At 45.5% G+C, this 69,810-nt stretch overlaps 7 protein-coding genes and 1 long non-coding RNA gene across 9 annotated transcripts; 3 read left to right on the top strand and 5 right to left on the bottom strand.

The window, feature by feature from the left end:
* Positions 1-14,851: 14,851 nt before the first annotated feature.
* On the bottom strand, positions 14,852-17,247 carry LOC104584555. Its single transcript, XM_024455175.1, has 3 exons — positions 17,046-17,247; positions 16,717-16,935; positions 14,852-16,557 (listed from the first exon to the last, which is right to left on the bottom strand). Exons 1-3 carry the CDS (start codon positions 17,164-17,166, stop codon positions 16,403-16,405), a joined length of 495 nt encoding a protein of 164 aa, XP_024310943.1. The 5' UTR covers positions 17,167-17,247; the 3' UTR covers positions 14,852-16,402.
* A 13,165-nt stretch (positions 17,248-30,412) lies between these two features.
* Positions 30,413-32,389, top strand: LOC100826905 (SKP1-like protein 1). Its single transcript, XM_003577539.4, has 2 exons — positions 30,413-30,887; positions 31,976-32,389. The coding sequence occupies exons 1-2, from the start codon at positions 30,516-30,518 to the stop codon at positions 32,147-32,149; spliced, it is 546 nt and encodes a 181-aa protein (XP_003577587.1). The 5' UTR covers positions 30,413-30,515; the 3' UTR covers positions 32,150-32,389.
* A 2,884-nt stretch (positions 32,390-35,273) lies between these two features.
* LOC100826589 (UV-B-induced protein At3g17800, chloroplastic) lies at positions 35,274-39,423 on the top strand. 2 transcript variants are annotated; one of them, XM_003577538.4, is made up of 3 exons: positions 35,274-35,514; positions 37,235-37,509; positions 38,204-39,423. In XM_003577538.4, exons 1-3 carry the CDS (start codon positions 35,410-35,412, stop codon positions 38,985-38,987), a joined length of 1,164 nt encoding a protein of 387 aa, XP_003577586.1. In that variant the 5' UTR covers positions 35,274-35,409; the 3' UTR covers positions 38,988-39,423. The 2 variants fall into 2 exon arrangements, with proteins under 2 accessions (XP_003577586.1, XP_024319411.1); XM_024463643.1 differs by lacking the exon at positions 35,274-35,514 and adding an exon at positions 35,594-37,115.
* LOC112272534 lies at positions 39,225-40,494 on the bottom strand. Its single transcript, XR_002966551.1, has 2 exons — positions 40,266-40,494; positions 39,225-40,179 (listed from the first exon to the last, which is right to left on the bottom strand). It is a non-coding gene; the product is annotated as an uncharacterized LOC112272534 (long non-coding RNA).
* A 3,584-nt stretch (positions 40,495-44,078) lies between these two features.
* On the top strand, positions 44,079-44,916 carry LOC100826276 (rapid alkalinization factor 23). The gene has a single exon (XM_003577537.4). It carries the CDS (start codon positions 44,266-44,268, stop codon positions 44,581-44,583), a length of 318 nt encoding a protein of 105 aa, XP_003577585.1. The 5' UTR covers positions 44,079-44,265; the 3' UTR covers positions 44,584-44,916.
* Positions 44,917-46,470: 1,554 nt separating this feature from the next.
* LOC100825964 (serine hydroxymethyltransferase 4) lies at positions 46,471-50,684 on the bottom strand. Its single transcript, XM_003577536.4, has 4 exons — positions 49,875-50,684; positions 48,156-48,546; positions 47,977-48,078; positions 46,471-47,066 (listed from the first exon to the last, which is right to left on the bottom strand). Exons 1-4 carry the CDS (start codon positions 50,550-50,552, stop codon positions 46,822-46,824), a joined length of 1,416 nt encoding a protein of 471 aa, XP_003577584.3. The 5' UTR covers positions 50,553-50,684; the 3' UTR covers positions 46,471-46,821.
* An 8,683-nt stretch (positions 50,685-59,367) lies between these two features.
* Positions 59,368-62,042, bottom strand: LOC100825651 (adenosylhomocysteinase). Its single transcript, XM_003577535.4, has 3 exons — positions 61,256-62,042; positions 59,965-60,501; positions 59,368-59,875 (listed from the first exon to the last, which is right to left on the bottom strand). The coding sequence occupies exons 1-3, from the start codon at positions 61,964-61,966 to the stop codon at positions 59,666-59,668; spliced, it is 1,458 nt and encodes a 485-aa protein (XP_003577583.2). The 5' UTR covers positions 61,967-62,042; the 3' UTR covers positions 59,368-59,665.
* Positions 62,043-65,573: 3,531 nt separating this feature from the next.
* On the bottom strand, positions 65,574-67,871 carry LOC100826164. Its single transcript, XM_024455305.1, has one exon. The coding sequence runs from the start codon at positions 67,574-67,576 to the stop codon at positions 65,792-65,794; it is 1,785 nt and encodes a 594-aa protein (XP_024311073.1). The 5' UTR covers positions 67,577-67,871; the 3' UTR covers positions 65,574-65,791.
* Between the last annotated feature and the right edge of the window lie 1,939 nt (positions 67,872-69,810).

The raw sequence follows: 69,810 nt of genomic DNA, 5'->3' as shown, positions 1-69,810 counted from the left end.
TATATCCAAATGAGTGGACTCAACTACGATATTCTTACCTACGAGGGAACCAATGACTCCTTGGAGTCGAACGGCTCTCGTTTTCTCCTTCTCGGCCTCCTTGGCGAGAAGGGCGCCCGAAGCTTCTTGGGCGAGGCGCTTTTCAGCCTCCAGTTTCTGTGTCGACTCCCTAGCCAGATCAGCAAGCTTTTTCTTCAAGCTCTTGGACTGAAGCTCGGTAGCGTCCTTGAGGGAGTTAGCCTGAGAAAGGAGATCTAGATGACAAAATAGTAAGACACAACAGTTTTTTGCCTCAAAGAAAGACTAAGCTGGAAGCATTACCTTGAGCAGACCTCAGCTCTTGTTGACTTCGCTCCAAATCTTGGCGAAGCTGATCTCGCTCAGCCGTCACCGCATCATAGCGATCAACAAACTCCGTTATGGAGCGGATGATCGGCTGCGACAGAGATTACGTCAGCATCTGACTCATACTCCCACCGGGAGAGTAAAATTCTTTAACAAAAGAAGTTTACTTGACAAAAAGGACTCAAGACTTACGTAACTAGCCGAAGTCGAGGGAGCCGCTTCGGCTCCATGCTTCTCCAAGTGAGTCGACGAGCGGGACAACCTTTGGGATTGACGCTCCCCACTCACTGACCAGCCGTTGATACCTGAGACTCAAACGTCTCGATGACGATTGAGGGACCCGAAGCCTTCGGGCCCGACCAGTGGGCTCAATAGCCTGGGTCGTTGGTTGGTCACCCGAGGCCACAGAGCCGGGAAAGGAAAACAGCTAGTTCAGTATTCAGGTTACACTATTTGGAGAGCTGATGTATGAAGAATCACCTACCTGGCCTGGGTGACTCGGCCAAGAAGGCCAAATCGGCGAACAGGCGTCGGGCCGCCTGTCTTGGTCTTTTTGGCTGCAGGAGGAGGAGACGAGGTCGCAGCGGGTGGACCCTCAACACCTGTCGACTGATTATCAGACTTGGGGTTTGACTCCTTACTGCGCTTCCTCCTCGTCTCCAGGACAACCTCTTCAGTCTCAGAGTCGCTAGCCTGCTCTGGCAACTCCGAGGACTCGTCGGCCAGCTCCTCCCCTGCAGGAGGAGGTTGACTCAAGGGATCTTCGAGTCCCTATAACCAGCAAGCGGATCAGTAGCTTACAAATACAAGCTCAAAACGGCAGAAATATAAGTTACCTCTTCCCTCGGCCTGTCAAGGCCATAAGGGACTACTGGCGAGTCGATCTTGCCTGCAGTCGCGTCGATCAGGGTCGTTAACCTTCGCACTCGCGACTTCAGTTCGCTCAGAGATAGTTCTTCCGCATTCACCCGAGTGGGATCCCCGGGTCCTTTGAAGGACCACATCGGGTGAACGCGAGCCTACAATGGCTGGATCCTCATCCTGAGGAACAGAGCTATCACGTGAACACATGTCAACCCCTGTCCCATGAGGGAGTGCATCCTAGCCATCAGACTCCTCTGCAGGCGTCAGTTCGTGGCTCCATGCTGCCGTCTTCTTTGCCTTCTCGATTGAGAAGGCAAGAAGACTCGGATTGGCACCCGGGGCGTCAGAGCGGATGTAGAACCACTTTGACCTCCAGCCTTGCATAGATTCGCGCTACTGGAGGGAGAAGTATTTGGCGTCGGGCCGTACCTGGAAGTTGACGCTCCCAACGGCGTCCGCCTTCTGGCCCTTGATCATAAAGATCCGCTTCCAGAGCTCCCAATGAGGGCTCACCCCCAAGAAGCATTTGCACAGCGTGATGAAGCACGCAACGTGCAAATAAGAATTGGGGGGCAGATCGTGAAGCTGCAGCCCGTAGGCTAGCAGCATAGCACGAAAAAAGGTATGAAGAGGAAAAGAGAGCCCGCGCAGAACATAATCGAGGAAGACAACCCGCTCACCTAGCAACAGTCGCGGGTATTCCTCCTTTGCCGGGAAACGAACCCCGTCAGGGCCCCCCGGCAACAATCGCTCGTCCTGGAGCTCCAGGATCTTGACGCGGTTGTCGGCCATCGCGGGCCAGGGAACAACTCCCTTGCCGGCATCTCCTTTGCCGGCATCTATCTTAGAACCCGCGGTCTTGGTCCTGCCCATCTCTGGATGGTGGGGGATTCTTGGTCGCTGAAGGAACTCGCAAGAGTTTTTGGGCTACGGAAGCAGTGAGTTCTAGCGTCTGAACTGATTTCACGAGGAAGAAGAAGGGTAAAAGGCATTCTCTTTTCACCGTCCTCCTTTTATAGGCTGAATCCGGCCGAAGAAACCGGGCCACAAGATCTTTATCTTGGCCACGTGTCCCACATCAATCGGGAAGTGAAGCAGTGAAAACGGAAGCGGCCACCCATCTTTCGGGCGCAAGAATCGACGAAATCATTATGCCTTATTTACTGCGTGAAGTGTGACCGTTTTCCCACTGACGCACGCCAACAGTACGCCTAGCTGTCAGGCTAGACTGTGCACCCGGTCACATCTATTGACCAACGGCTCTTCACCTTCAACAGGTACATCATCAGTGACAGTGTCGGACTCATATATCATGACTCAAAGGCTATCTCTCATATAGGGAGGTGGAGTTGTATCATAAGAATGTTGGGACTCGTCTCGAGTCTCAATTACGAATACTAAAGACTCTCATTCGAGTCGCGATTTAATCAGTTGTCACTTTATATTAAAGACTTCATACAGTCATTTATTGTTTATTCTTTATTCATAATAGTAAAAACAGGGTAATGACCCTGGCACAAGACAGTCGATTTCATATAATCGACTCAATTGAGTCGCACCAGCTGTGACACCTCAGTTGTTTATGCTCATTCGCATAACGGTAACCTCTTGGGTTTCGTCCAAAGAGACTGGAGCCGCACCAGCTGCGCTGCTCTAGTAAACCCTATGCTCATTGCATGAAGATAAGCCTCATGGATCATTCCATCGAGCCTGAAATCGTACCAGCTGCGTATTTCAGTAAATCCATGCTCATTGCATGAAGATTAGACCCGAAAGTTCTCTTACAGGCCTAGAATCGTACCAGCTACGTTATTTCCAGTCATATCCATACTCATTGTATGAAGGTAAGTCCTAAAAATTAGGCCTGGATATGCATCGGCTGCATCCCTCCAGTAATAATTTTCACTTAAGGGTCGCTCCCTGCAACCATGTTCATTACATGAAGATAAGACCCGTAGGCTTCCTATGGGGCCTGGAAACGTACCAGCTGCGTATTTCCAGTTTGAGCAAATTTTGACAAACGAGTCGAGTACTTAAAAACTGGAATTTGACTCTATAAGACCCCAGCAGGCTAAGTCAAAATTCACCAGTCACCAGGTTCGAGCCCGGGGACTCGAATGCTGATAAAAGCTAGTGTTGTTTTCGCCCTACGATTAACTGGACTCGACTTCTCGAGTATCTAGGCGCATGAAGCATCTATCCCTATGACTCCTACTCATCGCGTTGATCCACTATCAGGTCCTATTGTGAAACTTTTATTTAACAGTTAAACACTAAAGCATCAGCTCGGACATCCTCTGAGTCAAAATACTTCTCATTCGGTAAAATGCCGAAGTCTACAGCACTATGCAACCGGCTCAACAGAAAAATAAGCTCATTCTTTACGGGAAAAGTCCCTAGTCGAGTCTTCGACTCAACCAGTCACTTGGGGGCTACTGACGTAGTTATGACTAACCACGTACTCGACTCGAGTATACCCGGTACAGACCAGCTGGAGGCCCACAAGGAAGCCTACTTCGACTCCAGGAGTCTACATGCCAAATCTTGCGACTCAAGATAAGGAAGGTTAATTAGAGTATATCTCCTCATTGTAACCAACTTGGACTCTACCTGAGACCTGAATTCCTGCATATATAAAGGACCAAGAGGGGGAGCCAAGGGGACACCTTCAACTTAGATACAAGTCGCCTAGACGCACTCGACGACTCGGTGCATCTAGACTCTGCGGCACCCCATTGTAATCGACTCATCAATACAGATCCGATAAGCAGGACGTAGGGGTATTACCTCATCGAGGGCCCTGAACCTGGGTAAATTGTGTCCCCTGTGTCCTTGTTAGCCGACGAGTTCGCCAACACACACTCAAAATCTTTCCTTGATACAAGTCCATCAATATGGACATTGTCGAAGTTACATCTTCGTCAATGTGTTCACCAGAGGGGGAGTACCAACCCACGACTTGTTCGGGCAAGTCCACTCGAACCAAAGCCAACGAAAACGCAAAGCATGACTGAATCTCTCCAAGTTAGGGACGCCCAAGCCTCCGAGGTTTCTTAGCCTACACACTTTTGACCAATTGACCAGGCAATGACCACCATTCGCCTCCTCTTTTCCCTAGCAAAGAAACGACCGAGTGATTTTATTCATCTTCTTGATAGCCCACTTGGCAATGGGGAACACCGTAATGTGGAAGATCGGAATGGCCGAAAGGACCGCCTTGGCCAAGGTAAGCCTGCCAGCTGACACAAGCATGCCCCCCTTCCACCTCGGCAAGCGAGCCGCAAGTCTATCGATGAGGGGCTGGACATGGATCCGCTTCAACTTGTGAACATGAAGCTGCAGACCCAGATAACGGCATGGGAAACCCATGCTGCTGCCTGGGGAAGGGAGGAGCAGCTGGTCAAGGTCCAGGTGATCGCAACAGATGGGGTGCACAAAGGACTTTGAGAAGTTCGTAACGAGACCTGAAATCTGACCAAAGGACTCAAGGATGCATTGGGTGGCGTACAAGTCCTGAGCGCTGGGGTTGATGAAGATCGCCGCATCATCCGCATAGAGAGAGACTCGAAGCCTTGCCGAGCGCAACAACAAAGGAGAAAGAACCTGCTGCTGCGAGGCGAGGTGGAAGAGCCGGTGTAGAGAATCGATCGCTAGGATGAACAGCATGGGGGACAGCGGGTCGCCTTGCCGAACGCCACGACGGTGCGAAAAATTCTCACCCGGCAAGCCATTGAGGAGAGGGCGAGACGTGGCCGTGGCGAAGAGAAGAGAAATCTATTCGCGCCAACGACCGCCAAATCCGAGAGTCGAAAGAGCCTCCGAAAGGTAACCCCAATTGACAGTGTCAAAAGCCTTAGAAATATCAAGCTTGAGAAAAAGAGCTGGTGACTTGGACTTTTGAAAGGACTGGACCATGTTTTGGATGTAGAGGAAATTGTCTTGAATGCAACGCCGTTTGATAAAGGCACTCTAGGTAGCGGAGACAAGATTTTCAAGTCTCGGGGCGAGCCGATTCGCGAGGAGCTTGGAAAAAATCTTTGCAACGGCATGAACGAGGCTAATCGGCCTGTAGTGGGAAATCGCAGCGGCATCACAAGATTTTGGGAGCAAAGCAATATTGGCCGTATTTAGGAGATCGAAGCCATCGTACTGACGAGAGTGCAAGCGAGAGAACGCCAATGTCATATCTTCTTTTATCACATCCCAGCAAGAGCGAAAGAATAGGCCCGTGAAGCCATCCGGGCCCGGCGCTTTGTCAATAGGCATGGAAAAAATAGTGTCTTTAATCTCCTCCATTGAGAAAGGGGCCTCCAACTCTGAGAGGTCGAGGGGCTGGTAACCTAGGGCCTCCAATTTAGAGCCGATCCACGTGGGGAGGTCGTACCCAAAGAAGCACAGAAGTGGTCATGAATGATCTTTTCTTTGTCTTCGTGCAAGAAGGCCGTACCTTGTTCGGTCACCAGAGATTGAATGTAGTTCTTCCTTTGTCTCTCTGCTGCCCGAAGGTGGAAGAATTTAGTGTTGGCATCCCCATGCCGAAGCCACCTCAGACGAGATCTCTGGCGGGCCTTAGCCCTCTCAACCACCGAGAGGCCAAGACAACGAGATTTAAGCAATTTTCGGAGCTCGTATTCCTCGTCGGAAAGGTCTCGCACCTCACTAGCAGTGTCAAGACGAAGAATGATCTCACGGGCAAAGGCCAATTGAAGCTTTGTCTTGCCAATTTTCAAGCGGTTCCAAGCTTTGAGAGCCTTCGTCGTACGAGAGAGCTTGATGTGAAGGCGGCGAATAGGATTTGTGGAGGCCACGGCTTGGCCCAAGCTGTGGAAACCACCTCGGGAAACTCCTGCAAACTCGCCCAAAAGTTCTCGGATCGGAAACCGCGAAATCTCAGAGTGAAAAGGTCGGCATGGAGGAGCAGCGAGCAATGGTCAGAGATGTCTGTGGAGAGCGGTCGGAGGAAGCAGTGTGGGAATGTCATCTCCCAGTTGACCATGCAAAACACTCTATCGATGTGAGAAAGGGTGGGGTTCCTTTGTTCGTTCGACCAAGTAAATCGACAGCCGTTGAGGTTGATCTCCTTGAGCTGAGAAGCATTGAGAGCATTCCGAAACGAGGCCATTAGCCGATGGTTGACATTGTCGTTGTTTTTATCCTCGCGCTTGTAAATGAGATTAAAATCTCCTAAAACCAGCCACCTAGGGGGCATAGAGCTGGCAAGCAGACAAAGCTCCTGCAGGAAGGCTCTTTTCTCGGCGTTGCCTTGAGGGACGTAGACGCCCGTGATCGACCAAGACATGCCGTCCTCCCGAGAAGAGATGGTGGCAGAAATGGTGTGCGCAGTAAGGGTGACATCAGAAAGTGAAGTGATCGTCCGAGCAAGCAAGGAGGATGTCGCCGCGGGTTCCTACAGCCGGAAGGTAAGCGAAGTTGTCAACGAACGAAGGACCAAGCGTGCGTGTAGCAGTCGTAGAGTCAATGGCATCGAGTTTGGTTTCTTGGAGACAGACAATGGTGGCAGCAACATCGCGGACCAGAGCACAGACAACATCTTGACGAGCTCCTGAATTGAACCCACGGGGGTTCCAGGAAAAGATATTGCAATTTTTAGCGGCCATTGAGAAACCAAGCAGACATCAGGATGCATGCGTACAACACATAAAAAGAGCTTTGACAGTTGATCACTAACAAAATAAGAGCAGCTGTGCCATCCCACGACTGCAAATTGTAGCAACAACAATGTCTACAAGTGAAGAAGAACACACAAGGCTCATCAGCGGCCATGCCATCCCACGGCGACGAGCAACATGCAGAACATAAGCAACACGCTGGACTGAATAAAAAACATAACATGATGAAACGGCGGTCGTCAGGAGCGGCGAAGCGCGGGCGAGTTACTGGACAGGGGCAGCCGCGGCACCGGCGCCGTCCAGCGCGACGACGGATGGCAGTGGAGTCTGGGCGTCAAGGCCGCAGAGGGCACCAATAGCCTGAATCACTGCCAGCGAGAGGGGGCCTGAGAAGAGGTCCATGTAACGCTCCATGGCGATCTGCGCCGAGTCCCCCACGTCCGTGATGCCGAGCCGCTTGAGGAGCACCGCCCGCGCTGTAGCCACCGGGATGCCGCCGTTGCTCGTGCGCCGGGCGAGCCGCGCGCTGCGCCTCAGAGGAAGGCCCCGCGCCGTGGCCTCGGCCGCACGGTGACGCGCCATGGCAGGAGCTGGCAGTAGAGGAGCCGAGACCGCCTGCGTGAGACGCCGAAGGAAGGCGTTCGTCGTGTGACACGGCGGAGGAGGAGGGGAGGGAGTCCTCGGCAGGGCCTGCGAACCTTCAATGGCAGGGGTGGGAGGCAACGGGGAAGGCGAGACCAACCGGCGGGCGCGGAGACCGAACCCAGGGGGCGAGCCAGTGGAGTTGTCAATGATGTCCGCGCGGCGTGGAGCGATGTCGCAGGACACAACCAGAGGTGAGCCAGGAACCGGGGTGGTGGTGGCGAGCGTGACGGCCGAAGAGGACACGTCCGACAGCACGTCCAGGAGCACCGGCAGGGGAGAAGCAGTCAGAGAGCGGCAGGCCCGCGTGCAGCTGCGGCCGCGGGTGTCGAGGGTGGCGAGGCAGCGGCCGAGCAGAACCGGGCGGCGAGAACGGGGTGAGCGATCCCCGCGGCAATGATGCCGGTCATCGCGGTCACGCCGGCCGTCCCGCTCCCGTTGCTGGTCGCGGTCGTCACCACGGCCGCGGCGGTCGTCGTCGCGCGTCGCTCAAGAACAGCTGCGGAAGAAGGCGCACCAGCCAGTGTTCCGGTCATCCTTGCGCCCAAAGTGCTGGTCGTCGTCGTCGTCGTCGCATTGTCGGGCAGGGCGCCCAGAACGTGAAGGAGAGCGCGGGCGGGGGCGTCGCGAGCCCTGGCCGTTGATCTCGCCACTAGTCCAGTCAAACTCGTTCGTCTCCACCTTCGTCTTCGTATGGTCTTCGTGGATCCCAAGGTGCACGAGGATGCGGTGTTGCAGCCCGGGGCGCTCGGTTGCCGGCGTGGTGGAGGAATTTGGCCCGTCGGTCAGAGTCAGCCAGTGGACCAGAGAGATCTTCGACGGTTTGTCATCCACGCCCAGCAACCGAGGATGATGGCGTCTTCATGCCGCATGGAGAGTGAGTCGAAGTAGTGCAGCTCGCAGGCGTCGCCGATGATGGAGCGCACAGCGACGTCGTTCCACGCCTCGAGGGGCACGCCCTCAAGCGACAGGTGGACGTGGTGGCGCAGCGCGACGTGGTCGGCGTGGGCACTGGCGCGCCATGGCCGCAGGTTGATGACCCCGATGCTGGCGGAAAAGCTGTGCGCGGCAGCCCCAGTCTCCCTATGGTGGCGATGCTCGAAGGTGAGGAAGAAGCCGTCGCGGTGGTTCGCCACGCGCATGTCGGAGCAGCGGATGCCGAACTGCGAAGCGATGGCGTCGGCGACGGCCTCCTTGTTCGTGTCGTGGCGCGTGTCATCAATCCAGGCGATGATGCCGTGTCCCTCGAGGTGGGCGTGCTGGACCAACATGTCCGGCGTACAGTGAACCACCGAGTGCTAATTCTTGAATATCCGAAGTTGCGCAGCAAATCCCGTATTTTTTGAAAAATAACGGAGAGTAACTGGACGTTCTGCCCGGAACTTCCGGCCATTCTAGGTGCCGGAAGTTGGGCCGGAACTTCCGGCCAATGGAATTTGGATCACATCCAACAAACTTCACATTGACACAAATTTCTCCTTATCCTTGTAGCATAAACAGCAACAATTCCTGAAACAAGAAAAACACTTTCGGTGCCAATAGCCACTAGGGGCTAAACAGTTATACCAACTAAGCTTAAGCATAACTCAAACTTAGCAATAGGAACAGATTTTGTCATCATATCAGCAGGATTATCATGAGTGCTGATCTTTCATACCTTCAATTTACCTTCTGTAACGTCGCGAACAAAATGTTACTTGACATCAATGTGCTTGGTTTTCTCATGTAGCATCTGATCCTTAGTAAGATAAATGGCACTTTGACTGTCACAAAACAGGTTAATGCAAAAAACATCTTGACAAAGCTCAGCATATAAACTATTCAACTGAACAGACTCTTTGCAAGTTTCAACAATAGCCATATATTCTGCTTCGGTTGTAAATTGAGCAACAACTGGTTGCAGTGTTGCCTTCCAACTCACAGCACATCTACCTACCGTGAACACATAATCTGTGAGGGATCTCCTCTTATCCAAATCAGCAGCAAAATCTGAATCCACATAGCCAGCGAGTCCCTCGTCAGTCTTGCCAAACTTCAAGCAAGCACTGGATGTGCCACGGAGGTATCTGAAAATCCACTGAACAGCTTTCCAATGTTCTTTACTGGAATTAGCCATGTAACAACTGACCAAACTCATAGCATATGACAAATCAGGATGTGAACAAACCATGGCATACATCAAGTAACCAACAGCACTAGAATAGTGAACTCGTGACATACTCAATATCTTCATCAGAAGTAGGACATTGCAACGCTGACAACTTGAAATGAGAAACAATAGGAGTACTAACAAACTTTGCATCATGCATATTAAAACGGTGAAGTACTTTCTCAATGTAACTTTGCTGACTAAGAAATAGCAATCTAGATTTTATGTCCATTTTAATTTCCATACCTAGGATTTTCTTAGCAGCACCAAGATGCTTCATCTCAAATTCACTACTTAGTTGTGCATTCAAAGTAATGATTACTTTCATGCTCTTGGCAGAAATTAACATATCATCAACACATAACAGCAAGTATATAGGTGATCAATCAACAAATTTAATGTAAACACAACTGTCATACTGAGATCTACTAAAACCACGTGAGATCATAAATGAATCAAACCTTTTATACCACTATCTAGGAGATTGCTTCAAACCATAAAGGAACTTCTTCAACTTACACACAAACACCTCTTTACCAAGAACTATGAACCCTTTAGTTTGGTCCATGTATATTTCCATCTCAAGCTCTCCATGCAAAAATGCAGTCTTCACATCTAACTGCTCAAGCTCAAGATCATGCATAACAACAATACCAAAGAAAGTACGGATGGAACTATGCTTTACCACTGGAGATAACACATCATTATAATCAATACCTGATATTTGACAGAAACCTTTTGCCACTAACCTTGCCTTAAACCTCATAGGCTCATTAGGAGATAAAGCCTCCTTTCTCTTGAAGATCCACTTGCAGCGAACGGCCTTCTTTTGTTTAGGCAAGAGCACAACATCCCATGTGCCATTCTTCTCAAGAGATTGCATCTCCTCTTGCATGGCAGACAACCACTTCACACAGTTGTTGGAAACAACTGCTTCATTATATGTGGCCGGTTCACTTTCATGCTCCACCTGTTCTGCACAACTCAAAGCATAATAAACAAGATCACACTCTTCAATTAAACGTGGGCGAGGACTTTATTTCTCTTTGGACGATTAGCTGCAATAGACTGTGTGAGTTGCTGCAAAACAGGTGGTGATGGTAAAACAATATCATCATTATTGTCATCATTGTTCCCATCATCATTACCATGATCAACCTGAGCATCATCGTTGTCAACAATTTCATCAACGTGCTCCACCTGCACTCTAAGTCTTTCCTCTTCAATGCGAGAGACTTCAGTGGACAAAGTATCATGATACATAACTTTTTCATTAAAGACAACATTCCTGCTCAGCAAAATCTTTTTAGCTTCAGAATTCCACAACCTGAAAGCTTTAACTCCAGAATCGAAGCCAAAAAAAATGCACTTAACAGCTCTAGGCTCTAGCTTTCCATTATTAGCGTGAGCATAAGCGGTGCAACCGAAAACTTTCAACTGTGAATAATCAGCAGACTTACCAGACGATACCTCAATGGGAGTTTTCTTGTCAAGTGGAATTGAAGATGACCTGTTTATGAGGTAGCATGCGGTGGAAGCTGCCTCAGCCCAAAAACGCCTGCCCAAATCTGCATTGGACAGCATGCAATGGGCCCTCAAGATGATGGTTCTATTCATGCGTTCAGCCACGCCATTTTGTTGTGGAGTACGGGCAACCGTGTAGTGCCTAACCACACCATCATTGCTGCAAAACTCCTCAAACTCGTCAGAAACGAATTCACCACCATTATCAGTACGCAAAATTTTTACCTTCTTTTTAGTTTGCTTTTCTACCATAACTTTCCACTTCTTGAATGCAACAAAAACATCAGATTTATGTTTCAGAAAATAAGGCTAAACTTTTCTTGAGTAATCATCAATAATGGTAAGCATGTAATTAGCACCACCAATAGAAGTCTTACAAGAGGGTTCCCAAACATCAGCATGCACATAATCTAATATGCCTTTGGTGGTATGAACGGAAGAAATGAACTTAACCCTTTTGTGCTTACCATAAACGCAGTGCTCACAAAATTCAAGTTTACTCAAGTTGCAGCCATCGATCGGCTCTCTCTTGACCAACTCCGCCATCCCATGTTCACTCATATGCCTAAGACGCATATGCCACAGATTCGTTTTAGCACAATCATCAGAATCATTAGGTGTAACGGCAGCAGCAAAACCAGGCAAAGTGCTACCTCTAAGAACTATAATTTGGCAGAATTCATATCACCTATCATGTGAATGAGAGAACCTCTAGATACTTTCAAAAGTCTACGCCCTCCCGCATACTTGTACCCGTCACAATCCATGGTACTATGTTAGATCAAATTTCTAGCCATGCTTGGTATGTGCTTCACCTCTTTCAACGTGCATGTCATGCCATCATGGGTCTTGATCTAAACAGACCCAATGCCAACAATATGATAGGGATTATCATTGCCCACACGCACAAAATCTCCAGTCTGCACAGACTCATAAGAACTGAACCAATCCTTGTTACAACAAGTATGAAAGGAATATGTTGTATCAAGAATTCATTCATCATCACGGGAAGTACAAGCAGCAAGAATAGCGAGGCATTCACCCTCAGAGCTGTCGGTAGAAACGACAGCGGCCTTACCATTACCATCGAACTTGTCTTTCGGTTTGTACGTACCGTTCCTTTCTCCTTGTTCTGCAGTTTATAACAAACCTCAATAACATGATTATTTTTCTTACAATACTTGCAGAACTTATCTTTTCCTCGGGACTTTGAACGAGCTTTTCCGTCCCGGCTCTTATCTCGATTGCCGTAGTTGTTATTCCTCTGCTCGGTCCTGCCACGAACCTGCAAAGCTTCTGCCTTTGAGGACGACCCATCGGCCTGCACCGGAGACTTCATCTTCTCTTTTTGTCTAAGTGCCTCTAAAACCTCGTTAAGGGTTACAGAGTCATGGTTATAAAGAATTGAATCGCGGAAATTTGTATAGGAACTAGGCAACGAGCATATGAGTAAGATGGCTAAATCCTCATCATCATACTTAACCTCCAAAGCTTGCAAGTCAGAAACTATCTCTCGAAAAATAGTTATATGAGATATTACCGATCCACCTTCTTGCAGCTTATGGGTAAACAACTTCATCTTTACATGCATCTTACTGGTTAGATCTTTAGACATGCAGATCGATTCCAGTTTTAGCCACAGGCCTACTGCGGATTTCTCCTCCAACACTTCCTGCAAAATATTATTCGATAGATGAAGTTGAATCAATGATAAGGCCTTACGATCTTTGCGTTTCTCTTCGGCAGTCCACTCCTTTGCATCCTTCTTGCCGAAGGAATCAAACGCTTCATCCAGATCTGAAGTTTGGGCGAGAATCGTCCAAATCTTCTCTTGCCACAACGAGAATCGTGTGGTGTAGTCCAGCTGCGGCAGATCGAACTTCAAGGTAGACATGTCGCAAACCCTAGGCGGAACCTGAGACTCTAATACCGCTTGTTATGAACGCGACACGCAAGAACGAAGAACGAAGACGATCACAGCACAAGGACACACGGATTTAACGTGAAAAACCCTCTCAAACAACTAGAGGGAAAAATCACGGGCGCCAATCAGCGAAATCTCACTATATGGGGAGTGTTTACAACGCCAGGGAGGTTCTACAGATGCAACTCGTGCGAACTCTGCCCAAAACGGCGGCTTACAAGGGATATATATAGCAGGAACATTAGGACAAGTCAGATCCATAACGGGCACATCGAAAGTTCCGGTTGGCGGCCGGAAGTTCCGCTAATTCTTGAATATCCGAAAGTTCCGCAACAAGTTCCATATTTTCCCGAAAAATAACAGAGAGCAACCGGAGGTTCGGCCGGAAGTTGGGCCGGAACTTCCGGCACCTGGAATGGTCGGAAGTTGGGCCGGAAATTCCGGCAACTGGAAGGCCGGCCTGGTGCACGCATCCCCCATCCCCGAGACGAAGCATGGTCGGCGCCGGGACAGAGGATGGAGCATCAACCTCAAGCATGTTTTCCTCAGCTGCTTCATGTACTCTATCAATCTCCCATCAAATAACTCAGCTGTACGCATCACTTGGCCTCGCGGTTAGAAATTCTCATCGTCCTCGCGGTCTGTCTGTACACCTGATAGAACACATGGCATTTTTTAGACCATGCAAAATTTGGCCATGTGAACTATTGAATCAACTGCAAGCATGTTTTTATTGTTGTCACCCAAAATGATTGAGAAACCTTATTTTGTAACACAACATATAACTCTTTTCAGAAGAAAAAAAAGATGTAAGTTTGCAATTCAGTGAAAAGGGGTCAAAAAAACTGAAAAAAATGACAGACAGCAGTCTGATTTTAAGGTGAGTACCTCTTCCTCGTTTCCGAGAAGTAGCACACACTGGTTCACTTGCATACAGGGAGTCAGACAGCTTATACTCTGCAAGAATACCACTTTAAAATGGGCAGAAAACTTCCTGGCAGCATAATGGTTCAGCACAAGTTATTAGCACTCACCTTTCTTTACATGTAAATGGGTGCATGTTACATAATCCAGTAAAGAGTTAATAGATTTCTTCTCCTTGCTCTTAGGAGACAGACCTACCAGGCCTGAACATTTGAGATCATGCTGGGCCAAAATCAACTTGTTGTCGTAGAACGCATTGGTCCTCTCAACACTCCAATTTGGTTCAGGCAGAGATTTGAAATCCATCGTCACATGCAGGGCAATATCAGGTGCTAAAACTGCAACTGCAATGAAAGAGTTTACACAGAGGTTTCCTACTTGAGCACAATAGCAATCGGAACTACCAAGGTAAAAGAAACATGCAACTACTTGAACTCTTGCAGCAATATCAGAGAAAGAAAGAATTCTGTAAACTTCTTGCATCAGCTGACATAGGGATTTAGGAACAGACAAATATCCTTGCCAGTGAAGTAATACTCAAAGTCTCAAACTGAACAAATATTTAACTTTCACAAAAGAGTGAAATATAGTTTTGTTGAAATAACGGCCAGTCATAAAGCAGGGGAAGTGAATGGAATAGAGTAAATTTCAAGATATCACAATTCATGCATGTTAATATATAAGCATCATAGCAGGTGTCATGAAGAGTATAACCATAAAAATTTGAACTGTGCCGAAGAAGCCATTGCATCTGTTAACAAGCCGGGCATTATTATCCCTTTCTTAAAAACGGAGGATTTTTTTAGAGTAACAGGAGGCCAACAGGCCACCCGGTCCCATTACTGATAATTTTTTCGAAACGGAAGCAAAATCTTTGCCTCATCTCATTAATTAAGAAGAAGTTTTGAGTCCCGGTTAATTAACGAAAACCGGGCAAAAACCGTTACAACGCTCCCAAGATCCGTTACAGATGACAATCCTTAGGACACCACTAAGCCGACCTGGCTACCAAACGCACTCCACATGAGCTGTCGAGAAGAAAAACCGTCATCGAGATTGTTCGCAAGTGTCATCGTCATCACACATCACTCTCCGAGCTGGCGACTCCGACTTCACCACACATGACCATCGACGAAGCCCTCGCCACGGCAGTCGCTCGAAGCCCGCGTCAATCTATGCCAAACAATCGGCCCACACACCGACGCCCAAGCAAATAGCCGCACATTGACCCCACCAAACGCGAAGCACCGTCACCACCATGCCACAAGAAACACGCAGCGCGTCCACCACGGTGGCATCGTCATCGACACAGCCCTCGTACCGGTGACACCGACTTCACCACAAATGGACACAGAAGAAGCTCCACTGACACTTCGGCTCTGACCACATCGTTACATGACAGAAGCACGCTGCTGCAACTCTGCACACATCGACGTCCACCCCCCGCAGAACCACGCAACACACCGCTGCCCTCTCAGACCCAGATCAAGCCCGAGCAGCAGCGGCATCTTCACATTGCACCCAGATGCGGCCTGCACCGAGGCCAGATCCAGCCCGCCGCCACAAGCCCCTCGCTGCCTCGCTCCGTCGGGGCAGCAGCCACCTCGCGCCCCAGCCGGAGCCACCAACACTCGCCCCCAAACTGGCACCTCCGGCCAACAGCAACCGCTGCACCGAAGCCAGCCACCAAGGAGCCCGCACGCGCCCCAGATCTGGCCCGGTTCAGGCCCAGATGCGGCCCGAACCGCCGGGCCACGCTCCCCCGCGCCCTCGCGGCCTTTGCGCCTCCCTCGTGGCCTCTGTGCTGCCTCCTCGACGTCGCGGCCTCGCCCCGGCGTCGTGACGTTGTGCGATAGTTGAGGAGCACCGCTGGAGGGCTCGCAGAGCTGCGCCGAAGGCCGCCGCCGCTGCGCTGCCCGGAAACAGCACGCCGCAGCCGCGCAGGCCTGGATCTGCACCGCCAACCGACGCCGCTCACCCAGGCGCCACCTGGCAGCCCGCTCCTCGCGCCGCCGCACGCCTAGGCGCCTCCCGCTCCGCATCCTCGCCCACGCGCCTTGATCTGCTGCCGCAACCAGCCAACCACGGGAAAGCCCCGCCGCCGCCGTCCGCCGGACGGGCTTTGTCCACCGGCTTCCTCCGGCGACGGCGAGGGGAGAGGAGGGCTGGGGAGGTCGGGGGCGGCGGCGGCTAGGGTTTCGCCCGAGCCGCCCCCAGGAACGACGCGGGCGCTGTCCACCCGATGGTTTTTGGTCCGATAATGCAACCTAGTACATTGTGCAACAAAATAAAACTGGTTCGACAAGCAATACTGCTACAGGAAGCAGGAGTATGAAAACATAAACAGACAGCATAAAAAAAACCCGGAGGATTGGTTGGCCTTGAGTAAAAACATGAACTTCACTTACCATTGTTCTGACCCAACTCTTGAAATTGCGGGATCAACTCTGCAAGAGAGCCCGTTAACTCTATAAGCTCCTCGACAGCTGATATTGTTTGTGAACATGACAAACTATGATAACCTGCAGGATCCGTTGAATATGCCCACTGGACATCTGTTAAGGAACAGCACCAAAAGCCACGGAACATATCGAAGCAAATGAGGAACCAGAAAGACCATCATAGTACATCATCCTCAATAACTTCATATGGTCTTGTAACATTCAGTTTACTTAACAAACCATTAACTGAATACAAAGATTGCACTAGATTAACTTCCGATTTCCCCTTCGCTCCATGGTATGCAATAACACATCTGATATGTCTCTTAATTTCTCTGTAGTACACAACTTCAGTGTCAGATAGTGGATCATAAAGGCGCCGACGTGCCATGCAGAGCAGGAGAGCCAAGATTTTCCTTAGGAGACATTCTCTACCAACAAGAGGCGACCCATCCGAGCTGATGTTCACTTCTATAGCCTTATCTTCACTCCCTAGTTTAGACGTATACAAATAAACGTTAGACACAAGTGGATAGCATGTTTCAGAAATCCAGCACAAGTGCAGTGCAATATTGATGAGAAAATACATATTTAGCTCATACCAACAGTCTGAGAAGATAGAATTGCATCGACCAGGTGGTTAAATACATTATGGAACAACCTTCCTTCAACACTTGATACCAAACTGTTAGGGGACAACTTCATTCGATGTGCTATTGACATGATGTATGCATACGACTGTCCTTGCTGTATTTGCTCCGAATGCCTCTCCTCACTGGCGTCTGCTGGATATGCACCATTTTGCACCCTGAAAATACAGTGCTCCCTGAAAATATTTGCTCCGAAAATAACGATATGCACCCTGAAAATATTTGCTCCGAATAATGGCCGCAATAACGATATGCACCCTGAAAATATTTGCTCCGAATGCGTCTCTCTCTCTCTCTCTCTCTCTCTCTCTCTCTCTCTCTCTCTCTCTCTCCGGGGCTGCTTCAAGCAGAGGCCGTCAATGCTGCAAGGGCGAGGTGGGGCTGCTGCGACCCACAACCGGTTGTGCTGCAAGGGAGAGGCGACGCTGCGGTGCGGCGGTCGTCGGTGCTGCTAGGGGAGGCGACGTGACGCTGCGGCGACCAGCGGCCCGCAGCCAGCGGTGTTAGGAATTAATCTTGTCCAAGTCCGAATAGTAGTAGGTTTGGGTTTTGGCAAGTGCTGCCATGTGTGAGTTTAGGTGAGTTTGAATTGGACACTGGTCCGTGTAGGTTTGGTCATGGTCTTCGACTAGGATTAGTACTTGTGTGCGTATAAATACGCAGGTAGTCAGCATAGGTTGAGATCAAGTTTGTAACGTGAGTTCTAAGTTCAAGGAATAAAGAGAAAAAAAAGAGGGCCCGATACGCGCCCTTGGCCAAATAATCTTGTGATCGTCGTGTGCGTGTGCGTCTTCATGTGATTGATCTTTGGGCAAACCCAACATTTGGTATCAGAGCGAGGTTAAAGATTTGAAGACGCGCTTGCCCCGGGGAGGCGATGTGCTAGCGCCTCGGGGCGGGCAATAAGCGGCGGAGCGGTGTCCACGGATAAGAGCGGGCAAACGGTGGCAGTGCGTGAAGAAGTGTTCAGCGGATTGGATCGGGCAATCGGTGGCTGTGCAGTGGAGCGACGTTCAACAGATCAGATAGGACTATCGTCGCAGTGGACCGATCTCCTAGTAACGGGAGATCATCCTGATCGTCGGAAAGTACTCGACATCGGGTCAAGCTGCGTATGTACGTCCATGTCAGCGTCTGTGAGTCGTGGTTGTGTCCAAGTGCTCGTCTGTGTGGGGACTCTATTGCAGCAGAAGTGCGTCACGATCGAAGGGTTGTCCGGTGAGGTGTATCACTGAGGGCGAAGACGTGCGTGCCGACAAGGTGGCGGCGGGTGGTCATCTGTGTGTCTCGATGAGAAGACGGAAGCTCAAGAGTGTTGTGAGGCGGTGTACCGGTGAAGGTGAGTCTCTTCAATGAGGCCATGTCTCTACGTGGAGCTATGGGTTTAGCTAGCACGTATTGTGCTAGGAGTGTACGGTGTAGTGCATAGGGTTAGCGTGATTGGGAGTCAAGACCATGCGTTGAGCTGAGTCGACGAGTCATGAAGCTGCGGTGAGTCAAGTTCAGGGGGAGCACGGAAGACGGAGTCAAGACTAAGAGGAGATTGTTAGGAATTAATCTTGTCCAAGTCCGAATAGTAGTAGGTTTGGGTTTTGGCAAGTGCTGCCATGTGTGAGTTTAGGTGAGTTTGAATTGGACACTGGTCCGTGTAGGTTTGGTCATGGTCTTCGACTAGGATTAGTACTTGTGTGCGTATAAATACGCAGGTAGTCAGCATAGGTTGAGATCAAGTTTGTAACGTGAGTTCTAAGTTCAAGGAATAAAGAGAGAAAAAAGAGGTCACGATACGCGCCCTTGGCCAAATAATCTTGTGATCGTCGTGTGCGTGTGGGTCTTCATGTGATTGATCTTTGGGCAAACCCAACATTTGGTATCAGAGCGAGGTTAAAGATTTGAAGACGCGCTTGCCCCGGGGAGGCGATGTGCTAGCGCCTCGGGGCGGGCAATAAGCGGCGGAGCGGTGTCCACGGATAAGAGCGGGCAAACGGTGGCAGTGCGTGAAGAAGTGTTCAGCGGATTGGATCGGGCAATCGGTGGCTGTGCAGTGGAGCGACGTTCAACAGATCAGATAGGACTATCGTCGCAGTGGACCGATCTCCTAGTAACGGGAGATCATCCTGATCGTCGGAAAGTACTCGACATCGGGTCAAGCTGCGTATGTACGTCCATGTCAGCGTCTGTGAGTCGTGGTTGTGTCCAAGTGCTCGTCTGTGTGGGGACTCTATTGCAGCAGAAGTGCGTCACGATCGAAGGGTTGTCCGGTGAGGTGTATCACTGAGGGCGAAGACGTGCGTGCCGACAAGGTGGCGGCGGGTGGTCATCTGTGTGTCTCGATGAGAAGACGGAAGCTCAAGAGTGTTGTGAGGCGGTGTACCGGTGAAGGTGAGTCTCTTCAATGAGGCCATGTCTCTACGTGGAGCTATGAGTTTAGCTAGCACGTATTGTGCTAGGAGTGTACGGTGTAGTGCATAGGGTTAGCGTGATTGGGAGTCAAGACCATGCGTTGAGCTGAGTCGACGAGTCATGAAGCTGCGGTGAGTCAAGTTCAGGGGGAGCACGGAAGACGGAGTCAAGACTAAGAGGAGATTGTTAGGAATTAATCTTGTCCATGTCCGAATAGTAGTAGGTTTGGGTTTTGGCAAGTGCTGCCATGTGTGAGTTTAGGTGAGTTTGAATTGGACACTGGTCCGTGTAGGTTTGGTCATGGTCTTCGACTAGGATTAGTACTTGTGTGCGTATAAATACGCAGGTAGTCAGCATAGGTTGAGATCAAGTTTGTAACGTGAGTTCTAAGTTCAAGGAATAAAGAGAAAAAAAAGAGGGCCCGATACGCGCCCTTGGCCAAATAATCTTGTGATCGTCGTGTGCGTGTGCGTCTTCATGTGATTGATCTTTGGGCAAACCCAACATTTGGTATCAGAGCGAGGTTAAAGATTTGAAGACGCGCTTGCCCCGGGGAGGCGATGTGCTAGCGCCTCGGGGCAGGCAATAAGCGGCGGAGCGGTGTCCACGGATAAGAGCGGGCAAACGGTGGTAGTGCGTGAAGAAGTGTTCAGCGGATTGGATCGGGCAATCGGTGGCTGTGCAGTGGAGCGACGTTCAACAGATCAGATAGGACTATCGTCGCAGTGGACCGATCTCCTAGTAACGGGAGATCATCCTGATCGTCGGAAAGTACTCGACATCGGGTCAAGCTGCGTATGTACGTCCATGTCAGCGTCTTTGAGTCGTGGTTGTGTCCAAGTGCTCGTCTGTGTGGGGACTCTATTGCAGCAGAAGTGCGTCACGATCGAAGGGTTGTCCGGTGAGGTGTATCACTGAGGGCGAAGACGTGCGTGCCGACAAGGTGGCGGCGGGTGGTCATCTGTGTGTCTCGATGAGAAGACGGAAGCTCAAGAGTGTTGTGAGGCGGTGTACCGGTGAAGGTGAGTCTCTTCAATGAGGCCATGTCTCTACGTGGAGCTATGGGTTTAGCTAGCACGTATTGTGCTAGGAGTGTACGGTGTAGTGCATAGGGTTAGCGTGATTGGGAGTCAAGACCATGCGTTGAGCTGAGTCGACGAGTCATGAAGCTGCAGTGAGTCAAGTTCAGGGGGAGCACGGAAGACGGAGTCAAGATTAAGAGGAGATTGTTAGGAATTAATCTTGTCCAAGTCCGAATAGTAGTAGGTTTGGGTTTTGGCAAGTGCTGCCATGTGTGAGTTTAGGTGAGTTTGAATTGGACACTGGTCCGTGTAGGTTTGGTCATGGTCTCCGACTAGGATTAGTACTTGTGTGCGTATAAATACGCAGGTAGTCAGCATAGGTTGAGATCAAGTTTGTAACGTGAGTTCTAAGTTCAAGGAATAAAGAGAGAAAAAAGAGGGCCCGATACGCGCCCTTGGCCAAATAATCTTGTGATCGTCGTGTGCGTGTGCGTCTTCATGTGATTGATCTTTGGGCAAACCCAACAGGCGGTTCTGCAATCGACGGTCGGTGCGGCTGCGACCCTCGGGCGGCGGTGCTGCAAAGGGGAGGCGGCGCGGCATGCTGCTACCAGTGGCGGGAGATGCTGCGACCGGCGGTCGGCAATGCTGCAAGGGGAGGAGGCGACGCGGTTGCGACCTGTCGCTGACGGTGCGGCGATGCTGCGACCAGGGGGGCGCTGCTGCAAGAGGAGGCGGCGACCAACGGCCAGCGCTGGTGCGAGGGGAAGGTGGCGCTGCTATGTCCTGTGGCCGGCGGTGCGGCCACCAACAGCTAGCCGCGCTGCATCAGAGGGGAACGGATTTGTGAGGCAGTGAGATGGAGAGCATCGGATTTATAGGAGAGCTTGCACTAGCCGCTGGGGACTCGTGGAGGTCCACTTTAGAGTAGACGCGGGGCTGAATCCAATGATTGGGATCGCATGATGAACGGCTGGCGGGGCGGCGGATTTTCGGGCTTCTATCGCTCGGCCGACGCCTGGCGTCGCCCTGGTTTCCTTAAGAGTTTGACTCTACATGAAGAGTTAGCTCTCTTCTCTCTCCTATTTTTCTTTCCTTACATAAATAAATTTTAAATAAGAGTCGGCTAAGAATCAGCCATTGTGGATGCCCTGATACTCCGTATGATCGTACTCCATTAGTTTAGTTCAGTGCTAGTTTCGTTACCATAAAGTGGTACATTCAGTCGGTACTGTTGTGTGGTGAATTTTGGAAATTTTTAAATTAATTTATTTTAGTTATAGAATTTATAAGGAGCGAGTGTTCGCGCCTAATGGGTTCCCTTTTATTTATTGTATGACTGTCGTGCTTATTGTATGCACTGCAAACTGTAGGTTCCGATTAGAACCAGGAATCGTAGTTCTATTAGGAGCGCCCGCCAGAGAGTACCGTTAGGTACCTCGAGCCCAAAACAAGCAAGTAGCGGGTTTCCAGTAATTTACGTCATGTTGTGTGCCATGGTGAACATATTGGTTCGAGGCGATTCCGGTGAAGGTGTTGGGAATTCCTCCGGGGCAACTTCAAAAAAGTCTTGTAGTCCTTATCTCATTTTTTGGCTTATGGTGATTCTTTTGTGAAAAAACCGTAGTCGTGAAATGCTTATCTATGAGAAGCCTACACTCTTGGAAGTATTCAACGGAAAACTAGAGCATAGGGTTTTTTCTGCAAAAAAACCATAGGCTTGGTAGGTTACTCTGCGAGAAACTAAGATTTCAAAAAGTTTTCTTGTGGAAAACACGGACCATTAGGATATTTCTGTGAAAAACCATTGGAAATTTCTCTGCGACAAACTAAGACTACAGAAGTTTTTCCTACGAAAAACTGCAACCTTAGGGTCTTACCCCCGAAAAATCATACCTTAGTAGGTTTCTCTACGAGAAACTGAGGCTCTCCGTAGTTTTCCTGGGGTAATCTAGAGCCTTAGGGTTTTTAGGAAGAAATATCATAATTATTTTCTATTTTTTTGTCTTCTTCTTGAGTCAAAAAGCTGTGAAAATTTGCAGGCAAGGTTTTGAACCCTCGAGAAGGCAAAGACTCCCAGGTGTACCCTTGTCACAACCCACCTCTAGGGCATGTGGGGCTCTAGTCGTGCTATTGGGCGCCTCGTGTGTTGTGTGCCATCCAAGATTGCTCCAAACCTTGCCCTCTAATTTTCTGAAATTAAAAGTTTCCAGAATTAATAAACCTAATCAGTGAAAATCTGCATGTCATAGTTAATAGCATTCTGGTCCAAAAGAAAATAAAAATTGGCAACGACCAATGAAAACATGTCATAAAACTTTGAAAGAAATATATACGTTTTCAACTTATCAACATCCCAAGCTTAATCCATTCACGTCCTCGAGCATGTAGGATGATAAAAGATCATTTTTGAAGTCTTAAACACTTCGTACATCAATGATTATTAACATGATAAACTTAACTCAAAGCATTCATAATTTCTAGCCAAAGATCAAAGAGTTAGGCATATAATTATTTGATATTATAGATAAGAGATAGTTATACCAAAATACGAATATTCCAATAAAGTTACAAAATTTGACTATGTTTATAGAAAAGTTTAACAACATTTACCATTCTAAATTAGCTGTCATAATATATATTTTCACAATATAATTGTTTCATATTGTAGATATGAATTTTTTTTTATAATCTAGCAAAGAGCCTGTGCGATGCCACGGAAAAACAAAAGATAGGGTGTCATGTGTCAACATTTGATAGGCCAATCATGGATGACTTGTGTCAATATCTATTGGCCAACATTTTGAATTTGAATTATGCATTTAAAATCTGAAGCCAATATCAAACCAATTTGCCACTTCATACAAAATATTACATTTATCATACACCAAAATAACCCCCGAATGCTACAACCGTGAAACTCCTAGGCCCTATGTCCCAAACTCGCATAGATTCCCCAAATAACTGACGGGATGTTTCCTTCCTACAGCCGACTGTCATCAAAGCTATGCTCCCTTCTCTTCTGAAACTCTTCCAAGTTGGGTGAGATATCAACCTGAGATCATGCAAATAAAAAGTAGATATGAAGCAACAAAGTGCAGCCAACAGATGCTATTACCATGTTAAAGAAAAGCAATTAAAAAAATGAGAACTTGAGTCTTCTATCTTGTTAAAACTGATAATTGATAATTTGAAGACTTTCTGATCCAAAATCCTCAAAACAGTGACATGAAGCTCTATGCTATAGCTGCTTACAATGACAAAATAAAGATTAATACAATTTAAGATATAGTTTATTGCCCATGCATTGCCACGGGCTGCTGAGCTCGTATCCCGGTAATTCTTTACATGTTCAAAAGAGGTATGCTAACTACTCACTATGCACTACAAGAGAAATAGCCCGTAGAGACATTATTTTTGGTTCGTAGAGACACTATAATTGTCTCTACATAACTTTAGACACATTTGGTACAATGCCACAAAACTGCCACTACGGACAGTGTCGCTATGTGTGATGTGATGTGGGTCGGGTGGCCCGATCTTTCGATGACATTGGTAACTCTCGATTTGGGTAGGAGGTGACGTTGACGATCCGACTACGGCCTAGGAGGCAGCACCTTAGCAATCGATACACCAACTCCAGAGGGTTATTGATCATGCGGGGTCACGATTTGGACTTCGGATGCGGCCTGGTTGATTAAAACAAATTCGGGTCTCCTGACAGCTCGAACCCGAATCGGATTCAACTTTAATTCGTGATATCTTTCTCTAGCAAGCTCCGAATCATGTGCCATTTGATTTGTTGGAAAGTACACTTGAAATCCTTTCCTCTCAGTTGTATGAATGCTTGATTCTTGTTGGCCCTCCCGTTCGCCTCCATCGTATCTCATCTTGACCTTGAACTTGAAAAACTCGACAAGATGCCTACGTAATAAAACGAGACAAGATAGTAGCCTCTTTATAAATATGACAATGAAACCAATTACTACTTGAATTCACCTGATTATAAATCTTGTCAAATATTATAGAATTGAGGATACCAAAGGTCGTATCCATGGTTAGCATGTCCATGTCATCCTCCCTTTCTTGAAAGAAAAACCGTCCTCGGCGTCGTTTGTGCTGAAAAGAGACTGACAAAATAGACAAAGTGTGTGCATGGTATATGTATATGTCATCAATTTTAACTCCACTCCCATGCTGCACATTCGATGTTTCACATAAATAAAACTCATAATAGTGCAAAAGATTAATAGTCATATTCCAACGGCAAGTATCACATTTTAATTTGTAATTTTCATTATTAAACCATCCTAATGTACGTGAACAATAATTCAAAATTCCCAAATGGCGAGCTACAATATGCGTCAATGTGCAATCATGCCACAAGTTATTTGTCATACAACTGTCACCAATATTAGAGGTCATATCAAAATGATTGAGCATATGCAAAATAGTGTTGTCTCTCAAATCAAGAAAGTTATCACAAGCAATGCAAATCTGATGCACCCAAAATTTATTGTTGACATCATGTTCTTCAATTAATTGAATAGTGTATCCATGGGCATTAGCAAAAGATTTTGAAATTCTTAACTCAGAAACTTTATCCATTGCATGTGACAAATATATAGGTGTATCAAGTGTAATATAACACAAAGAATTAATAGGTGGATCCTTATCAATCACTTCATGTCTAATCAACTCGACACAACCTAAATCAAATTTATCTATCTCACTTGTTTCTCCCAAAACATTAGTTATTTTCTCACATGATTCGTTCTCATCAATATCAAAATTAATTTGTGCACTCAAATCATTAGAAGAATTAATTTCAGCAGTAGGTGCACTTGAATCACCATGTACGACAATAATTTCAGATGGTGCAGAAAATTCAACAGGTATCACATTTATTTCATCACATGCCCTTTTTAGTTCAGCAACACAATCCTCTGTATCATTACCTTGTGGGCTCGACTCATTTGTAGTAGACCCTCGCTGTAATTTCCTCTCAACTTTACGAGCAAGATTAAGCAAACACAAAAGAGCGTCGTATTTTTCATATTCAATCATGTAAGAAATATCAAAGTTAAGCCCATAATAAAACCTATCCATTTTTCTTTGTTCGGTTTCATCTAAACCAGATCGCAAGGTTATAATTTGGAACTCATTGTAGTAATCATCAACATTTTATCATCTTGTGTCAAACGTCGTAATTTTGAACGCAAGTTAAAAGCATAACTAAAAGGGACATATTTTTCTCTCATGATTTTCTTCATATCAACCCAAGTGTGGGAAATTTTCTTTTCTCTAACTATCTCATTCCATCAAGATAAAGCAGCAAAATTAAATTTACTACTAGCAATTTGAACCTTGCGACTATCAAGTAAATGAAAGCATGCGAATTGTTCAGTTAAAGGTAGCTCCCAATCTATATACATTTCAGCATCATTTTTCCCCTCAAAGAAAGGTACACACAATTTAATTGTATTAGAAGGATTGTTTTGTACCGTTGCCGTGGCATTGTCAACAAGAGACGTGGAGGATGGCCGTGGTGAAAAGCACTCATCGCGGTCACGGGATAGCATCGGTCTAGTTGCCATGCTTCGTGTAAGTTCTGTCATCGTTAGTAGAAAACAAGAAACAAATCACAGTAATATGTTCCTATCAACTACCAGGATGTGGCTACAAGTCGCTCAACTCTCAAGCTAAAAATCAAGTTCTTACCATGCAAAACAGGAAGGTGATGGCCAGCGGCGTAACCAAGCCCTCCGAAGATTGAATGTATCGATGCCTCGGTAACAAACCAACCTAGGTGTAGAATCTGTGTAGCTTGGAGGCTTTTGTGAGTAGCAAGGAATAGCAAATAATCAAATCAGCAATGCAAAGTTGAAAATATGCTCAATAATGCTAGTCCTAGCTGCTGGAGTCGATAAGAACGAATTACAGAAATAATCTAAGCCTAGATACTGAAGAAGGTAGGATAGAAAGATGGCACAACAAGTAAATCCCTGGGATTTTTTTTTCTTTTTGTGGCCTTCTGTTTGGCTTCTTCTTCTTCTTTTTCTTTTTTTTTAACCCCAGAAACTCACGCAAAAGAAGGCCCGGAAAACTGTACGTCGGTCTGTCGAAAAATAGCAAAGGCTGCAGTAAGAAAAATTCAGAAAAATATGGAAAAATATGGGTTAGAAGCGTATCGACACAAGCTTTCCAGGAAGGGAAATATCACTCAAAACGGATGTGACGGTGGAGAAAACTGAAAAACATCGGGCTACAGCGACGCCGGAAAACGGATGCAGCAACTTGGAACCTCCGAAAGTCCACTTTAGAAGCCAAATTTGAGGGTGAAAGTGCAGGCTGGCTCTCTGGATATTTCCTGATGCGCCTCGTGGTGAGCTTTCCAAAAAGTCCAAGAACATCCAAATTTGAGTTGGTATGCAGAAGATACGCTCGTTTTACTGAACACGGGTCAAACCCACCCGAAACTAAAATTTTCTCAACGTGGATCCGAAACTGATTCTTTCTCTCTCTCTTTTTTCGTTTTTTCTTTCTTTCTTTCCTTTTTTTTTCTTTCCTTTCTTTTTTTTCAAAACTTTCCGAACAACTTGATCTCTAAACAAAAATCAATCTATTATGAAACACTTTCCAAAAGCACTCTCGATTGGACTCGGACTCGAACTCGGAGAAGGACTCGATGTAGGACTCGATGGAAGATATGGTGGTAGCGGAAGATTATGGCGTGGTGGTGGTGTGGCAGGGAGTTTGGCCGCGGAAAATTGATGAAGGAAACCTGCGTCACACGAAAAATAAGAAAACCAAAAGCAAGTTCGATCTAGTAGAAAAAAAATCTGAAAAACGATCCAATCTAATCCAGCTACTCGACACAATTAATGCAGCAAAGATTTAACAATGCAAATACTAATGTGAAAATTGCAAGACTCAGATTGGTTCTAGAACAAGGTAACTAATTCTAATTTTTGTTTGGTTTTTTTCTGGACGATAGGTAAAAACAGATCTAAACTAGGGATAAATTGGAAAAATCTCACCGAGCAACCTTAAGCTCTGATACCACGTGATGTGGGCGCGGGGTGGCCCGATTTTTCGATGAGATTGGTAACTCTCGATTTGGGTAGGAGGTGACGTTGACGATCCGACTACGGCCTAGGAGGCAGCGCCTTAGCAATCGATACACCAACTCCAGAGGGTTATTGATCGTGCGGGGGCACGATCAACCTGACCACGAATGTTTTTGTTCCTGCAAGCAATCGAAGAACAAATAAGAACAAGATAAATAGCGGATGCAATCTAAAATTGCGAATATACTATATCAAACCAATGTCTCAACGAGACGATAAGTTGAGGTTCCGAAAGCGGTAAAACAGGTGGTCTAACCGACACACGCGATTACACGAAGTAGTAGCGATGGCTAACTTTTAACTAAACAAAACCCAAGTCTCCATAGGAGGGGCTCATGGGGTATATAAAGGAGGAGGGAGAGAGATTTTCGTCCACCTTGAGTAAGGAGGCCGAAATCCAACTCTATCTCTAACTTTCCTAACAAACTACAACTCTTTAGGAAACAGAAAAACAGATCTGTCAGCTTGTTTTGTCCGCCACGGTCAGCACGCGTCGAATCTCCTTGTGGGGCCAGATCCTTTGGAAAGTTCTTGTAATTACCTTTCCAACAAGTACTTGTTTGCTTGATTTGGACTTCGGATGCGGCCTGGTTGATTAAAACAAATTCGGGTCTCCTGACAGCTCGGACCCGAATCGGATTCAACTTTAATTCGTGATATCTTTCTCTAGCAAGCTCCGAATCATGTGCCGTTTGATTTGTTGGAAAGTACACTTGAAATCCTTCCCTCTCAGCTGTATGAATGCTTGATTCTTGTTGGCCCTCACGTTCGCCTCCATCGTATCTCATCTTGACCTTGGACTTGAAAAGCTCGACAAAATGCCTACGTAATAAAACGAGACAAGATAGTAGTAGCTCCGCCTGTTTATAAATATGACAATGAAACCAATTACTAATTGAATTCACCTGATTATAAATCTTGTCAACTATTATAGAATTGAGGGTACCAAAGGTCATATCCATGGTTAGCATGTCCATATCATGATGAGACACTAATAAAACGTCTCTATTGTTTTAGACATTGCATAGAGACACTATACCGTTTCTACGTTCAATACGACAATTCGTAAAGACATTGCGTTGTGTCTCTATACTTTTTAGACATTTCATAGAGACACTATATTGTCTCTACGTTCAATGTGACATTTTGTAAAGAAATTAAATTGTGTATCTATACTCATGTGCTAGAAAATATACATTGAAAAAATCATGTTGAAATCAATCCTCAAACTCAAGACCTTAAGGAAAACTACACACTCACCTAACCCATCTCAACCTGATATCAATTCTTGCTTATACTTCTAATGAAATTATTATGAGTATTCTGCTATATGTCTCAAACTTGTTAAGAATGTCTCTACACAACATAAAATGTGTCTTAAATAGTGTCTCTAATCATACCGTAAGGTCAATTCATCAAGTATCTCAAAACCATGTCTCTACATGAGTCTTGTGACAATCTATTAAATGCGTTAAAAAATGTCTCTACACCATAATGTCTCAACTAGTGTCTATATATTTAAGACATTATCCATAACGCCTCATAGACTGCCTCTACATGAAACTCTGTCTCTAAATTGTCTCTAGGTAGAGACAAAGAGTATATTGCCTCAATGAAAATGTCTCTACAAGACATTTGTGTTGTAGTGATGATAAGCTCCATGTCCCTTATAACTCCTTAAAGATAATGAACAATTAGGCAATTAGCAAATGTTCTTAACAAATTACTGAAGACATTACGGACTGGAGATTAAATCTTACCACAAAATCTTAGCAAATGTTCTACTCAGCAAACACGATATCAGAATATGGCTCTAAATCTTACCACAAAATGCATCAGGAAGAGCCTCACTAATATGTGGATTCGATGTTCCATGGTGTCTCCAAGGATCTTCATAGGATCAGAGGCACACTGCTAGTTGTTGGCTTATTACTGGATTGGCTCCAAACATATCACTGGATTGGCTTCAAATATATCAATGGATTTCGAATATACAACATGCATAGGGAAATAAATATCACTGAATTGCGATGATCTGACCAACAATTTGACCCTTGGAACAAGGGACCTATTTGCTTCGCCTCAAATCAAACTACACCTAATCAAACATATGCAAACACACACAAAGGATGAAGGATCGATCAAGGGAATGTGAGGGTTCGTCTCAAATCAGATCGGGGTGGGATGAAGAGATCAATTCCTCCGTCAGCCTCACAAGGGGATAAAACAAACCCTGGGAAGCACTTCACCCGCGCGCATGTGATACTCGTTCTAGGCCAAGACTCGTCGGGGCGGTGGCGGCGCAGCAGAGGGGCTCGACGGCAGGCGCACATCGGTCGACGGCAGGTGCTGGCGATGGCCGAAGAACAAGGCGAACGGTGGGATCGTGACGGCGGAGGGCTCGCGGCAACGGATGGTTCGTGCGGCAGAGGAATCGTGGCAGCAGAAGGCCGGCGACGGAAGAAGGTTTGCAGCTACCCTTTTTTTTTCTAGTGCATGCGTGCGGGTTAACGAAGGGGTGCGGCGAAGAGTGCTTGACGAACGACGAAATTTTTTGGTGAAGTGATCGGTACGTATTTTTTTAGATAGGTATAGATTTTGTCAAATTTAAAACATTTAACTGAAGAAAAAAATATATTTTATAAAAACAAACGGAGGGGTAATGCTAACCGTCTATGCGCTAGATGCAAGATCTGTGCATCGGATGGCCGAGAAGGCTTACGTGCGCACGATTTTCCTTATATAATATCCCCACCCGCCTCTGCCCCAAATCCCTAATCAATCAATCTGTTCCCCTTTCTCCCCAGCTCACGAGCAAAGCTAGGGTTTCGTCCACCGCGACCGATCGGAAAAAGCAAGCAGTGGCGATGGCGGCGATGGCGGCAGAGGGTGAGAAGAAGATGATCACCCTGAAGAGCTCCGACGGCGAGGAGTTCGAGGTGGAGGAGACGGTCGCGATGGAGTCGCAGACCATCCGCCACATGATCGAGGACGACTGCGCCGACAACGGCATCCCGCTCCCCAACGTCAACTCCAAGATCCTCTCCAAGGTCATCGAGTACTGCAACAAGCACGTCCACGCGACCGCCGCCGCCAAGGCCGCCAACCCCTCCGACGGCGACGCCAACCCGGCCGCCGCCAACAACTCCTCCACCACCGCCGCCCCCGGCGAGGACCTCAAGAACTGGGACGCCGACTTTGTGAAGGTCGACCAGGCCACCCTCTTCGACCTCATCCTGGTAATCCCCCCTCCGTCCACTCCCCTGCTTTATGTCTAAATTTAGATCTGCAATTGGTCGCAATTCATCATTGAGATTCAGATCTGGATTTCTGTATGTTAGGTAGATAGTCTTACGCTGTGCCGTGTCAAAGCTGTGGCTGGCTGCTTCGTATGGTTGCAGCCCGGTGATCCGTTCCAGTTTATTAGATTGCTAGATTAGAATTGGCTTGAATGTATTTACCTCTTTGAATGGATGTCGCAACAAAACAATTTGGTTTGCTATCGAGTGATAATTCAATGTGTTCTTTCTGTGCTTGGTTGTAAATTAGTATTGGTCATTGTTCTAACTCTGTTGTTCCATTAGTTGCTATATATTGAACCATTTAAAACACTACCTGTTCTGAACAAATTTTGGTGCTGCTATATTGTGATAGTTCAATGTGTTAATATCTTCTAAATTGACTGTTCAAGACACAACCTTTATCCTGTGATTATTCTGATAACTGATTTCATGCATGTGAAGTTGGGGACGTCATGCTTTTAATCCTTCTATCACCAACATTGTGTTAGTGTGGTGGTGACATGCAACCAGATTTATGTTATTCCTAAATGTAGCATTTCAGTCCAAATCTTTCTGTTACATCTTGTTGTTCTTGTGAAGTGTCCTTCAAGTTCAATGGATTAAGATGGCATATACCTTTCCTGAACGTTTTGTAGATAACCGTTCTGCTTAACCTTGTTATACCATCTCATCAACATATATTTTGTGTTGTTTCTGGACATATTCAGGCCGTGACAAATGTTTTTGTAGTTGTTGCTGGCTGCTGTTGCTAAAATTTGTTTCGTAGTCACACTGTTTTCAACAGAATCATTGTTGTCTTGCATTTCACATTTTTACTTACAGTCCACACAAATTCACTTGTTTCTTTATGGATCCTGAAGGCTGAGTTGTGAAAAAAAAAATTGTAGTGATTTCTTTGCATTTATGATGTGCCACAAACAGGTTTAGATGTCCCAACTCTTTTTGTGGATGTGTATATCCATATGTGCCCTAGCCATTGTAACTATTATTTCTTACACCCTTCTTTTGTTTGCTAATCCACCCAGGCTGCAAACTATCTCAACATTAAGGGATTGCTGGACCTTACCTGCCAAACTGTTGCTGACATGATAAAGGGTAAGACTCCTGAGGAGATCCGCAAGACCTTCAACATCAAGAATGACTTCACCCCTGAGGAGGAAGAGGAGATCCGCAGGGAGAACCAGTGGGCCTTCGAGTAGAGAAGCACAGACCTCATCAATTGATGCTTAGGTTTCATCATATCTACCATGTGAGGCGCTGCTTTTTATATATGTCGTAATGGCTGTAAGTATGTTTGGAGTCGTTTTCGTGAGAAAAACTTATGTGGTCAGTACCTTCTGAACCGAATGTCCGCAGTTAATGCTACTATTGTCAAGTGGGTTTCTTGGCTGCAAGTTTTAGTTCTAGTATGTGACGCCGTTGAGTTCGGTTTTATGTGATGTATCTGGTCTGAGTAATCATTGTCATCGCAAAGATGAAATCTTGCTCAAATCAAACCCGTAGTGAACCTGTGCTTCGGGAGATTTTGGTCCGTAAACCCCAAGTGACTCAAGGCGACGTTTCTTCAGACTGCAGTTGCTGGTGCTTTGTTTGCCTTGAATTCTACCAGTTCAATGTAGTGATCCAAGGAGATCCTGTGCGAGCAGATCAGCCTCTGCCTCTTCATCAAGGTCAGGATGCACCGCCAAACAGCCTGCAAATCAGACCACATAGATCGACCAAGAAATGTGTTATTTCTAATTTTCCGCGGGACCATAAAACTGTAGAGGAAACCATATTAATCACCACATTTTTCTTATCGCTTAATCTGAATCTAGCTACACTTTCATAATCATGGCCTGCGGGGATCTGGACCGTTTTGCTAACATCCTTCCACACAATTCTCAAAATACAACACAGGAAAATAAGATGTTTAAATAGACTCTGACTCAAGAACACTTGAACTCTAGGAGGAATATTTATAGGGATATAAATATGCATAATCCCTCTGAAATTAATCACTGCATATGAAGATTGAGTGGTATAAATGTTTGAGCTATGCTATCTCCAAACCCTGTAGTCCTCTTCCTCTGATAGCTCTAAAGAAGAGACAATAGCAACTAATTGGTATCACATCTCCAGCATTTTAGAGTTGAAACCTCTCTTAAAGGTGAGTTTCGCATTTTGCTCATCCCAAACTTCAGCTATTGTAGCATTAAGTATAGCCAAATTAGAATATTTTGCACCAAAATTTGTAAGACAACTTTTTATAGCATGCTATTCATGTATGATTTTTTTAATTGAAAAGTAGTTTTTAAAGTGCATAAGCTCATCTCAAATATAGGAATATTGTTGATAAAAATAGGTTCTATGAATATATAAATGTGCCAACTTTCTAAAAACAACATAACTCTAAAGAATGACAGCCAAACACTCCCTAAGAAAATATCCACAAGGATTACAATCCCTTCAGTTTATGTAAAAATACATTGGATATATTAGCGCGATTCTTGCGGTTCCACAAACAATAGCAGAAGCGGCAGTTACGAGGATAGTGACATGCATGGCGGCAGAGATGGACGTGGTAGCGGTGCACATCGTTCTCCATATCGATGTGACTCTGGTCGCTTCCCACCGACGAACGATGGCGTGGCGCTAGCCGGAACGTGCCCGACCCAACGCCTTGTTTGTTGGTGGATAACAATTTGTTGGAGCCACTCAGTTTCTTGGCGACTCTCCTATCTCCAGAGGTATCTTCGCCAGCGGTGGCGTGGCGTCGATGGCTGGTGGGCGGCCTTGTGTTTGTGTCCTGTGTGTTCTACAAAGTGTTCACGTGTTTCAAATGACTTCGTTCGTGTATCCTCTATTTCTATTTTCCTATAGGATTCACGATCCATTCGGTTTGGAGAAAACAAAACATAAGAAAGGTAAAGGATTGTGGGAGGGCTATTGTCAAACTAAAAGTTCAGTTTTCCTCAAAATAATGAGATTGCACTAGATGTTGAGTTTACTCTAAGAACAGATGAAATGAATAGTATTCCTAAGGATTTGCTTTGCTCATTTTCTACAAACGGAATGCATCTCTCTATGGAATTCCTCAACCCTCTATGTTTCTTTGAAAATACTCTAAATCGAATTCCCCTCAAAATAGCACCTCAAATGATGTATCCTTTACGTTCCCGTGTTTTTTTTGCCCAAAACTAAAACTGTTTTCCATAGAAACTAAGTTAGTATAACTTTGTGTTAAATCTTCGACACTTATTATGAATCGGATGTAGTAGTTGGAGGGACTGCTACTCACTCCGTCCGAAAATAGGTGAATTTGTCTAGATTCGTATGTATCTAGACGTGTTTTAATGTATAGGACAAATTCAAGTCACTTATCTATACCTATCTAAAAAATACGGACCGTTCTCTTCACCACGTGCTTTAGTCATTCGTCAAGCTTTCCTTTCGTTCGTTCGTTGCCCCGTTCTGCACACACGGTTTCGCTGGGTCGGCCCGATATAGAAAGGAAAAAAGATTCAGAAACCCATCAGCCTTCCGAACTCATCCACATACACATCAGTCAGCAGGGAGTGCAACGCGGGGATCGACGGGGAGGAGGAAGGCCGACTGGATATGGGAAAGACGACGCGGGGGCGGCGGCCGCCGGCAGGGGTGGACAAAACGGGTAGCGGGGAGGACAGCGAGAGGAGTCGCGGATCGCCAGGGCTGGAGGAGGGCGGGGCGGGCTGATGTCGCACCGGCTAGAGCAGGGCAGTACCGGGGGAGAGAGTGCAACACGCCATGGCAGGGATGAGGTCGACAGGGAGACCGTCCCCTCGAGGGCTCCGTGTTGTGCGTTGTGAGGGATACGAGAGTGGGCTAGATTTAGTTGTGAAGTTGGGTTTGGTGGGCCAAAATTCTATACTGAGCTGCCCTGTACGTTTAACTAAATCGGGCTATTTGGGCTATTCGGGTACCGGGAACTGAAACCCAAATTGCCCGAAGTAAATTCGGGTTTTTAGACTTGACACCCGAAAATTCTATTTAGTTTTCGGGCTCCGGGTTCGGGATACGGGTATCGTGTATTGTGTCCACTCTAAGTTGGCAAACACCAATTAGTTTGGGTGCTGAATCATAAACCTGTGAAATCTTTAGTTCCGGTGTTTCGTACCATTTGTATTTTGTTGTCCGTAGCTTTTTAAACATTTCGTGTGTTTTGCTGTCCGTAGAAAAAACTACAGTATTTACAACTTTTCATTTTCCTGGATTGATGTGTACCGGAATGATGATTAACCAACCACGTGCCGCGACGAGCTCCCTCCTATCCTCCACCGGAAGAACGCGAGCCGCTCGCGGTTTGACGCACGCCGTCAGCACCCAGACTAGGCTGCGCTACCGCGCTGACTGCACCCGGCGTTATCCTACTCTATCTTCTCCTCTGGTCCTCCCCTCCGCCTGCTCGCCTCGCCCTGGCCACCAGCACCCCCCCTGTATGGCCGCCCTCCGGCCCCGCGCCGCCACTGGTGACCTCCGACCGGTGGCCGTCTTGCGCAGCTCCTGCCGGCCCTCGTATCTCTCCTCCCCGTGCTGGCAGCAGGTTCTTCAACTTCTTATCCATTCGTATCCTATTATTGTTGTCATGGTTTCGGTGAGTCTAGAACTCTGGATTTAATCAGGAGAAACTGACGCCACCTTTGGGAACTAGTGTTTTTGCGAACTTCTCTGTGGATAGGATGATACTTGGTGCTCTTTGTGAGTTCTTGGAGCGGGGTGGGCATCTTGTCAGCTTTTAATTTAACGAGGAATGATTTGAATTGAGGTTCTTAAAGCTATCCTGCAACTGTTCCCATCTGTGTTTGGAAGAAATTTGGTTCTTGGATTTTGTTGGACATGCCGATTCACTGGGTCCTTGGCGATCGGTTCAGAACTTCAGACATGCCAATACACCAGTACAGATGAAATTTTTCCTGCTGAAGTATGGCCTTTTCATATAGAATAGAAACTCTTCACCTAGGCTGAGAGATATGCAGACAGATGTTGCTATTAATATGTAGTCATGTAGTTGTGATGTAGTAACTACCTTAAAAACCTGCCAAGTGGAAATTTGCAAAACTGAAAACTGAGTGTTGCTCAGTGGGCTCGTGGTATCTGTGCTAGCTTAGCTCACCTGGATTCAAGGCCTGGCTTCTCCGAGGGGATACATATCCTCTAACATTGGTCTGTAATGTCACGCCCTGACATTGCTCCATCCAGACAGGGCCATGCCTGACAATTTGGAGGCCCTGTGCAAAATATTGAAATTCAGTCCACACACTTATGTGAACTAGTATCCCACCTTTTGAATAATTTATCTTTGTAACTAGTCCTTTCCAATCATATATAATTTTTCAATGGAATCAGTATGATCTTTCTAGAGTGAGTATAGAACATAGTGCAGAGTTTTAAAAGCTTCAATATATGTGATCTTATTTTTCTGCATGCAAGAATATTCAACAATATTTTATATGCAACAATTATACTATTATGAAATAAGTTATCAGGCTTGGAAACTTTTCATTATCAGTGAAAGAATTTTCAAGCATGGTGAACCTTTACAATTACATTTTAGTAAAACAACACAAAGGGCGAACTAAAGTGTTACAGACTCAACAGTACTTCTTACTTCATAGTATTACTAATGACCATTAACTGTCATGCACTAATTAAGGGGGAGTTTTGCCAAACATGGCAAATAAGGTGGTGATTGGCTTGTTACAAATTATGTAGCCAAATTGCCAAGGAGCCTTTGTAATGATTGGTTCTCTAGTTACAGAGGATATAAGATTTTGCATTGCAAAATTTTGGTACTCCCCCGTTTCAAAATACTTGACCTTTTAGACTTTCTGTTGGCCAGTTTTTTAAATTTTTGGCTATTAATTTAGAAAAGGTTTAACATTGACAACATAAAATTGATATTACCAAATCTACCATGAACATTGATGTATATTTATTTTTGTTTAAAGAAACATATTTTCAAAGGAATTGATGGTTAAAGTATCATATAGACCATGTCAATGTCCTAAAGGACAAGCATTTTGAAATGGAGTGAGTAACAAAACTCAAAACTTGTCAGCATCCCATGTGCATTTCCAATCCAATTGAATGCCAATTCCATGGGCTTGCTAACATTTTTGGCAGGGAATTGGGGCTGCAGACCAAGTATGCCCTTAATTCTTGCTTATTTTTTATTTTATTTTCATCTCTTACATAAGTTTCAATCTTGTTAAATTATAGATGTGCAGAACTTGTAATCACTGCCTTATAACTGTAAAATGCAGGGAAATATGTTGAATTGGAAACCTAAATGTACAACCAAAAAGCTACTGACTGTAGTTACTGGTGCAAAGCTTGATGAGTCTGAATTTGAAAGCGTCGATGCACCGCTTGAGCCCCAAACATGGGAAGGGAGCTTCTTGTGTGGCCTGTTGAAGAGTCAACCACACATTTTTCTAGTTGCTGCAACAAAGCTACTTCAACAACTGTCTCTTAAAAGAAATGACAGCCTAATTCGCTGGGAACATAGTATTGGCTCTTCTGAGGATTGTCTTCACAGGTTAGTAATATCTGCTTGTACATTTTAGAAATGCTTAGTCGCAGCCTCACAGCGCCTGAAGATTCCTTTTTTGGGTTTTCCCAATACTTTTTCTGTGTATGTTTCCAGCAATATTTGTATTTAAACAGAGTATGATGCTCTCATATAGAAGAATGACAAACAACATTTTTTTGAGATTACCTTCTACTAGTTTATCACTGATGAAGAGAGGAAGTACAACCAAATTAGGTAAACCATCTTCAGTTAGTAACCTACCTGGTTTTTTAAGGATCGTTGTAGGAAATACTCAGAGTAGTTGAAAAACAATAAATTAATGTTGCTTTGATAATACAAAATTACAAATATATATAGCATGCTAGTGTTTTACATAGCAAGTGGAGTTCCAAACTTCAAATCCAGAACAGAAAAGGTTATCACCAGATGTTAATGTTATGCGATGGGAAAAGAAACTTTTAGAGCGAACAAGATATGGATCCTTATTCTAGCTATTGCAATCAGGGATCCTATTTCATGCCATGTTTTCCATACGTTTGCTTAAGTTTAACTGAGTCCATTAATGTAGCTGGTGCAACTATCATTGAGGGGTTATGCTAGGAGGTTTTCTGACATGTCAAACATGAAACTTTCTTTTGACTTTTTGTATTATATTTGCATCTGGATAACTAAAGAAATTTTTGGGAACCTTTACAAATAGGAGGATTGCTGAAATGAAGGAGCAGGAGTGCAGGACTGCTATTGAGGACGTCATGTACATGTTGATTGTTCATAACTATTTCAAGATTGAAGTTCCGATGGTTCCGAATCTATCCAAACTCATCAGTAATAGAAGATTGCATATATGGCCACCAAGGGTGACAGATCTTGAATCAATTCATGGACCTGAGGTGTTAGGTCTGATTAGGGAACACTTGACCAGCATTATCAGATGGGTGCATAGGAATGGACCCAAGATCAACCAGTCAACACTTCGGGTCAAAAGGCTGCAGTTCGGTCGGATTTATTCAGCTTCAATAATGTATGGGTACTTCCTCAAATCTGTCACTGTAAGGCATCGTTTGGAGATGACTCTTGCTCGATCACAAGAATTTTTACAATCAATTCAGTTTCTGAACGCTCAACTTGCAATCACCCTGAAATTAGAACAGAAAGAGGCACTTGGCGGTTCTGTGGAAACTTCATCTTCGAAATCAAGTTCTCTTGTTGATCCTCATGACTTGAAGAGCTACATGATGAGCTTTGACCCAAAGACTTTAGAATTATGTGCAAAGCTGCGATCACGAGAGGCCTCCAATCTCATTGAGAAGCACAGTTGTGCACTTTTTGGAGAAAACAAGATAGGTTCCACACAGAAGGATGAGGCAGTGATCCTTGATCCGGTGTCCCTAAAAAGATTACTGCTTGAAGCCATTGCCTTTGGTTCCTTCCTTTGGGATGTTGAAGATTATGTCAACGAGATATACAAGTTGCAGGATAGATAAAAACGAAACGTGATTTACAGAAGATTCCTGAAGCACTGTAGATACAAAGCTTAGCTGAAGAAGCATTTGCGAAGATCCCTGAAGACCTGTATATATTATTAGGAATTTAGCTTTTCGTAGAGGTGCTTGACCTCAAGATTGTTTTTGCTCTGAGGGTGCTGACTCACGAGTGTTGCCGTTGTTTGTGCAAAGCTGTCGGGCCGGCAGCTAGCCGGCGAGGTACACTTCGTAGTTCATACTTGGGGTTTGTTTCTGTCTGAGGTTTTGTAAATCCACATATCGGTTCAGGCACAACAGTTAGCCTCTGCGCTCTGCAGTTGTGCATTCTCTCATTACCCTTTGTAGTTCACCCTGTATAAATACCTGATGTACTCGTGAATACAAAAGTGTGAGAGACTTGCCGTATTCTCTCAAACCATATATGACTTTCTTTGGACTTTTTTTTCCTAACTTTAGGCTGCCTTTTGATATTTTACAAGACAAAGCGTAAAAAGTGAGACGAGAGAATCCACATACAATCCAAGGCTTTACAAGTTTTCAAGTTTAAACAAATGAAGGTTCAAATTCCACATATTGTATTTCTTCAAGCTTTTCATATGCTCTTTCTTTTTCTTTTTTGAAAAAACACAGTACAAACATGTACACTCATTCATACGAACGTATGCACGCACATCGTATTTCTACGAGCACTTCCGAAAGACATAGCCGGCAAAAGGTTCAAAAAGTCACCATAGTTGTCTTATAAACACCGAAACAAATTCAGGTAAATCTGATCAGCCACGTCAAGTTCTAACACATAAATCTGGACGGACTGTTTCCAACTGAAAGAACCAAATCACCTGACACGCGCTCGCTTTGAGCCTTCCATATTCTTTTTAAAGTTCGAAAAGAGATTTCATTCGGACAGGTGATAACATGATAAAGATAGCAACATCTAGATACATCACAAAACTAATGCCAACCCACTTACCATCCATGCAGGCCCTGATCCCCATGCTTGCTGGCCAGTCACGCAAGGAAGCTAATCAGGTGTGGATCCCTCCGGATCATGGCTGGCTGAAGCTCAACACGGATGCCAGCTTCCTTCCTTCCACCAATGAGTCTTGGTGGGGAACCGTGCTTCGCGACACCACTGGTCAGGTTATCGCTTCTGCCTGGGGTGCCTCCGAGTGCTGTGAATCTATCCTAGAAGCTGAAGCCATGGCATGTATTTATAGGTTCAGAACTCTTTGCACAAATCTAGACACCAACCTCTTCCTGGAGAGCGATTGTCTGTACCTCACCGAAGGCATACAGGACGCTGCTTCTAACCGCTCAGCTGCGTGCTTCAGGCTCCGTGAAATTGCGAGAATTTTGTCTGATTATAATGACTGTAAAGTTAGCTGGGTTGCCCATACTGGGAATAGCCTTGCACACGGTCTTGCTAAATATGCTAGAGAGCAGACTTCGTCAGGTTTTCTTTCCAGCTCGATCCCGGAACCTGTCCGGGACTTGCTTCAAGCTTGTACTCCGCCCCCAGGTAATTAAGTGTGTCCTTTCGTTTAAAACAAAAAGATACTTCCTCTGATCCTAAATTCTTGATCCAAATTTGCCCAAATATGAATGTATCTATACTTAAAAAATGTCTAGATACATGTAATATTTCGACAACATTTTAGGATCGGAGGAAGTACATCATAAAACATCATTCATGTCAAATCAACTATATTATCTGCAGCCCACCATTCTTCTAATGTTACTCATGAATCTCATATAGTGGTCACTGACAAACAGAAACGTTTCAAAGCTCCAATGCAAGACAGTGAGGATGCCTTCTGCTATTTTCAGGAGTGTTCAGGAATCAGCAGGCAGGCAGAGAAGCTAGCCATCTCGTGACACACAAGTGCCAAAAACTCAAGTGATGGCCGATGACTCACGACAAACGATGAGCAGCAAACTAGCAACGGGATGGCTCATATTTTGATAATTAATCGTACCTATTTTTTTCGCCGATGTATTAATAATTATTGACGGCGGTACAAAGAGTATAAAAGTAACAAATGTTATAAATAGGTCGTTGTACTATTTAGCGTCGGCAACAAGTACTGGAACGAGCTGAATTCAGACCACCGTCCTCGCTCCTCCAAAAATTTACCAAAGGAGAAATTGTTGTAGTAGACCGTGAAAAAATCGTCCCAAGGCCCTAAAGGACTAACACACGAGAGCAACAACCATCGTCAAAGATGAAAAACGTATATCGGAAGATCCAAATCTGAAACCACACCAACAAACACAAAAGTTGACCGGATCCCAAGGGATTCGCCAAAAACCTATAAAATCCACCGGAGCCCAAAGGATTCGTCATACACACAGCTCCACACGCCCTTCGCGAGCGCTAGGCGCACCACCGAACAACGGCAGGATGAGGAGGACCTTTTTTTTACTGCAAAATGTTGCCACCACCTTGCCATCTCGAAGAAAACATTAGAGAAACGTAAAACAAGAAATAAAAGATCCTTCTTCCCAGTGAGTGGCCAGGATCTGGCGCACCTCCAAGGCCAGGAGAGCCATCGGAGAAGGGGCGACTGGGATAACGACAACGAGCCTGGAGGTCACATGTGTCCCTGCTTAATGCTTTGGGATCGGGTGTCAGGCAACGCTCGGTACCTTAATTGGAGTTGTTATCCACCCTGCCTATCTGAATCAACAAAAAATTGAACGGTTGAGATCTAAGTCACGTCTGGACGCGTTGTTTTTCCTTGTTTTTGTTTGTTGCAATGTAAAAACAAAAAATTAAGTCTTGTTCATGAAAATCGCAGAAGTTTAGACAACACAATTTTACGACCATTATTTTGTTTTGCAAATGATATAATTTCTTGACAGATTGCTGGAGGCACGAGCCGTACCCCCATTGCCGCTGTCGGGCGCTGCCGCCCCTCGCCGTGCCGCCTTCTTCACCTGTCGCCACTGCCGCACCAGCCGTTGCCGCATCATGATGCGGGAGTTGGCCGTGTCGGAGATGAAGAGGTCAATATTTTTCCCTTATATTTCGATGTTGCAAACAGTGTTTCTAAATGTTGCAAGCTTGTATTTTTTTTTGCCACATACACAAAGTCATTATGTTGTAACGATTATGTTTGTGCTGAGAGGGGTTAGTATCATCCTGCAAAAGGAAAACCTTGCCCCTATATGAGTTCTGATGAATGATGACAATTTGGTTGAGAAATTAATGAATTACTTGAGTGTTTCAAATGCTTTGTTTCTTAGAAAAATTAGTTTAACTAGTGTTCATGACCCCTTAAAACTGAAGTGTAAAAGTAGCCCTGAAGCATCAAGATTAAGGATGTATCCTAGATTTTTGTCAAGAAAAGTCTTCACATTGAGTTTACGACAAGTCGTGCTATTAGGGGGGGGGGGGTGGTTAAGTGCTAACCTGGTAAGGGTTGAAACCACGTTCTTCATGTTGAGCTTAGACAAAAGCTGTTTTCTATTGTGTTTCAAAATGTGTTTGAAAACCTGTTTGTTGCATTCGTTTTGGCTTGTCAAACTAACCGTCGCGGTTCTGTTGAAAAACTTCAAGAACCGTGTCTTCAAGAGTTTCTTTTTCAAAGGTACGTAACGACTAGTTTTTCTAAGCCCGACTATATAAGTCAACCAACCCCACTGTCATTCGACGTGACTTTTGTGAAGAAATTCTTAGAGCTAAACTGAATTTAAACAAACGGAATACCCGACCTAGCCGAACGCTGAAGACTTGTTACTCTTGGTGATTGGCAGCACATAGACGGCTAGGAGTCAGTTGTAGAGCAATCGACTTGTGATTTATCTCAACCAGTCTGTGAAAGTTCAGAAATCACCTGAAGATCTACCACGAGTGATTGGGTGGAACTTCATGTCTTAGCTCAAGAGGAATATAGTGGATTTGGTGTCCGTGAATCTTGTGGGATTCATCTCCCTCAAAGGAGACGTAGAATTGTGCCAACAACTTGAATTTTAGAAAACAAATCTGTGTGTCTTCGTGTCCCTGGGTGAACTCGTTCCTCAATCTTAATTCGCTATTCTTCATATTGCTTACTCTTTATGGCTGTTTCTTCATATATGTTCCTTAGTAACTTTTCTTTCCGTTGTTACTTTTCTGTTTTCGCTACTCTTGTATAACCTTTTCTAACCAAAGTCTTCGAATTGAAGAAAATTAAAACAACCACACCCATGTGATATACTTGATCTTTCAAAATCGCACAAAGTATGTTTGATGATGTGATAAGTTTTTATACTACATGCAGGATTATTATGCTTTTTTTATAAATATTGCAATGAGATTTGAGTGACAAATCTTATGATGAGTATGTTGCATTAGAGAAAATTTGGCTTTTAAAGTGGATCCACAAATCAAAGAGGTGACACATAAGATCTGCATCAGCCGGCTGACGCCTAGTATCTCCCCAAAAATTACAGGCAGACTCATCGTTCTTATATTACCTTCTTCCTGCGTCACTAACCATTTAGGCCCTCTTTGGATCATATGAACTTTGGAGGAAAAATAGAGCATTCTAGACCTAAGAAATAAATTCATATGCAAGTCTGTTTGAATTTCTTTTTTTTTTAGTTTTCCTAAATTTGTTAATGTTTATGTACATCAAAATTACTCCGATTGTTTTGTTATATATGTGTTATGGATGGTAATGTCCTTTGGTTCTAGATTATTCATATTTCGGCCGTCCGGAAATAAGTGAATTGAATTTGTATAAGACTTATTTCCGGACTTTGGTTCTAGATTATTCATATTTTGGCCGTCCGGAAATAAGTGAATTGAATTTGTATAAGACTTATTTCCAGACGGAGGTTTCATTTGATTATATTGTTATCCTTCGTTTATAACATCATTATATAAATTTGCAAATAGAATTTGCTGCAAGGACGGGCGTGAAATCGCTGGTGTCCTGGATTCCTGCAATCCAAAGAATGCCTGGCTACATACCCAAGCTACTCGCACTGACTGACTCCGTGCAGCAGAAGGCGTCCAATGTCAAAACCCCCATGGTGAAAAAGAAACGAATGTGAACGGAGTAGCCGGTAAACCTCATCCCCATTCCCCTTTGATTGTACCACCGTCTCCTCCTTCCATCGCGCAGGACACGATGGCAGGTGCCACGACTGTCTGCTGTCTGCACTGGCACTGCATTTAACGCCCCCCACCCCCACCATCCTCCATCCCCCACTCCTCCCTCGCTCACTCACAGCAAAGATCCAAAGAGGAACTGTTCGAGACGACGCGTGAGATCTCATCTTCCTTCCGGCAATGCCTCCATGGGCGGCATGGCTCCTGCCGCCGCTGCTGCTTCTTCTTCTGCTGCTGCAGGGGAGAGGCGGCCATGGCATCAGCAGCTTGGACATGGACATGGAGATGGACTCGGAGGCTCACGGGAGGCTGCTATGGGAGGCCAGCGGCAGCGGCAGCAGGAGGTACATCAGCTACGACGCGCTGAGGGGCGACGCCGTGCCGTGCTCCAGGCCCGGGGTGCCCTACTACAACTGCAGGGTCAGCACCACCGCCAACCCTTACACCAGGGGCTGCGACACCATCACCAGGTGCAGGGACGCTGAGGATCCTAGGTGATTCAAAGGGGATCCAGCCGGCATCTAATGCTTTTGGCTTCTTCTTGTTACATTGGAATCCTATTCTTCTTCTTCTTTTCTTTTACTGAATCAGTAGGTGTAGTATGATTAATGGATGGATTACATCTTTACTGATCTCTCTGTTTTTTTTTTTCATTTCACTTCTCTCTATCTTATGCATTGTGTTGGGGATAAATATGTGTGTAAGTAAGATTTGGTTCCAACTTCCAAGTTATGTGGAAATTGGGATCTTGGTTCCAAGCTTATATGGAGAAGCTTGGATTGGGTAAGATGTTATTGATGAACAATGACATGAATTAACTTCTAAAACAAATACTTTCGTACAATTTACTACTAGCATGTCTGCAACTTTTGTGTGCTGGATTAGCTAGGGATGCTCTGGATGAGCGAAGCAAATAAATCAATGGTCGATGCTTCAAGTTCACACAAATCACAAATGATATTAATTATACTAAAGGCCGTTCCGTATACTTGTCTGGTCTGATCATATAACCTTCTTTCTTGTCATATTTTGTTTTCTGCTAGGGCAAGAAGAACACTCGATTTTTAACCAAATGTGTGTGCGGCTTCAACTTTTAGATATATCATTTGCTTCATACAACCCAAATCTTTAAACGAGGAAACAGCATGACTCACACCAAATTAGAGAATTCATAATAACTTTTTAGAGGAGAGGTATTTTGGGGAACTCTCTTCATGGGCAGAGATCCTCAGAAATTCTATGAGAATTCATGCATCACTAGTGGAACATGCAAAAAAGAAAAGGTAAAAATTGTGAGTAAAAATTGCCCATCATGATTTGTCCGACTGGATGAACCATCACACGAAACGCCCATGCCTCTGAGTGTATCTCCCGTGCTACTGAAACCTGATCTGGAGTCAGCTATCAATTTCCTCATCCAGGACTCACATGGATCATGGATGCACCGACACAGGGACGTCTGTTTCTGTGGACATAAATTGGATACATTAAACTGCACTTATTCGTTACAGTATCTCTAGTGTTATTCACCCCTGCAAAATCGACACTGCCCTAAAGGCCTAAAATTGTAATTTTGTGTACACACGAAGGTCATCATATTCTAATCCCCCGACACTTATTATTTGGACTCTGTACTAAATCACGACATTTATAATGAATCGGAGGGAGGGTTAAACTAACCCACGAAATTGATGGAATAACCTAACTCAGTATAGCCACTAGTATCATTTTTACGGCTAACCCTCTGAATATCGCCCAGCAATGATTTTGATTATCGGGTCAGGAACCAAACACAAAATTAAGGTTAAACTAATTTAGTTAACATTCGAACAGTGAGAACGTAGTAGTGCTGCGAGACTGCGACACAGTTCTACGATGCTTAAGCAAAAATGTAAACGAGATGCCGCGCATGTTACCTTCTCAGCGTGCTACAGCCTACATCAAGCTCAATTATTATATATTCCGGCAAGAAATTGACTCTCGTCTTGGGACATTTACCACGCAGGTCAACTCTGACACTGTTGGCACATGCATGGGAGCTTTTGGGTTTGTCATATTTTTTGAGCCCAAATTGATTTGTACAGGTTCAGCTTGAGTTCAACTGCAAACTATGAGTTGCATCCATAAAAGTAACTATGAGTTGAACATAATTTTATGCAGGCAGATTTACCGTGAGGCTTTTCTCACAGAAAAAAAAGATTTACCGTCAGGACACAGGCAGCACCGACACGTCCAATAATGGCTTCCCTGACGATACCAACCGCTGGATAGAGATCACTGCAGAAATAAAATCGTAGCCGGTGTTCAGCTGCAAAAGCGCGGCAGCGCACGATACGCCGGAGATGGTATGCTAGTACATGACATCCACAATTCCACACACAGATATGTAAATCCAGTTCTTCCTATCATTTATAGCTGTACGTACAAGTTTACACCAATATCATTTCTGTCTTAGAAAGAGACTCATGAGACCGAGGGTAAACGATGGTATGGAAGATTATTGGCAAATACTCACATTCCATGATACTCCGAGAGAAAAATTCTTACAAACAAATATGATGGAATGTTGACAGCAATTCAAACCAGAAGGCGATCATGAACCTATCCCAGAAGGGGAGACAAAATTCATGAAAGCATAATGTCACAAGGAATGGCGCAGCAGCAGATTGGCTTAGAAGCGCAAAGCACATAGACGATTAGCAGAGACAACCAACCACACTCAGCATCTGTATTGTCCTAATCCTTGTACTTCATGCTCTCGAGCGAGAACCCAGGCATGTCGAAGGAGGTGGCAAACTTCTCCACCTCAACCTTGAGGTCCTCAATGTCCTTGTTGTTCACCAGGCCCTTTGAGAAGTCCTTGAGCAGCTTGCCGTGCTCCTTCTGGATGTTCAGGCAGATGGTCACAGCCCTGTGTAGGAACTCGGCGATCTGCTCGAAGTCCTTCTCGACCAGACCCCTGGAAGTCATTGCAGGAGCACCTGAAAACAATTGAGACGACATTCCAGCAGTTAGATGGCAAGAGACAATCCAATAGTGAAGTAATTCCTGACCACAACCAAATCAAATCACCAAGCCCTCGACTGAAAACCAGTTGAGCTTCATACTTGCATCAGCTATAGCAGTCATTTTAGATGAGCTTAATATACAGATTTTCCAAAGTTTGTCTTCATACTCTGCATGGATTGCATCAAACCATAGTTCTGCTGGCAATACACATAATACATGACTACGAGACATGTTAAAAATATCTTATGGATTATGTGTATTGTCAGCAAAGCCTATCAGATATACCGAGAGGCACTTTGAGATAAAATTATTATAACAAGGGTGATTCTAGGCTTGAAGGTCCATCTTTCGACATTGTTATCTTGCATTCCATCGTGCATAACACCAGCAGCGCACAGAGTAATGTTCATGTTTTAACTGCCCATTCATAAAAAATTGCAGGGAAAACTTTTTGTTTGAAAATGCAAAGAATCGGCAGACAAAACTATTAATCTACCTTGAGTGGTTAAGGTATATCTAGGTGGTGCTTAGGAGGGAACAGGCATAAAACAACCTAACATTCCATGCAACTCATAATGAGAATTGAAAAGGTGCATCTTGGTAGTTTTCACATATTGAAAAGGTGCATCAGCGTATGTGTGTATACAATGTCTGGTATCCTCATCACAAGCAAATGTCCGAACACGTTGAAATTTTCTCACTTTCTGAACTACTTATAAAATATCATAATAACTTAGTCCATACCATGGACTTATTTATTTCATAAATAGGACCACATCAAGTCAAATGACCAAGTTATTATTTAGTGAAACAATAATTTCTTGAGGCTTGCAACATTAATAGATGCAATTAACACATTTAAGTAGACGGAGCGATGCTCACCAATGCGGACACCACCCGGAGACAATGCACTACTGTCACCAAATACTGCATTCTTGTTTAGTGTAATGTTGCAGAGGTCACATAGCTTTTCAACCTTGTTGCCTGCAGACATGAGCCAATATTAGAACAAGTTATAACAGAGTTGCTAGATAATGAACACACACAAGTAATCTGCATACCGGTCAAGCCAAGAGGGCGGAGATCCCACAGAACAAGATGGTTCTCAGTTCCATCGGTCACCATCTTGTAACCCTTGCTCATGAGATAGTTTCCAGTGGCAACAGCATTGGCTTTCACCTGCTTCGCGTAGGCCTTGAATCCAGGTGTCACAGCTTGTTTCAGGGCGACAGCAAGGGCAGCAATCTGGTGGTTGTGAGGACCACCTTGGAGCGATGGGAACACTGCAAAGTTGATCTTGTCCTCATAGTCATACACAGCACCCTCAGGCTGGCCCTTCTTGGCAGGCTTAGGGCCTTTCCTGTAGAAGATCATGCCAGCCCTTGGTCCTCGGAGAGACTTGTGTGTGGTTGTGGTAACCACATCACAGAACTCAAAAGGATTTGCAGCTTCCTAGATAAGTTAAGGAAACAGTAAGCAATTTAGAAACCATATGACATCAACAACATTAATACATACTCCCTCCGTTCCATAATTCTTGTCGAAATCTTACATGTATCTAGACACTTTTTAGGAATAGATACATCCAGTTTTAGGCAAATTTGAGACAAGAATTATGGAACGGAGGGAGTATTTTAGTAATCAATCGGTTCAAGTATGCTTAGAACACATAAAGAAAGATCATCAGGATATTAATGAAATCAATAGGACGTTCTGTTTAATTTTTCATGACAGATTAAACGCTTTTTTCATTAGTACTGCTTAACAGAAGTATTGTGCTTTTCTCCCATGAATAGAAGCATGCAATCAGAAGGTATTGGCAAAAAAAAAACACCTAACAGAAGGAACATGTACAAATCAGTAATTCTAGCAGACAGCTGTATTGTCCAATACATACATCCAATATGCTTATACAATAGAGTCAAGTAGCACATACTCTGCAATACATTAATTCAGTACTCAGGACCTGTTGTCTCATGTATGATGGGTACCAAAAGAGCTGGTTTGAGGATGTTAATCGGTAATTCGATATACAAAAAAATTATGTTTTCCAAAACTAACAGTGCTCAAATATTCACGATGATGCAAAAATCAACTACTTTTCTCAATTAATTACACAACTAGAGAGCCAACATTCAAAAAGTCTACAAAAAATCCATGAAGTCTAAAAGTCAAGCAGAAAGATCATTCTAAATAAGTAGAGGTACATGCGCCATGTGTTTGTTTGTTCGCTTCCAATGTGATCAATTATAGGTACAAAAGATGAGCTATAGATTCAGTGTAGCAGTCAATCTGTGTTTAAGTGCACATAAGGTACTACTATCTGTTACCAGATAGGATCTAGGAGCAGCAGTGTGTTGGGAAAAAGGAGGACAGTAAGAGAAATATTTGGGGGCATGATAACTATATAAATTAACTATCAGACGTTATAATCAAAGAAACCTAACCACCGTCTGGCTATAAACAATACCAGTAAACAGAGTCTTAGATCCAAACAACCGGACACCAGTCACTCAATAAAATATGCATAGATCTAACATACGCATACAGTTAAAAGATCCAGTATTCAATCACATGCAACTTCAAAACTAATCAACCAGGTCCCTAATAAGATCCCAAAAAAAAAATCTCCTAGATCCGTATGATCGCCCAGATCTCTAAATCCAATTTCACATCAACGCAAATGCAAACGTGGCGCACAATAACATAAAAGAGCAATCTTAATGCGTAGATCCATTTCTGAATATAATTAGTCGACAACACGTTGTGAGGATTTATACCTGCGCGGCGACCAGGCCGCTGATGTGCGCCATGTCGCAGAGGAGCATGGCACCGACCTTGTCGGCGACAGCCCTGAGCCTGGCGTAGTCCCAGTCCCTGGGGTAGGCGCTGCCGCCGCAGATGATGAGCTTGGGGCGGAAGTCCATGGCTTTCTCCTCCAGCTTGTCGTAGTCGATGTACCCGTTGGCGGCGCTCACCTTGTAGGGCAGGCTCTCGAAGTAGATCGAAGTGGCGGAGATCTTCTTCCCGCCGGCGGTGTAGTAGCCGTGAGTGAGGTGGCCGCCTGAGGGGAGGTCGAGCCCCATGATCCGGTCGTGCGGGTTGAGGAGCGCGGTGTATGCGGCGAAGTTGGCGGGGGAGCCCGAGTAGGGCTGCACGTTGACGCCCCAGGAGGCGGCGTCGAGGCGGAAGGCGGCGAGGGCGCGGTCGCGGCAGAGGTTCTCGATCTCGTCGATGACGTCGTTGCCGCCGTAGTAGCGGGCGCCCGGCATGCCCTCGGAGTACTTGTTGGTGAGCGCGGAGCCCAGCGCCTCGATGACGGCGAAAGAGGTGAAGTTCTCGGAGGCGATGAGCTCGATGCCGCTCCGCTGGCGCCGCTTCTCCCGCTCCACGAGGTCGAAGATCTCCGGGTCGGCGTCGGCCAGCGGGGTTAGCCCCCACGACGCGACAGAATCCATGGCGGCGGCGGGGGTGTAGCAGGTGGAAATGGCGCGGCGGCGGGGCTGGAGAGCAAGAGGGGACGGCGAGTGGTGGGGATAGGAAGAGCGGCGCGGATATATAGCGATGGAGGTGAGGAGGGCGCGTGTGCACATGGAAGGTTTGTTGTGGTGGGGTGGGGGTGGGTGCGGGCTAGGTGTTCGACGGAATGCGCGCGATGCGGGGTTGGTATGGGTGCGGTGTGTTTGGGGCTTTGGGCTAGTTGGGTCGGGCATGCGTGGAGATTCGTGCCATATATCGTAAAGAAAATGTACGGTGATTTTTAAATCGATTAAACACTCCAAAACAAAGTTAGAAATTCTCATATTTCGGAACGGAGGGAGTTACTTCTTATCTTACAGCGTCGGAGTTATCCACCACTGTTTTCAAATATGTGCATAGTTAGGATTTTTGTAGGTTAATTTTTTATCACATTTTTTATATAAATGGTAGAAAACACACAAACACATGCAGCACCAAGCTCATGTCATTAAGACTACAATCGAATATAATTTTGTTAACATATTTGTTTGATTTTATATATATTGATATTGATTTTTTACAAACTCGGTTAGCACTGACAAAAAATGACTTAGGATAATCCTAAATGTACAAATATTAATAAATGGAGGGAGTAAGAGATTATTTACATTTAGACGCTATCAGCTAATGTATCCCTGATATCTACCTGGTATAGTGTTATTCAATTTTGTAAGTACATGTACCGTTCTTAGTGGGTTCTGATAATCCTAAATGTACGCCGATCTCTTCATGTCTTTCATCGGCTTGACTAGTTTTTTTTTAGGAAAGCTTGGGCTGTTTTAGCTTGGACTGTTTTTTTTTAGTGTCTGATGCAGTTGCCATTGTGGGCTGTTTTCATGGCCTGGCCTGGCCCATTCAGCCGTGTGAATTGGGCGCTGGTCTCGAGCTGTACCTGTTGACTGAAAGTGTTAGGCAATGCAGACCACGTTGACTGTCCCGCTGGCAAAGAACCTGTGGAGTCTTGAGGGATGGAAATAACGAATAATGTCCTCGAAGCCTGTGTTGGCCCGTTACCCGGCGATAAAACCTTTGTGTACGGCCCACTCCGTCAACTTTGTGCTTTGTACTCTTTCCTCACCTTTTTCAAATTTGGTCATTGCTTCCGAAAAAATCATCTAGTATGATTTGTTTAATTCGCAGGATTCTGAAATGAAAGAGACACTCGGGCCTTGGCCGATTACTTTCTCAAGCGTGTTTCATATGTTAGTCCTTATAGTGGTCGCCTTGTTTTGCTTCCTTTCTTTGTTTTTTTTATAAAAGAAATGATTTTCATACATGTCCCAGCTAACTACTCTTTTTTACATCGATCCCAGCTAACTACTCAGTGGACTGAATGTCTTTTATTTAAAGGAATCTGACTAATAGTACACCCAACAAATGCACTTGACTCAGTCAGGGTCGTTGAGGTTGGTGAGAGACTCCACGGAAAAGTTTGAGAGCTGCTGCATCTTTTAATCGGTGGTAGGTGAGATTTGCTCGTGTAGTTGGTCAGTACCTATAGCAGACGAGCAGCATACAATGTGTCATGTTTCCGAGATTCCCAGATCCAAGATGCTTAACTGATTATTTCGCTTCTTTAACTTGGTGCCCTTTTGTTTGATCCGCAAGGGCATTTCGAGAACCAAACTGGGTTCCATGTGCTATCTTTATAAAGATAATTCACCACAAAAAAATCTCTCCCAAACCACTCTCTTTTCAGCTATCTGGGCGTCAATTCACTTAATTGGCGCTAATTACTTATAGAGCTAATACTTCTTATAAAACCCGAATTTGGGGTCGTTAATTCATTTAATTGGGGTTATCTATAAACTTTATAAAGTTAAAACCCATTAAGTGCAGTTAATTTAGCAAGCTGCACATGCAGCCTATCCACATCAGCATTCATTTAATCTATAATCAGTTTACGCTCAAATCCTTTTTCCATTCTAATTTCCAAAATTATTTTCATCTATTCGTTGGCCCATCGAGTCCAGCCCACTGTCTTGAGAACATCCTATCACGTGCGGCCCGTCTTGCATCTGGCCAGCCACCCGCGAGCACCCCGTGTTCCCCATCCCCTCAAAAAAAAAATCCCGTGTTCCCCATGGCACCAGCCGCGAGCCAGCCGTCGCTCCACCTCCGCCCTCGCCCAGGAACCGCTGCATTCATTGTCCTCTAATTTAAAGCAGAAACGGCAGCCACCGCACCGAATTCGCAAGAACTTCGGGTCGGTCTTAATGGCCACCATGGGCATGCGCTCTATTTGGTCCCTTCCCCATCTTAGGTTTCCGATGAGGAGACTGAGGCGCTGTCAGATTTGCTCCCTGCCCATGTGGGGTGAGGAGGCTGGCGGTTCGCCGGAGAAAATGGCGGTTCGTGCGTTGGCGGTTGGGTGTGCGGTGGATATCTCTATCCAGATGAAGATGGGGATTGTGCTCCCTCACCGGCGGCAGGTGGCGTCGGGGGATCGTTCACTGGATGCTGCCGGCGAACGTCGCGCGGTGGTCGTCGGCGATGTGGGTCAAGCGCGATTGGCGGAAGATCAATCTCACGATGGTGTCCCTGGCAGCGGCGCTCACTGGTGGAGTGCAAGGCAGTGCGCCGGGAGCTTCCATGGGGGCTGGGGGCGTGGTGCAGGCCAGAGCTGCAGGCTCCGATGGTGGTGCGGTTGGTGCGGCTGGTGAAGTCAGCCTCGGAGATGGTGGCTTCAGTGGACGTGGTCGGGGCTACGGTGGATACGGTGGTTGTTATGGTGGTGGCTACAACGGCGGGTACGACGACGGCTTCAGTGGTGGTTGGGGGCTTCCGGCAGGTGCCGTTGGGTGGTTGGTTCCTTAACGTGGCCGACGAGGAGGTCCTGGCTGGGGGCAGCGTGGCCTTGGAGCCCAGCAGCAAAGCGCCCAACAGCTGGGTGGCTGACAACAAGGTGTATAGAAGGGTGCTGCTTTGCAGAGCGGTACTGCTGTCAGCGGTGGTGTGCAGGGAGGTGTTTCTCAGACCGGCGACATGTTGCCGGTGGGTGCTCGACCAAGCGGGTGTGGCTCAGGTGCAGCAAGGGCAGCTGATTGCGCGCTGTAGCTGTGGTGCCGGTGGTCGCGGCAACATTTTCTTTGACTGGTGTGGTGAACGGCTCAGGTGCACAGGGCAGCCACTTCTGAAGAGTATGCTATCTCCAATTTGTTCATCTAAACTTATACCACCTTCTCTTCTACACTTATTTTTTTTCCTGCACTTGCAAATACAGTGTTAGTACACCAACAACAGTTCTTCCGGAGGAAATACATCCAAATAGACTGCAGTATCTGTCGTTGATGACCTACTTAGGTTAGGTATATATATTACCTACAAGCTTCTAAAATTATACATTCTTCTCTTTACAAACTTACTGTTTTTCCTGCAATTTCAAATGCAATGTTAGTACATCAGCTGCAGCTCCTCCAAATCAACTTACAGTCAAACAGACATAAGGCAAGTCAAAAGCAATGAGCAAATTCTGTAAACCAAGGTAGCTATTTTTTCCATAGTAAGTTTAGCTTGCACACCCAAAAGTAGTGCAAAAAAAATAACTTACATATTCCTGATACAACACTGAAGAAAAGACATCTTCAGAGGACAACCAGTGATAGCAGGTTCAGAGGAGCATCAATCATACCAAATAATCATTTCGTGGACATTGATGCACATCGTTAATAAACTTTGTTAACTTTATGCTGTAACACCGGTACTTTGGATATGTTTTCGGAAAATGTTTTTGTTCCGTGACGGTTTGAGTAATAAAATGTTAGTGAAATTCTGAAGTGTTTTTCCGTAATTGCATCCGCACAATGCTATTGTTTCGTAGTTGTTTGAGCATTACAAAGTTTATCACATTCTAGCACTGATCATGGGCAAATGTATTGTTCTTTAAGATCCGCAGCAACGCGCGGGGTAACCACATGTTACTTATACACCTAGAACATGAATATAATTGTACAATCAATATGGTAGATATACGCATCATGATCTTGTTTACTACAATTGACTAGATCGATGTATATTTTGATATAATTGTCATTCAGCACAAATATTGAGAACATACGGACAAAAGCGCATTTATGCAACTTATGCAAAATAATAATAATATTTTCGTAGCAAAGCACATGCTTTTAGCTAGTATTTATAACTCCACAACTGTATTTTATTTGATTTTCTAATATTTTACCGATATCTTTACTGTTTGTCAGGTTGCTGGAATTTCCACCTTTCATCTGAGACGTGCGTTCTTAATTCAGTGCTTATAATGATTTTTTTTTTGAGAACAGAGGGGTTTCCTCCGGCTTCATTAAAGGAAACCAAATGGTGTCTTACATAACTTATCCGCACATAACACAGCAATAAAAAGAGAGCAACAGTCTGAGACACAACAGGTGAAACACCCCACTCTCTTCTACCTGCGCCTACCTAGCAAACTTCCAACAAACTAACAGCCACACAGGACAATATCGTTCAGGTTTCACCAGCTTCAGGAACAACAACCACCATGAATTAACTTGTTACTCCGCCAACCGAAGAGTCACCGGAGCCAGCCTTGCGAGCGATTGAAATCCTCAGCCGTGACTAGCCATAGGCGCCGTGAACACCTGCGAATGGCCTCCTGAGTTCCTTGTTTCTGCAAACCGGCCCATTGATCAACAAAAGAACATATTAGGAACATCACAGAAGATGGATCATTTGGCCATTTGTTACGAAAACAAGCATCACTGCGTGTTTTCCAAATAGCCCAGAGCACTGCTGCAACTCCTATCCAAATCTTTTTCCTTTCCCCAACAGAGAACTTAAGCAGCGAAGAATCTAACAACTCTTGCATAGAACAAGGTGTCACACAAAAGCCAAAACTGCATTGAGCAACACGCCATACATATCTTGCCAACGAACAGGTGAAGAAAAGATGATCAATGGACTCTCTCCTGGCACAGAAGAGGCACTGAACATCTCCCCTCCGCCCTCTTTCACTTAACAGATCTCTTGTTAAAATACTGCCTTTGCTCACAAGCCAGCAAAAAATCTTAATCTTGAAAGGAATTTTAACCCTCCAAAGGAAGCTGTGTGGATATGGCACTTGAGATTGTTTAAGCATCCTATACAAAGAGCTCACTGAAAATCTACCTCATGCCTCCAATTTCCAGAAGAGCTTATCTTTACTATCAGTCAAAGCAAAAAGTCTACACCCTTGTTTCAAGTTCTCCCACTGAGAGAGAGTTTCTCCAACTAAAGTTCTTCTAAATCTTATCACATCCCAACCCTCACTGAAAACTCTATGCACAGAAATATCTTTGCTAAAAGTGAGATTAAACATCCTAGGAAATTGGAGTGCAAGGGGTTTCCTACCCCACCATTCATCTTGCCAGAACCTAGTTCTTTTGCCATTACCAACCAATCTTCTACAACAGCTCAAAAACGTCTCTCTAATATGCAAAATCCCAAACCAAAAATGAGAATCTCCTTGTCTAGGAGAAACCAAAGAGAAGAGTTTGCCTTTGCAATACTTCCTCCTCAGTAGTTTCTGCCAAGTACCAGAAGAATTTTCGAACTTCCAAACCCATTTACACAGTAAACAGAAGTTCATGATTTCCAAATCAGCTATCCCCAAACCCCCTTGGTCTTTAGGTCGACAGATAGTAGGCCAATTCACTAGATGAATTTTCCTAATGCCTTCCCCCTCCTGCCAAAGCATTCTCTTCCTGAAGAAATCTAACTTTCTAATGACCCCCTTTGGTATTTCAAAGAAGGACATTAAAAAGTTAGGAACTGAACTCATGCAGGCATTAATTAACACCACCCTGCCCCCTCTAGACAGCATTTTCCCTTGCCAGCTTGCTAACTTGCCCTCAACCTTTTTCTCTACTGGTTTCCAATCTTTATTAGCCGATCTCTTTACAATCTGAGAGTGAAGGTTACGTAGCGGAAGCGGAAGTGGAGGGAACGACCGGTTCATCAGAAGAACAAGAAGAAACAAGAAGTAGCCACTTTTAAGCAAGAAATGAGAGGAATTCGGCTGATCGAATTATTCACGAATCGAACTAGTATCACTTTATTCACAAATCTTAGGTTTCTGACATGACCGATGTTGAACTTCCAGATTCTTCTTAGCAAGAGCTAGTGCCTGTGAACCTTTGGAGTGATTCACGGTAATAGAATAAAGGTATGGGTCCCCCACCTTACCATCTGTTCTATCTTATCTCTTTGCCTCCTCTAGCCATTTCATACATTCAAATCTGTTATGACAACTGTTTGGTAAGCAGGGATTCGAATCAAACAATAAATACCAACTCAGTGTGATGGATAGTACCCGGTGCCTATAATGATAATTTGCAAGTTGAATTCAATGGGAGTTTTCACTCGATACGTCGCCATCATTTAGATCAAACTTTTTAGCTTATTTAGGCATAGCCTGATGTGCCACTCTACCCTACCCCACACCATGGGACAATATTGTGCTCTCTCGGACCAAACCCCCTATCTCATAGTAGTCGCTTAGCTTCCTTCCTCCAAGCTTATCTGGACCAAGCCATCAGTGGTCTCTGAACCATAGCGCTACTGGCAAATGGGTAGGATCATGTCAACATCAAGCTCCTCCCTCCTTTTTTGGGAAACCTTGGCCGGACTCGACGATCTTCTTTGCACGGTCAGATACGTAGTGACTGATACTCACAACCACAAATATAGGGGTTTGGTAGCCTTCGTGACAAACTTTTAACCTAATTTATAGTTCAACATACGGAGAATCGAAAAATACCATGAAGACTTTAGCCGACAGAGCGTCAATCCAACCACGCATGCATGTGCTTGAAATGATTTTTGTTCTCTAGATTATTAATTCCAAAAAATAGGGAAATTTCACTAAATTTCCATTCTGCGAGATGTGATCAACCAGGCCCAGTGTCAAACGCTGTGCCTGTCAACCGGGAAAGCGAACAAAACCAGGTCTATGCATGTTAGGCACGTATTGGCAAACGATCGTGCCAATTGGAAATTGGGGTCCCGCCTTTCACTGTCTGAGTTGGGTATCTGGGCACATCTGGTTGGCGAGGAGGAGGAAAGATTTGTGCTTTTTCCTGCGGGCCACAGGCAGCACACCGACTACACCAACCAAAGCGGTAGGCACCCAGCCACCAACCACTGCCACAGCCGTGTGACCAGTTAGTTCACTAATGATGTCGACAACAAACTATAATGGGAGTGAGAGGAGCAACCACGGACATAATTAGTATAGAAGCAAGTTTGATCATTGCCGGTGGCGACATGCTTTGCAAGCGTGATCTCATCGGTCCGATCGAGAGGAGTCACTGAGAGTCTGAGTGAGGCAGTGGCTATGTTTGCCGTAATTGTGTCCAGCTGATTATTCTGGACCTCGCAAAAGAAATTTTTTATTCTGGACCAGAAAGCTTCGGCCGGAAAAAATATCTTCAGTTTGGCTGTGTTGGTCTGAAAGCTATGCATCTGTGATGTGACTTCCAAGTAGTGATTTTTTTTTCCTCGTATAAAAGAGCTCCTACTTCTTTGGCTGCCGTCATTTGTGTCATAATCCTCTAATTTATTTTGAATTTTTATAAACCAATTTATTTGACTGGCACAAAATTGTACTCTTATATAGAAATTCAATACATATTTTCTGAATCACATCTATATCTAACCCCAATTCTTCGGGATTTATTTGTATTTCTCTAATTCTAAAGATCCATTAGGCTGAAAAAACATCATTTTAATTCATAATTCAAAATTAACTAAATGAAATCCTATAAAAATATATTTCATTTCTACCAAATGAAATGAAACAAGAGCCACAGAACGAGTTATTAGGCATTAGAGCTCTCTCGTTCCTACCACTCCTTACTTTTTAAAACGCAAATTATATAACTTTTGTTGACTATCAACTTAAGTTTGAACAAACTTATAGCAACAAATATTAACATACAAACATTAATTTAAAAACTATGAAAATATATTTCATAACAGATCTAACGATCTTTATTTGGCCCCGTGCTGTTGATAGAGAAAATTCGGGTCAAAGTTTGACAATCACAAATATTATCATGATCACCATGAGATCACACTTTGTGCCAAACTTGAGTAGAACAAACAACGAGACTGCGTGCTGGATGCCACGAACCTGTCGAAATAGCTGAGGTTGTAAGCGCTAATTGTAATTGTTTTCCTGAGTAATGCATTTTATTTCCTCAAAAAAAAAGATGAGCCCTTAAAAAAAAATACTCACTCCGTCCACAAATAATTGAATTAGATTTTTATAGATAAGTACACATATTTTTCAGATTTATTAATTACTTTTATCCACCTTACATATAAAACAACGTGACATAACCTACGGTTCTGCGAAAAATGGGTTTAAGTGGCTGCTTTGAGTCCCACTTTTAATCTGAGTCCCACGTTTCAGATCCGATGGACCTACTTAAAATGGGTTTAAGTGGCTGGTTTGAGTCCCACTTTTAATCTGAGTCCCACGTTTCAGATCCGATGGACCAAAGTAGGAGTTGACCAAAGTAGGAGTTTTCACCCGAAAGGTCGCCGATTTACCATGTTTATCGTTTTTGCTAAATGAGATGAGACGTACAGAGGACAATCTATCTACGATTGTAGATGACCTTATCTATAATTCAGCTTCGTTTACATTGCTCACTTTTTATTGCTAACTGTTGACGTGCCATGCCAGCATGGGCAGAGACCCAAAGGCAACAACAAGATGAGAAAACAAGACGGTTCAAAAGACAAACTAATACGGAGCGCTATAGCTCTCTGCCAATGATAATCAGATAAGTGCACCAAGCCAAAACTGTATCCGAAACCGCACACACAATTACTGTATATCAATAATAATGCCATTATTTCTGGGCAAAAGCAAACGCATCGTTCCTCTCCATCCCTCACCGGGCTCAAAACATAACCCATAACAAATCCTCCACCTAAGAGACAACATGTAATATAAAGAAAGAAAGCAGGATGATAGTTGATAAGCCGCCATGGCAGAGTTCATGTTGAAGCCACGGCTGAAGCCAGCTGCTAGTCTTTGCTGGACAAACTAGTACCGGTAGTGAGCAGGCTTGTAGGGACCCTCAATCGGGATGCTGATGTAGTCAGCCTGGGACTTGGTGAGCTTGGTCAGCTTGGCACCAAGCTTGCCCAAGTGAAGGGCCGCCACCTTCTCATCGAGGTGCTTGGGAAGAACATACACCTTCTTCTCATACTTGCCAGTGGACCTCTCCTTCCACAACTCAAGCTGAGCAATGACCTGCAAAATACACAAAATATGATGTTTAATCAACTGAAATGTCAGGGTTAACATATGAGAACAGGATACAAACTGATTATCATGTTTACCTGGTTAGTGAAAGAGCAGGACATGACAAAGCTGGGGTGGCCAGTAGCACACCCAAGGTTCATCAGCCGACCCTCAGCAAGAACAATGATGCCAGAGTTGGTCTCAGGGAAGACCCAACGGTCCGTCTGAGGCTTGATGGTGATGCGCTTGACACCAGGGTAAGTCTCAAGGCCGTTCATGTCAATCTCATTGTCAAAGTGACCAATGTTGCAGACAATGGCATTGTTCTTCATCTTCCTCATGTGGTCAACCATGATAATGTCCTTGTTTCCAGTGGTGGTCACAAAGATGTCAGCCTCTGAGACAACATCCTCCAAGGTGAGGATCTGGAGACCCTCCATCAAGGCCTGAAGGGCACAGATGGGATCAATCTCAGTAACAATGACACGGGCACCAGCCTGCTTGAGCGCAGAAGCACAGCCCTTGCCAACATCACCATAACCACAGACCACGGCAACCTTGCCAGCAATCATAACATCAGTAGCCCTCATAAGACCATCAGGGAGAGAGTGGCGGCAACCATACAGATTGTCGAACTGTTAAGAACAAAAGATTGTTAGTACAGAGAATCACAATGGTTAACAAAGTTCATCCATCCAACTGTTAGTAAAGACTCTCACTATAGTTAGTGAAATGCATATTTAAATGCATGCTCATGGGGCTTCGTCAAACCATACAGAACAAAGATATTTATGCCAATCATGCAGATTTAAACAAACTAGCAACCAGGACAGATATAGCCATGTTTGGTGAGCAATTATTTATACCCAACGCAGCCGTCAGATCCAAAGAACTTGCCATTACAGTTAATATGATAGCAAAAAACAGACATAAAGATCCAGATCCATCTGAACGCGACAACAGTAAACAGAACCAAAGTCCACTGCTCCTGATATGGAGATGCTAAATAACATTAAACACAAGTCTCATGTACAGAGAATTCCCACGAATTCCATGTGCATAGGATTCCCAAAGATACTTAAACAACCCTATGATATCAGGAAGGCGTAAATTCTAACTATTCCATCCGTCGCAATATAAAGCTCAAACAGATCTGAAGTTAACAGATCCCTAATGTCTAATAATACTGAGTTTATAGGAAATTAAAATAAGAAGACAACACCTATCCAGCAAACAACTTAAGAACAATTAGATCTAACAAACAACGTAAAAATGAGCAGATCTAAGATATTACTAAACGCAGTTCAGAGTGCACGAAGACAGTGAAGGCAAGAATAGATCTACAAAAGAGCATTAGATCTGAAATTGAAATGGGAAGAAAAGAAGGACCTTGCTCTTGGTGACGGAGTCGTTGACGTTGATGGCAGGGAAGAGGAGGGTGCCGGATTCCTGCATCTGGTAGAGCCTCTTGACGCCGGTGGTGGTCTCCTCAGAGACACCGACGAGCCTCTCCTTCATCTTGCGGTACTTCCTGGCGTCGGTCTTGAGCCCATCACGGATGATGGTGAGCACGATCTTGAACTCGGGGTTGTCGGTGGACTCCGGGTCGGGGATCTTGCCGGACTTCTCGAACTCCTCCTCGGCCTTAACACCCTCATGGATGAGCAGCGTGGCGTCACCGCCGTCGTCGACGATGAGGTCGGGCCCACCGCCGACGCCCCAGTCGAGGCATCGCTCCGTGCACCACCAGTACTCCTCGAGCGTCTCCCCCTTCCATGCGAAGACGGCGGCCGAGTCGCGCGCGATGGCGGCGGCGGCGTGGTCCTGGGTGGAGAAGATGTTGCAGGAGCACCAGCGGACCTCGGCCCCGAGGGCGGTGAGGGTCTCGATGAGGACGGCGGTCTGGATGGTCATGTGGAGCGACCCGGAGATGCGGGCGCCCTTGAAGGGCTGCGAGGGCCCGAACTCGGTGCGGCAGGCCATGAGCCCCGGCATCTCGACCTCAGCCAGCTCCAGCTCCAGGCGGCCGAAGTCGGCCTGGGAGAGGTCCTTGACCTTGTACTCCCGCCCCGACGAGGTCTTCTCCACGGAGAGCGCCATGGCGGCTGGAGTGGGGAGAAGTTTGTTGGGGATTGGATCTAGGCGAGGAGTGGAGGCGCGGCGAGTGGAGAGGGTTGGGGTGAGGAGGGTTTTATGGGCAGAGGAGTGGGTCTCGAGCTGTTGGATATTTTTCACGGGGATATCTGGAGCCGTTGGATCTGGTGGGGATTGGTGGGGGTGGGTGGGTGAGGCGAAGATGGGGGCATGTGGGGATTGCTTTTCCAGCAAGGGTTTTTTTGGAGGGGAAGTCGGTAGGGAAGAAAACAAAAGCTCGGAAGGTGAAATAGATTTTGGCCCTCAGAAGATTGAGCCCGGTCCGGGTTAGGCCATTTCTGTTAAATCGTTAAGGGCCTTAAGTGGTCGAGAAAAAAAAACAGATGGTAAATTGATATTGGGCTCAGAAGATTGAGGCTGGCCCAAGTTAGGTCCCTAGTTATTTCCATCAAATCTCTAGGGCCTATAGGAATTTGGAGATCTCACTCGGAGACTGAGCTCTCAGCAGCCCCCCCCTGGATTATGGGGTTTCCACTTCCATGATTCCATCTTATTTGATCCCGGTTGATCGTAGTTTTGTTGTGTGGTGCGGCAAAGCTGCACACCGTTGGGCTCTTTCTGTTTCTAGCCCTTTCCTTCCGTTGCATCGGTTTTTTTTATTTCCCTTCGATTGTTCTGTTCTGGGCCAGCGGCCTCTCTAGTCATTAGAGCATCTCCGTGCCATTCTTCGCCTTCCTTAGGTACTTCGTTTAAGTACATAGGTTATGGTATTCTAAAAAAAAAGTACATAGGTTATGGCACTACTGAGCTGTTTGGTTGGCTTCCTCATGCCCTCTAGCCTAGTGGCTGGTGCTGACCAAAACCTGTTTGGTTGCTGCCCGAACGTCATCTAGCTTGCCTGACCTGAGAGTGCATTAGCCAGAGCTCAGGCCTGGAAAAATGGACGCCTGACTCAGGCAGCCAACCAAAACATGGTTATCAATCAAAACCGTTACATGCTAGTCTGATTTATTGATTTGTTATGCGTGCCAAGGCTAGGCTCCAACCAAACAAGAAATTCTCAGGCAAGCCGGGCAGCAAGAATCTCCAAATTTACCGATTCCACTTAGGCACATAATTTTCGCAGTCATATCTCTTAGGTCACCAACCAAACAAGCCCTACAAAGTTCTATTTTCTTTCTAAAAAAAGAAACACTTGGGGTACGTTTGGATCCCTAACTCACCTAGCTAAGCTAGGCTAGATTTATCTAGCTCCCATGAGCTCAGCCGGTAAAAGCGGCTAGCTATTTGGATGGAGTGGCAGTTTTGACCGAGCTAGCCATGATCCGACAATTTTTCTCTTGTTTGCCCGTGCGGGCGAGCCAAATCGACTCTCCTCCATCATCAAGCTTTTTTTGGCGTTTGCAGGCAAAATTGCCAAAAAAAATAGATTTTTTTCATCATAACCAAACGCTCCCTTGTTTTCTTATTCTCTTTCTTATGTGCTTCGCCCTAGGCAATATCTTTACTTGCTGACATAAACTCTCATCATAGATTAAGTGTTTTTTTGGGAGGTTTCCGTCTTCTAAACGGTACGAGATAAAAGAAACGGCCTCCAGGCGGCGGCTAGGGTTCCCAACCCATCCGACGACGGCGCTTCCGGCCCATTCCGCCTTCGATGACCCTTATAGCCTCGGAGGTGCAGCGGATCCCAGTTACTTGCTAGCGGAAGGATCTCGGTTTCTTGTTTTAGGTTTTTTCAGCATCTTTTTCAAGATTGAGGAGTATGCCTGGGCATCCGTTAGCCCCGGGGCGGGTTTCGTCCTGAATCCCATCATTTTCATGAAACGTGAGCCCGAGGCACGACAATTACAAATTTAGACATGCTAATAAGAGACAAAATAATCACATACATCTCAATCTCAATTAAGTTCCAGGCTACATCATCTCAAATCTCAAACAAAAAAAAGTTCCAGGCTAACGTGTTCGACGAAAACTCTGGCCAAGGGAAGTTGGGAACTTGGGATATCAGTAGGCGGCGGCCCGCACTTGGAGATGGAGGGGAGCTGCGGCGGCGCACGCTCGGACGAGAGGAAGACCAATCAGGGGAGATGAAGCATCGACACGCGGTCGATCGGAGTAGAGGCAGCGACCGAGCCGTGCGGGCGAAGGAGCTACAACAGCGGACACGGCGAGTTTCAGTGGGGCACGGAGGAGCTGCAAAAGGTATTTCTCTTCCGATTTATGGTTCTCATCTTTAACGATGAGTGCTACTTTGCTGCATTGATCTTGTGGGCCCTTTGCGGTATACGACTTTCCCACGTCTACTACAACAAGATCTCTTTGTAATTTTTAGTTTTGGGGCTCCGATGGAGGGGTGCGGATGGTGCATGTTACCATCGCTAGGTGGTCAAATGACCTATTTGTAATTTTTATTACTTTTAGGACTTTTTGTACTGTCACTGATGATTATTAATAAATCAGTGGACCTTTTTGAAAAAAAGGTTTCCCTCTCCTTACTTCTTCACATCGTAGTAGTCCAAATTAGCAATTACTTGTTGTAGACACACAATAAAAAATTGTAGGCATAACTTTAGAAACTTGCAGACTGACGTGACTTTTATTGCACATGAGTTGAATATGCAACTTCCCAAAACATTTTACAACACATATGTTCAACAAAAATGTTAAGAAAATTGCACTTACAAATTGTCGATGTCTAAGTTTCACCTAAATAGATTGTGCAACTTTAATACGAAAAATAGAAAGGTCATCTAAAAAATGAATAGTTAGTTGCACAACGGGGACATGCTAATTGCACATGAGTTCGATGTGTAACTTTACTACTAGTGTAACTCCAAGTGGCAGAGCCATGTTATACGGTGACGTAAAAAACACTCGCTAAAACAACATCTACTAAAATGAATGGTTTTGCACAATCACAAAAGATAAATTGGACAACATAATTTGCATGTTGCTAGTTTGTAAGTTGCAGAAATTTATGAAGTGAATCTTTAATGTTCCCTCCGTTCCAAAATAAATGACTTGAATTTGCATAGATTTTTATACAAATCCACGTCACTTACAAATCCAAGTCAATTATTTTGAGACGGAGGGAGTACTACTGAAAATGGAGAATATTTTGGTATGACACAAATGTCTTCTAATTATAAAAAGGTAAAACAAAAGAAAATGAGACAAAAGCAGCTCCTAACTGAAGCCAAGGACACACAAGGCCCAATGGAACACCAGAAACCCCTGCAAGCAGCCAAGCCTAACGACCAGGCCGATCTCAATGCATAAGATGGATGGTTCAAATCCTCTGGAAAAAGAAACAATCCTCTAGTAAAAAGATGGATGGTTCAAAGTGTTGACTCACCTGAGAAATAGCAAAACTGAAAAAAGAATTATCTAAAAAAAGTAGATGCTTCCCAAAGGCAGGACAAGCGGGTGCACAAAATCACGGACGATTAAGAAGGAAGACCAGAGCCTGGTCCCTGATGCCTGCATTCCTGTGCGCGCTGTGCAATGCGGCCCACGCCCTTTTTGCTGCCGTCAAATTATTGCAGTTGGTCATGCACAACAGCAGCACATGGTAGGGAATAGGGATGGAGCAATGCGAGGTGGCGTAAAATTACAGCAAACGATCTAGATATTTTTACTGAGAGAGAAAAAACGTGAATGAAGAACACACCCAATTAAGCTTTATTACATTCATTCAGCAGGTCGATTCTCGCATCATATACGCTATACACAAATTGGAAAGCCACAGGCCCACAACATCACCTGAAGAACAATCCTTTACCACGACAACTCGCGGAATTATAATCCACAAATTAGCTGACCTGACCTTCATTTACGCCGGGATCCGACCCTGGACAGCGCGGTCATCCGCTTCAGGACCTTGGAGATCTTGGCCAGGCTCGGCTTGCCGCCGCCACCAAAGTTCATCTTCCTCGTGGAGAACTTGAGAGCCTGCAGGCAGCACAGCTGCCTCACTGGGCCTTCATCCGGCCCATCTTCCTCCTCCGACTCACCCCCATCTCCCGGTTCAACAACAATTTCTTCTCTCTGCCTGTTGCCGCCGCCGGCCGTCTCGTAGGCCTCCCAGAGCATGTCCATGTCGTCGCCGCATTCCCCGCCGGCGGCGGCGGCGCGGCCGCGGCAGAGCTTCAGCTGGATCCGCTCCTCGTACAGCTTGCACGCCAGCGTCTTCTTCCATTCCTTCTCCTTGCGTGGCGACCCTTCCTCGCTCACGGGCTTCTCCGTTGTCGACGAGGCCCCTGAGTGCTGCACACGCCGAGCGATCGACGCCGGCTTGTGTTTCGTTTCTTGCGATTCTTGTTCAGGTTGCGCGTCATTCTTGTTCTCTTCTTGAAATTCTTGCTCAGGCTGCACATGTCTGTACTCGTGCTCTTGTAATTCTGGTCCATCCTGCGAACCCTTGTGCTTCTGTTCTTGTAATTCTAGTCCTGGCTCGGCAATGAAGGCGCTTTCTTCAGCTTGAACATCTTTGCTGCATATTTCGGTGTCGGCTTCAGTCTTCGGGTCCCGTTTCTTGACATGTATATATTCCTGATCTGGCTGTTTTGTGACAGATTCTTCAACAGAAGAAATTTCTTGGCGTTTTCTGATGCAAGATCCAGTCTCCAACTGCGTACTTCCCTTCACATCCTTGAACGACCCCTTCTCCAAAGTGGGTTTCACCGGATTCCCGAGAGTAACATCAAGAACCCCCCTGAAATTGCCAGACGTCGCGGCTTCCCATTGTCTGATTCGCCGAGAAATCGAAGAATGTGACTTGACCAGCCCACATTTCTTGATTTCCATCGGCACTACAGGATCACCATCCAGTCCCTTCTCCTCGACACCTTCCACATCAGGCAGGATGAAACTCTGTTCCTTGATGTTATTCTCTCTCTCGTCACTTGGACAGCGGTTCTCTGAAGAAGAGCCAGGGCCCTTTTTGAGATCCTCAGAAACTACATTCTTCTCCTCGATTTCATCCTTGATCTCATCAAAATCCTCATGGCCCAACAAGTATTTCTCTCCAGCAGCAGCACTCTGCAACGGTGGCTCAGCAGCAAGGTTGTTCCACTCTTCACCAGGTGACAGCAGCAGCAAGCCCTTGTGATTTTCCTCCAACAGAAAGCAACAAGAAGCGCTAGTACTACTGTGACACAACTCACCCATGATCTCGCCGAAACGAAGCACCGCGGCGGCGTCTCCCGGGCCGAGAACGAAGGAGCAGAGCTGGCCCAGCAGGCCGGCCCCGCCGCCGGTGCTGTCGGGCCGGAGCTCCGCGCAGAGCGCGGCGACGGCGATGGCCCAGGTCCGGCCCATGGATGACCTCGCCCCGGCCCACCCCGGCGTGGCGGCGGCGTAGGGCGCGACGGTGGCGAGCACGAGCAGGAGGAGCGCCGTGGAGACGAGGAGCGGGCAGAAGAAGGAGGCGAGCCGCAGGAGGTAGCGGGAGAAGAAGAGGGCGTAGGCGGCGTGGAGCGGGTGCGAGGCGAGGAAGCACGCGGCGCCGACAAGGTCGTGGAGCACCGAGAACGCCAGCGCGCCGCCGTCGGGGCCGTCGGCAATGCTGGTGGTGGTGGTGGTGATGTCGATGCGCGGCTGTGCGGCGGCCATTGTCGTCTTCCTCGTCCGGGCTCCGGCGCGGGCCCTCGCGCGCAGCGGAGGGCTTGGTGCCGCTGGCGCTGGGGTTGCTTGTTTTGGTAGAATGCTAGCGAGGTGACATTGCTCCTTGGATGGATGCGTGAGGAGGCAACAACAACATATGGCTTGTTGCGGCTTGCGGTGTGATGTTCTTTGGCAAGGAATGAGAGGGGAGGGGAAGAAGGAGCAAGGGTGCTGACTGCTGAGTAAAGAGAGAGAGGAAGATGATTGGGAGCAGGGGAGGGAAGGGGTTCGGGGTCTCAACGAATTTACTTTACCGTGGCTGTAAAGACCGCAAGATTTCTGCTTTTCATGCACCCTCCTGCTCTCTATTCCGTACTAAACACAAGGACCGGTCCTGATTGCAGATATCTCTCAATAAGAAAGTATGATGATTAATTTAGAATTTACAAGCCAATATTTCTCTTCTTCTGGGCTCTCTTCCCCTCTCCTGGGTTTGCACTTTGCCTCGTTCTCTCTTCTGGCCTGCTCTCGGCGACCATGGCATCCCTCCTCATCTTGCCTCCCTCCGACTCCTTTCTATCCTAAAAATGTTCATCCGATTCTTTCACATAAATTGAATTTCTAATCTCATTGATTTTGGCACTTCATGTCTGCTACGATCGGGGCTTTCTTCCGTGTTGCTGCCCTTGTTGCGACGTGCAGCCGGACGGCGCAGACCGGCGCTACGATCGGGGCTTTCTTCGGTGTTGCTGCCCTTGTTGCGGCGTGCAGCCGGACGGCGCAGACCGGCGCTCGTGCACGCCGACGTGGCAAGACGGGCTGAGCGTCATGATCAGCCGGTGAAACGTGAAGATGTGTGCGATGCAGCCGTAGACCGAGTCTAGTGGTGCTGTGGTGGAGGTACGTGTGGATGACGAAGAAGGTGACGAAGGGATTCTCCACGAGGCTAGAGAACATGGCATGACGGGCTGAGAAAAGACATGGCAGAGGAAGGGGAGAAAAAAAAATTAGTATCCTTTTGAATTTGGTGAGAGGATGTACCGGACACCTCAACCTTAAACATAACTTAGATAATGGATCCATATGAAATTTACTCCATCCGTTTCATAATTCTTGTCGAAATATTACACGTATCTAGACACTTTTTAGAAATAAATACGTTTATTTTTGGGCAAATTAGAGACAAGAATTATGAAACGGGGAGTAATTTTTAAAACAATTTCTCCTTTTGGATTTGTTGCCTCTACAACCATTGATGCATGCGAATACATTTATGCGTATTTAAACGTGCGAACATCATCCATGCAAGGTTTGTAGCCGAGTGGCCTAGCGCTGGCACGTCGTTCATACAGGTTAAATAACTTCTGCCTAATCAACTTTAGTTTGATTGCATCGAGATACCATAATACTGGCACGTCGTTCATACTGGCACGTCATCTAGTGTAGTAGGGACCAAGTTCAGATCAAGTGATACACCAAATGAATGACATGTAGAAAATTAAAACACAAAAAGAATTCGTTTCCACAAACTTCATTTTCTAAACATATTAGAAATACTACAAGGCAACAGAAGGTTATACATTGCAAAGATCTCACACCAAACTAAGTGTGGTCTCAAACACTCAAATAAAAGATGTTGAATTATATCATCCTAATCACAAGAAGAACATTACCTGACCTATGGTGATTCACTTTACCTCGAGTTTGCCACACGACTTGGCCTTCATCGTGGCTTGATTACAACATTGATGGAGGACTTGTCCATAGTCATAACACCGTATGAATATATAATGTATATGCGGTATAAACAACTACCGTATGGATCCAAGTAAATCTGTGTCATAGAATTATTGGTAGCCTGAACATATCCCAAAGAAATCACTTATGAATACCGCACCGTTGTAATGCAAGAATATATTGTCTCTCAACCATAATCTATTGCATTTCTCAGGAAGGCCTGTAAATAGATTCTGCAACGTAAAAACATAATATCAACACATGGTATGCTCCGGGAAGGGAAAAGATTGTATACAAACACTACTACAGACACTTTCCCAATTGTGATCAGCCAAGTGGACCCGAATAATGATCACCGGCCAACATAGCAGTGACAGTTTGTCAAGATTTGATAAAGGAAAAGTGTGTACCCGTAGCAGTGTTTACTATCACATTGACATGGAGAGCAAAGCTCTGCACGTTCAACTACGCTCTGCAGTGGTACTTGTGTCATAAAGGACACAATT

Source organism: Brachypodium distachyon, chromosome 4 (assembly GCF_000005505.3).
Source record: "Brachypodium distachyon strain Bd21 chromosome 4, Brachypodium_distachyon_v3.0, whole genome shotgun sequence".
Classification (NCBI taxonomy): Eukaryota; Viridiplantae; Streptophyta; class Magnoliopsida; order Poales; family Poaceae; genus Brachypodium; species Brachypodium distachyon.
This window is presented reverse-complemented; position numbering and strand designations above follow the sequence as displayed.

Excerpts from the sequence above, each read along its gene's own strand:
- LOC104584555 (XM_024455175.1), bottom strand. The coding sequence starts at position 17,166 with ATGTCAATAGCACATCGAATGAAGTTGTCCCCTAACAGTTTGGTATCA. Across the intron at positions 16,936-17,045 it reads TCTATCTTCTCAGACTGTTG|GGAGTGAAGATAAGGCTATA; the intron begins GTATGAGCTAAA and ends CGTCTAAACTAG. Across the intron at positions 16,558-16,716 it reads AGCGAAGGGGAAATCGGAAG|ATGTCCAGTGGGCATATTCA; the intron begins TTAATCTAGTGC and ends GTTCCTTAACAG.
- LOC100826905 (XM_003577539.4), top strand. The coding sequence starts at position 30,516 with ATGGCGGCGATGGCGGCAGAGGGTGAGAAGAAGATGATCACCCTGAAG. Across the intron at positions 30,888-31,975 it reads CCCTCTTCGACCTCATCCTG|GCTGCAAACTATCTCAACAT; the intron begins GTAATCCCCCCT and ends TAATCCACCCAG.
- LOC100826589 (XM_003577538.4), top strand. The coding sequence starts at position 35,410 with ATGGCCGCCCTCCGGCCCCGCGCCGCCACTGGTGACCTCCGACCGGTG. Across the intron at positions 35,515-37,234 it reads CCTCCCCGTGCTGGCAGCAG|GGAAATATGTTGAATTGGAA; the intron begins GTTCTTCAACTT and ends TGTAAAATGCAG. Across the intron at positions 37,510-38,203 it reads TCTGAGGATTGTCTTCACAG|GAGGATTGCTGAAATGAAGG; the intron begins GTTAGTAATATC and ends CTTTACAAATAG.
- LOC100826276 (XM_003577537.4), top strand. The coding sequence starts at position 44,266 with ATGCCTCCATGGGCGGCATGGCTCCTGCCGCCGCTGCTGCTTCTTCTT.
- LOC100825964 (XM_003577536.4), bottom strand. The coding sequence starts at position 50,552 with ATGGATTCTGTCGCGTCGTGGGGGCTAACCCCGCTGGCCGACGCCGAC. Across the intron at positions 48,547-49,874 it reads GCGGCCTGGTCGCCGCGCAG|GAAGCTGCAAATCCTTTTGA; the intron begins GTATAAATCCTC and ends TAACTTATCTAG. Across the intron at positions 47,067-47,976 it reads TCCGGGTGGTGTCCGCATTG|GTGCTCCTGCAATGACTTCC; the intron begins GTGAGCATCGCT and ends AATTGTTTTCAG.
- LOC100825651 (XM_003577535.4), bottom strand. The coding sequence starts at position 61,966 with ATGGCGCTCTCCGTGGAGAAGACCTCGTCGGGGCGGGAGTACAAGGTC. Across the intron at positions 60,502-61,255 it reads ACTCCGTCACCAAGAGCAAG|TTCGACAATCTGTATGGTTG; the intron begins GTCCTTCTTTTC and ends TGTTCTTAACAG. Across the intron at positions 59,876-59,964 it reads CCTGCTCTTTCACTAACCAG|GTCATTGCTCAGCTTGAGTT; the intron begins GTAAACATGATA and ends TGTATTTTGCAG.
- LOC100826164 (XM_024455305.1), bottom strand. The coding sequence starts at position 67,576 with ATGGCCGCCGCACAGCCGCGCATCGACATCACCACCACCACCACCAGC.